The sequence below is a fragment of the Pangasianodon hypophthalmus genome, chromosome 12 (assembly GCF_027358585.1).
Source record: "Pangasianodon hypophthalmus isolate fPanHyp1 chromosome 12, fPanHyp1.pri, whole genome shotgun sequence".
NCBI classification, from domain to species: Eukaryota; Metazoa; Chordata; class Actinopteri; order Siluriformes; family Pangasiidae; genus Pangasianodon; species Pangasianodon hypophthalmus.
The window spans coordinates 17,369,062-17,430,009 of NC_069721.1; the positions used below are offsets into that span (position 1 = coordinate 17,369,062).

The 60,948-nt window shown below is 38.1% G+C and overlaps 4 protein-coding genes across 4 annotated transcripts; 2 read left to right on the plus strand and 2 right to left on the minus strand.

Moving 5' to 3' along the window:
• Positions 1-15,968: 15,968 nt before the first annotated feature.
• gch2 (GTP cyclohydrolase 2) lies at positions 15,969-22,516 on the plus strand. The gene is made up of 6 exons (XM_026915604.3): positions 15,969-16,384; positions 17,655-17,764; positions 17,983-18,038; positions 18,806-18,837; positions 18,941-19,025; positions 20,924-22,516. The coding sequence occupies exons 1-6, from the start codon at positions 16,111-16,113 to the stop codon at positions 21,054-21,056; spliced, it is 690 nt and encodes a 229-aa protein (XP_026771405.1). The 5' UTR covers positions 15,969-16,110; the 3' UTR covers positions 21,057-22,516.
• A 57-nt stretch (positions 22,517-22,573) lies between these two features.
• On the minus strand, positions 22,574-27,025 carry cript (cysteine-rich PDZ-binding protein). Its single transcript, XM_026914720.3, has 5 exons — positions 26,886-27,025; positions 23,924-23,989; positions 23,680-23,734; positions 23,478-23,581; positions 22,574-23,338 (listed from the first exon to the last, which is right to left on the minus strand). The coding sequence occupies exons 1-5, from the start codon at positions 26,899-26,901 to the stop codon at positions 23,274-23,276; spliced, it is 306 nt and encodes a 101-aa protein (XP_026770521.1). The 5' UTR covers positions 26,902-27,025; the 3' UTR covers positions 22,574-23,273.
• A 1,076-nt stretch (positions 27,026-28,101) lies between these two features.
• Positions 28,102-35,570, plus strand: pigf (phosphatidylinositol glycan anchor biosynthesis, class F). Its single transcript, XM_026915218.3, has 6 exons — positions 28,102-28,326; positions 28,658-28,898; positions 28,995-29,086; positions 30,640-30,756; positions 32,753-32,861; positions 35,093-35,570. The coding sequence occupies exons 2-6, from the start codon at positions 28,671-28,673 to the stop codon at positions 35,204-35,206; spliced, it is 660 nt and encodes a 219-aa protein (XP_026771019.1). The 5' UTR covers positions 28,102-28,326; positions 28,658-28,670; the 3' UTR covers positions 35,207-35,570.
• rhoq (ras homolog family member Q) lies at positions 34,546-53,965 on the minus strand. The gene is made up of 5 exons (XM_026915219.3): positions 53,439-53,965; positions 53,031-53,089; positions 41,283-41,447; positions 37,976-38,071; positions 34,546-36,213 (listed from the first exon to the last, which is right to left on the minus strand). The coding sequence occupies exons 1-5, from the start codon at positions 53,578-53,580 to the stop codon at positions 36,058-36,060; spliced, it is 618 nt and encodes a 205-aa protein (XP_026771020.3). The 5' UTR covers positions 53,581-53,965; the 3' UTR covers positions 34,546-36,057.
• Positions 53,966-60,948: the final 6,983 nt, after the last annotated feature.

The following is a 60,948-nucleotide window of genomic DNA, read 5'->3' on the forward strand; positions in this document are numbered from 1 at the left end:
CAAGGGACAATTATATATTTACAGTGATCCACTGTGTTCTCCCACTGTTCACAACTGTCACTGTTCTTCACATGGTTATATCTCATATGAGGAGGATGTAAATGTGGCAGTTCAGTTTTATTATAGCTTCAGCATAGAGATCTGTGACTAATTACAACACCCACATAAAAACATTAATTCAAGGCAGACTTGAATTTCATTTTTAGTTTGATTTTTTTAGTTTAAAAAGTGTTAGAGTGTAAAAAGATTCATCTACAGTTGTTTAATTAACTAATCGTACTATAATCCACTAGTGAGTTTATGCAGTGTTCTTGCGTGTGTGTGTGTGTGCACATTTGGGGTGGGTTGTTATGAATACATGTGTGCATACATGATCTATTGTGTACAGTGAGCAGTGGAGAACACTGAGTTCCCAGTCATGTGACCATGTTCTCTTGGTGCCGTGTCCTCTCCTGTCAACCCGGTCATGCATAACATATGTGTATTGTGTAACAAAGGCGGACTGTTCTCCTCTTAATTCCTGCTTTAATTCCAGCAGGACATCAGCTGCTTCTCCACTCAGAGCCGCCACCACTATGGGCAAGTTCAACTGAAACAGAACTGTGAAGATTGCGGACATTTGAGCCTTTATCTTTTATAATTATGGATATTTAGCATGTGTGTTGTTTAAGCAATAACATGAGACTCTCAAGTGTGGTGTATTTTATTCATGACAATCATAAAATTCAATTACATGGCAATTATAGTTATAGTTATAGTTATATGCTGTAACGCCTTATGAATGCCATGTAGAAGTAATATGCATTAATAAGGTAGTTTCACTAATAATTTCACTAATAAGGAAATTTCACTAATAATTTCACTAATTTTATCTGCAGGTGTATGAAGGGCTGAATTCCTACTTACCTACTTTTCACCCCTCAGCTTGGACTTGAGGGTAAAGACTGTAAGACTGTAAATCTGTATTTCCACAGTTCAATAAAACTATAATAATCCTGTAAAAATACAGTACTGTACTTACTTTAATTCATTAATTAAAAACATTAATTATAAATGCTTTGTGTCTTAATATATCTTTACATTAATAATCTTTACAGTCATCAGTTGTTTTCAGTCAGCTGTAAAACTATGACCAGCTTGGCATTAACGGAAACAAAGTTAAAACAATTTAAAATCAATCTAACAATACTCCAGGACAAACCGAGTGCCAATAATTGACTGTACATTACTAAAATATCCCAAAATGCATCATAATAGGACTGCAATTTTTTGCCAGTTATAAATATAGGACATTATGGTAAATTTGGCTGTAGAAATGACATATTATATTATATTATATTATATTATATTATATTATATTATATTATATTATATTATATTATATTATATTATTTCCAGTAAAAGGTTTCAAGTGGGTAAAGTTACAAGGCATGGAATTTGTGACTTAAGTCAGACTTAAGTCCAGGACCTCACTGAGGTACACTCAGTGCATTTGGTCACAGTGATGCTCAAAACTGACCTGTGGGCTGCTTCTCTTCATAATTGAAGGTAGTTGTGTGCACATGAGAAGGCATTTTAATACATTTTGATTAATTGTGTGCATATTAATGCAGCACTTTGTATTCAGTTTCAAATATAATTTCATTGAATTTATATCCTTCCTTCCATGGCCAACTGTTTGCTAAAGCTGGCCATGAGTAACTGTAGCTTAGACATATAAAGATAGCAGCATGCAGTATATATTAGCTTACTTCAGATTTATGTGCTGCCATCTAGTGAATTTATGTAGTGGTACATCGACATGATTTATTGATTTATGACTAAAAAGGGGGGGGGGGGGGGGGGGGGGTGATAATTATCAGATCAGAAGTAAGGCATGAAAAGAAGACTTTAAAAAACCAAAGACTTTACCAAACTAGGCACGTTACACTTCCATACACCTGCCTCCTGTGCACTAAACTCATTTCTTCATGCAGTAGTAGCTCAGCATTTTAGGCTCTGCAATAGTGCCCACAAGATTATGGTTCTTCCAGGACTGTCAGAGAATCACTGTTCATTCATCATCCATCTGCAGTTACCACTTAAATCCTTGTCAGGGTTGTGGTGGATCCAGAGTCTATCCATGGAACTATGGGTGTGGGGCAGGAACACCACCTGGATGGGATGCCAGCGCATCATGAATACACATATTCACACATTTGTTCACACCAAGGGCAATTTAGCATAGCCAATCCATCTGCTGGCATGTTTTTGGGAGGTGGGAGGAAACCAGAGAACCTGGAAGAAACCCACATGGATACTTGGTAGAACATCCAACTCCACACGGAAAGTAACCCAAGCTTAGGACTGAACCAGGGCCCTTGGGGCTGTGAGGCTGTGCATCACTGTTACAGTATATGCCGTGAATGGAGTTCTGAAATAACTAAAGTTTGAGAGAAAGACCACACCTGAAACTTAAATCCCGATCTCTCACTTTCACTCCTTCTGACAAAGTTTCTTCACCCACCACCATCTCCTCCAAAATATTCAACTCCAAACCCTGACTTTTTAGAAGGAGTGTCTTGCTGTCTAGTGCAAAGTGCAAAACTCCCCCAAAGTTCTCAGAGTTCTTCACCTTGTTACAGTACCACCATCACTATTCATACCACTCAGTTGAAGTGTCTGCAAACTATAAGCAAGCAAGACCCCTAAGTACTCAGCTCTATGCTTGAACTGTATCCTGTCTTAACTGCAAGGTGCTTAAACTCTTTTACCCAATAAATGAATGCCATATTGCTATAAAGCTGCTTCGATTTTCATGTTTTCACTGTTACATAATGGCATTAAAAGAAATCCTTTAATCAACTTCAGCTCAAAGTATTAATTAAAAGTACAGTCAGATGATCACCCACACACATTCGCTTGCAGTCTTTATGTAATATAATTTGAATATTTAATTAAAAAAAATATCTGCAGAGAAAAAAGCATGTGATTTGTTACTGATACACGAAATCACCAAGTCCTTGAATGGCCTGGTGCAGAAGTGCAGAGAAAATGAATGACGTGCATGATAACAGAACATATATGAGTGTACAGAATTGTGTGGAAGCATATCGGAATGAATTTACAGTGTAGTACAGTATATGAATTAGCTGTGTAATGATCAGACAATTTGGACTGATGCATCAATTTAAAAGGCAACAATTGAAATAAATCACTAATTGATTATTGATTATAATTGATTATAAATTGATTATTATAAAAAAAAAGAACAGACTATTGGTGTGTAAAAATAATTCATACTTTTAGCCGATGTGTGAATAACTGAATAATGAAATCAGTCGTCAACATTCGCAAATGAACAGTAGGCCCTATCCCTGATTCTGAATAAAGTTGGTCACATATCAGTCAACAGCTACTAAATTGAAGATTTAGTGGTATTGTCAAATATCAAACTGTTGCCTTAAGAAACGAAATTGTATCGTATCATGTGGAAACCTGAGGTTTACATCCCTAATATGAATGTGCTGATTTCTTTATTTTTCTGTAAAAAGGAACAACAATGATTGTCTTCCGTTGCCCTTGAATTTTAGGAAGAGCATTTCCTATATTAAGCTGTTTATACATAGTCTTTCATTGAGAATATTTACTGATCCTTTTTTGCAGCTATTTTTACTATTTATTTATTTTTTTAAAATTTATTTTACAACTTTTTAGTTTAAAGACTCGCTCTATAGTGAGCCAAGAGCCTACAGTAATTTCAAGCTAATCAGGGCAGCAGGTTCCCTGGGCTGGAGTTGCAAAACCTGGAATTATAGCTTACTTAAACAATAATTCCAGTTTATTCATTGTTTGTTTGCCATTTAATAAAATGTGACAATCACAGGATATGGCTTGTGTGGCTAGATAATCAAACAGATATTTATTAAAACCACCATTTACACTTACCATGACCTTAATTTAGTAGTTTTCCAGTCATTTCTTAATTATGAAATTACTGAACTGCTAAAATACTATTAGTCATGTTCATTGAGTGACTGGTGGCTTTTGTAACAGAACTGCAATATTTGCATTACTGATTTTTGTCAGTCTTGCTTTGCTCCACTGTTTAGGATAGAGAAATGTACTGATATTACTCTATGTTCTGCCCCAGGACACGTGGTTTCCCATGAGACCTTCAGTGTATGAAAAAGCCCCGTGCAGGAAGCATATGTGCCACACTGAGCTGCAGAGGGAAATGGAGCTGATCCTTTGATCCTGCAGAACTAATTGTCTCCAAATATTTATCTGATTTCACAATGCATAAGCCTGCTGATAATCTGATTTCCCCCGATAAACCTCTTTCAAAGTTGGGATGATCTTGGGCATGTGTATACTGGAAAAATTATGTTAATTAAGTACCAAATTTTAACAGCATTATCCTATTATCCTTAATTTCAGCTCTTTGATGTTAATGTGCATTAGAAGGTTGCATATCTTACAGCATTTTTAATATGGGTTTCATCTTTTCATCCACCCTTATCCTGTTAATAAGTGTCAATTTATTTAAGGTCATTCACAGTGTATCAGTAACATTTGCAATCAATTACAGGGCACCACACACACACACACACACACACACACAGTGAGTAGCCAATCAACCTAACAGCATGTTTTTGGGAGGTGGGAAGAAACTAGTGAACCTGGAGGTAAACCAACAGATGGGGAGAACATTTGAAACTTCACACAGACAGTAACTCAAGCTCAGGATCAAAGCAGGGACCCTGGAGCTGTGAGGCAGCAGCACTACATGCTGCAACACCGTGCTGCATCAAGAGTGTTGATGCTGTTATGCTCCCTAAAGGGAGTTATTAAATAACTAAAGATTGACTGAAAGAAAATTACTGACAAATAAAACTAAAGAGAAAGTATAGATAATGTGTCAAAATTAAAAAAAAAAAAATAGAGAACCCAGAGAAAAGCCACAAGCGCAGGATTAAACCGGTTCCTGGAGCAGCGAGGTGGCAACACTATCCCATACACTATCATGCCAACCAAGTAAATTATTTGGTTAATGGCTTCAACTGTTTGGGAAAACAAATCTTACAGTTTTGTCAGACATTAGGGCAGGCTTGTGATTTCTGAAATGTTAATATGTATAATATAATGTGTGTATAAGTGGTCCATGAGTAGAGCAAAGCCAAAGCTGAGTAGAAACCTACGATTTTTGTTTTGCAATATGGTTTAGGTTACTGTCCGACTACCATACCCAAAGGCACTAGTGCAAATAAAAAAGCTCATGTGCACCCTTACCCTGGGTTTGTTCTATGACTGGTGTACTGCAAAAATAGTTAGACACACCTTCAGATATAGTTGGTTAGAACCATATATTTTTTTTAAAGTTATTTTGTCTGTTGTGGCAAACTGATTGCTTTCTAGCTGGCTAGTGTTTGGTAATGTTAGCAGTGTGCTAGTTAATGGAAGACAGTTAAATATAACTATTAGGTAGAAGAATCAAATGGGTGTCAATCAGGGTGGTCACATAATTAAAAGGAAGATTTATTTCTTCACTCTGGATTAATTCAACAGGCAAATAAGCAATAATTCTTGTCCAAACAATCTGTATAATGCTATTCATGTTATAATAATATTTTCTTTACTGTTCTTACAGAAAGCTTTTTAACAGATTTGATTCCAGCCGATCATGTCCTGCAAGCACATACAGTATATGTATTTGGGTATTTGCAGTAAGCTACTTTGAGCTGTAAGCCTATAAATGGCAGGTGCTTTGAGCTTAAAGGATATTGTACATTTAATGAGATCAAGTGAGGGGAAATGTATTACATAATTATTACTTTTTCAAACAAGCATTAGTTGAAATCATGAGGCTTTACTGAACCTCTCCAATTTAACATTTAAACACATGGTTAACCAAACCCTCTCTGAGCCTTAAGCGATCCAGTCTGGGCACCTGCTCTCCATGGCAAAATGGCTGATGTGATCTGACTCCAGGGCAGCTGTTTCATGTCACGGTCTGATTGCTTGAACTTATCATCCACTGATGATGTCAGGCCTGGAGCAAATCAGAGCACCATAACCCTCTCCTGCCACGTCAGAGAAGCTCTACAGTAGTCCTTGCCAGTGTGTGCAGATCCATCATCCCCACTCACCTCACACACCTACTTCATATCTGATCACATCTTTCACTCTGTTTCCATTCATGGCCCTGAGTCATCATGAAAAGGAAAGTCAAAAGCTGTATGTATTTCCTCACTCCTCCAGGGTCTAATATAACCTTTGGAGGAGCACAGAAAAGGACGAGTGATGCAACACACTGATGCAATATGCCATGCTATTTTAGTACAATGGGCTCTCTTAACAGATTGTATAAATGAATAATTACCAAACAAGGGTGTACTGTGGGGTGTGTGTGTGTTTAGGTCAATAATACACAGAAATAGAAGAGTTGCTGAAATGGATTACTAAATCATTTTGTATCCCAATTCAATTCACACACATCTACTGTAGCCTCATATGTTGCACATGTTAAGACATTAGATTTGAAAACAACTTCAAGATAAAGATCCTGAGAGTTATGATAAATCTGTTAATTGCATCAAGCAAGAGATTGGCTTTGCAGTAAATGTATTTCATATATATATATATATATATATATATATATATATATATATATATATATATATATATAGTGGGAATACTGAAAGATTACATGCTCACTGCAAACCTGATGCATTCACAAAGAGCTTAATCCTCAGGGACTGGTCTACTACTTACCTATTTGGAGGAAAGAGCTTTGCTCTACTGCAGGCAACTGAGTCATTTTGAATAGCGCTGCACAATAAACACAAGGTGCTATATTATGATTATATTGAGATTACGTATGATTGATATATAATATTGTGATATGCCCTGGAATATAGTATTGTACTGAAAGATGACATGTTGGTAAACACTTTATCAGTTTGGTCAGGATGCTCATATACCAGACAATTCAACAATTCAACATTTAATGGTCACCTGTGAGGCCATTAAATGGCCATCTTGTAAGGCACCAGTATTATAAAGACCACTAATAAACAATATACAGTTGAGGTCAAAAGTTTACATCCCCCTTTCAGAATCTGCAAAATGTTTATTTTACCAAAATAAGAGGGATCATACAAAATGCATGTTATTGTTTATTTAGTGCATGGTTTTTCCTTCTGGAGCATCTGTGAGCGTTTGAACCTTCTGTAATAGTTGCATATGAGTCCCTCAGTTGTCCTCAGTGTGAAAAGATGGATCTCAAAATCATACAGTCATTGTTGGAAAGGGTTCAAATACACAACAAATGCTGCAAAACCAAAGAATTTGTGGGACCTGAAGGATTTTTCTGAAGAACAGCAGGCAGTTTAACTGTTCAGGACAAACAAGGGACTCATGAACAACTATCACTAAACAAAAAAACACAGCTGTGGATCATTCAGGTAACAACACAGTATTAAGAATCAAGGGTATGTAAACTGTTGAACGGGGTCATTTTTATAAATTCAACTATTATTTTCTCTTGTGGACTATATTTAAACATCTTTTATGTGAAATATCTTATTCAGGTCAGCACTAAATAAACAATAACATGCATTTTGTATGATCCCTCTTATTTTGGTAAAATAATAAACATTTTGCAGATTCTGAAAGGGGGATGTAAACTTTTGACCTCAACTGTATATTGCAGTCCAAATTTTAAACAGTTTTGAACTGTGTGATGTCCTCAAAAGACAACAGGCAATGCAGTGATTAGCCACAGAAAGTCCATCATATTTCAGATTTGCCTTGAATGGAGAAAGTAAGAATTGAAAGATCAGAGGCAGACATGCAGGGAAGAATGATGTGACATGTTAGTGGATGTATTTAATTAAATGAACAGACTTCAAGTATACTGTATGAATCACATAAGACAACCATACTCCTTGTGCTAAGAGACAAATCTATTACATTTTATATGTTTTATGAATCGAATAGTTATAAGCATTGATACAAACTGGTGGATGCACTTCATTAAACTATATATTCTGCAGCCTTATGTTTAGTCATCTTGAAATGTGTGACTAAATTAAAAGATATATAACCTATACATCATTCTCTCTTACTTTAATTCATGCTTTGTATACTTATGCTACTTATACCAGGTTTGCCTAAACCTTGAGATCTATCAAAATAAGAAAAAAATTAATGTCTTTGTATGCTGTAGCATTACAATTTCCCTTCAGTGGAACTAAGAAGCCCAAACCTGTTCCAGCATGACAATGTCCCTGTGCACAAAGAGAGGTCCATGAAAATATGGTTTGCCAAGGTTGTAGTGGAAGAACTTGAGTGTCCTGCACAGAGCCCTGACCTCAACCCCACTGAACACCTCTGGGATGAACTGGAACGCAGTCTGCACCCTAAGCCTCCTCACCCAACATCAGTGCCTGATCTCACTACACAAGGGAATGCTTTGCATGTTTTTTTTTTGTTGTTGTTCAAGTAAGTTGAACAAAAACTTGTTTGTTGTACGTACTGCACTGTATTAAGTTCATTCAACTTGTCTTTGCTTAAAATATTATTTCAGGCCAATGTAAAAAAAAAAATGTTAGACCAACTCAAATCAACTGACTTGTACAAAGGTCAAACTGTAGGCTGCATTTATTCCATATGTAAATATATACATGCATGTGTCCAGAAAATCCTGAAAATCAACACTTTAAGCAATGCCTATTCAATAGTAAACCCTTTTATTATGGTTTACAGCCCAAGAGCTTGTCATTCTACGTGGATTTTGCATATAAACGTATAAAGGTATTGTTGAAAATGGCTCCTTGAAAACAAAAGCAAACGAGCAGATGTTTAAAATCTGATGATGAACATCTCCCCAAGCCAAGCAGCTGTCCCACAGTGCTTTAAGGTTACCAAAATCAAACTCGTGCTAAATACGTCTGTAGAGTTGTAGCATAATGACTACAGTTCTGTAGAACTCACTTGAATCATCATGAAGTGACTCCTGACCAGTCGCTTGAAGCACGTCAGAACCAGACTCCCAAGCACACTCGACCCACTGCAGTTTGCATACTGCTCCAAGCATTCCCCAATCTCACATGCTCTTCCCCTGGCCCTAACCCACCTTGACAAGAATACTTACACCAGAACCCTGTTCATAGACTTCAGTTCAGCATTCAGCACAATCATCCTCCAGCAGCTGATTGAACATCTGGACCTGCTAGGTTTCACCACCTCCCTCTGTAACTGGATCCTGGCCTTTCTCAGGCCAGAGAGTCCACAGTCAGTTTGAGTTAGTAGCAGGACATCCAATGCCATTACTCTGAGCACAGTCCACGACTGTGCTGTCAGATCAAGTTTGCTGATGACTCCACAGTGGTAGGCCTCATCAGTGAGACATAATACAGAGAGGAGGTCAAACTGCTCATGGACTTATGCAAGATCAACCACCTATCTCTGAATGTTGACAAAAAAAGAGAGATAACTGTCAACTTCAGAATGTTCTGTGCTGATCACTCTAATCTGTGAATAAACAGCTCCACAGTACACAGAGTAATGAGCACCAAGTGTCTTGACACCACAAAGGACCTCACCTGGACAAACAGCACCAGCTCCCTAGCAGAGATTCCAGCAATGCTTGCAAAAGGCATACAGATACCCCCACCCATTGTCACCATGTTCTACAGGGGCACCACAGAGAGCGTCCTGACCAGCAGCATCACTGTCTGGTTTGGGAATTGCAACACCTTCCACTGCAAGACCCTACAGATAATAGTACAGACAGCTGAATGCAACTCATCCGTGCACCTCTACCTCCTGTTTAGGAAATTTTCTACACACTCTGCATTTGCAGGGCCTCCAGCATTATAAGGCTCACAACCAATTCTGCACTGCCACTTTAAATTTCATTTCAAGCTGCAGCTATGGATCTCGTCAGTGTTTCGTGTAACTTCAAAGTCTTTACTATAATGTTGTTTTGTGTATGTTCTTGTGACATCTACTTGACTTGACTACTTGAATTGATTTTTGCCAATTAAAATTGAATTTGGATCATTGAAATGGATTCAATATTATAATTTTTTAATGATCTATGCAGTTGCAATTATAAACTATGCGTTGAAAAAACTCCAATGGTGGATGAGACATTGCTCGCTATACATCAGGTACATTACAAAAGCACTGAAGAAACCACTTACACTCTACGACATAGAATTTACTCAAGAAAGAAAACATTTCTGTTGCAAACTGTCTCTGTTTTAAAGGACTTTAAAATTAATAATAATAATAAGAAGAAGAATAAGAAGAAGAAGAAGAAGAAGAAGAAATGTAATTAATTTAATCTAAATTAATTAAACCTTTTAATATTATGATACCATATCATCATCTAAATAATAATGCCGTGATATAAACCCACCCCTAGTTGCAAGCAGAGTGATGACGTCACTCAAGTATTTACTAATGGGAAGCACACTGAACTAATATCTACCCATGTTATATTAATGTTATATTATCAGCTGCAACATTGTCAGCTCTATTTACTGAATGCAATGTGAAAGTATGAAACAATTCTCAAATTACAGTGCACTCAATCGGTAATGATCTCCATTTTCAGAAAAATACATCACTAAGCAGCAGATCACCAGGTCTCTCCACTTTTCATCTGTCTCACCCTGTGAATACAAAAAAAAACAAAAAACAAGACAAAACGTTATTACTTGTGTACATACAGTATTAATTAATATAAATTAAAATTACTATGCTATACTGTCAACAAATAAATCATGTACCTACCTGATTCAAAACATCCAGAAAGTTACACAACAGTACATCCCTTGGCACGGAACAAAGACAGGAAATTTGCCATGAACGTTGTTTCCAGTTCGACAGTCTTTTTTTTTTTTTCTTGAATTCTTCTTTTATTTTAACATTTAACAATTTAGAACTTAACTTGATACATAACTTGCAATTTAAATCTATGGCTACCATATAAAATCAATTTGCATGTCCTATAATTTATTATATTATACAATTTAAAACAGTTCAGTAGATACCTGAGAGACTTCAAACAAAGCAGGCATCTGTGAACCAGATCCTCTGTGGGTGGGCTGTCCTCCACTAACTTCTGCCTTCAGTAGGAAAATATCTTCCCCATCATCTCATTTATTTTCTTCCAGTTTCCAGTCTTTTTTCTTGAACCTCTCTTTTTTTAAAAGACTGTTTAGATTCTCCTGTTGGGCGTGGAGGGAGGTAATTTACTTCAGCATTACGTGACTTTTTGACAGCTTTTGCTGCAGACCTCTTACAGATGACCAAGTTGACATCAAGCTCTGATCATCCTAGCCTTCTTAATTTTGATCTGTAGTTTCCCATCTTGTATTTTATTCTTGCTTGACACCCATAGAATCTGGAGAACAAACCTGGTTCCTTCAAGCATGGATGCTTTTGGATTAATGTCTCAGCAACACTGCAGATCTGTTCAATGGTAGGAAATGCACAAAAGTGGTAGATTTTTTCAGCCGATTTATCAAGAATATCAGACTTCCTATTTGGATTGTTCAAAATGTTCCATCTTTCTGAATGCTGCATGAGCAGACTCAAGAATCAGCTCAGTGTCAGAAGCAAACGTCAAGAATTTCAAACTGTGATGGCCACTGCTGTGATCGTCCACAGTGCATTGGAGAAGACAGTAGTACTGTGTCAGCTAATGAAGCAAAGGATGAGGAACTGGAAAAGGCATCTGATGGTGTGGAGACACTTCCTGAGTGGTCACTTCCTGTTAAAGTTACATATAAAGGCTCAGCAAGTACTACTTTTATAGTGTCTTTGTCTTTAATGTCTGCTGTTGAGGTTAAGGGACAAAATAAAATCTAAATCAGGATCCTTGTTGTGCAGGGAAAAGTTTCCCTGAATCTGATATGTCTCAATGATAATTAACTCCACATTTATCTGGGATCCCAGAAGGCAAGTTGAGCTTACGTATAGTCAGGTCCGGAAGTATCTGGACAATGACAGAGTTTTTGTGATTTTGCCTTTATACACCACCACAATGGATTTGAATGGATTTACCATTTAGGAATTACAGCCATTTTAAGCAAAGTACTTCCATCTTCAGGGGCTCAAAGGTATTTGGACAAAGTGACATAATTGTAAATATAACCATAATATTAATACTTGGATGAAAATCCTCTGCAGTCAATGACTGCCTGAAGTCTGGAGCCCATGTTCTCAAAACTCAAATTCTGAGTTTCCTCCCTGGAGATGCGGACCTGATTGTATATCGTGGTCATCCAGAATCGCACGTGGCCTTGCAGGTTACAAAATTAGAAATCCAAAGTTTGATTGAAACACTTATAGTGATCAATTACCTAGCATGGAAGGCAAATGGCAAATTTTAGGGTAAGCCTAAGCTGCCCTGCAACAGTGTAGCTTCAGAATCTGAACATGCCCAGCTGGTTCTGACGCAAAAGACCTTAAATGTTCTATGTGCTGATGAGTCTTCATAATGAATCCTAGTCTGTCTCCAAAAATCATCTGGTGGATCTGCACAAAATTAGGCAGCCCTGCAGTTAAACCGTAAGGCAAAATCAAACATCTGGAGTTACTTGTTCCACAGCAAGATGCTGTGTCTGTCAACTGTATTGGTGCATTGTTTGCAAATTTGTTCTGTATTGCTTCTTGTATGTCAATGCTCAACAAATCCAGAGGGACTTTAGACACATGAGATAGAAAGCACTGGTTTCAAATAATTAAAATCATGTAATAAGATGTTTTAAAAGAACAAGTATGCTGGACCACACATTTAAAAAAATGTGCTTACTTCAAAGCGCATTGTCCACATTGCCGCTAAGGGACTGTGCTCAGATATTATGATGACAAGATAGCAAAGGGGTTTCTGTGTGTATTGGAGGAACAATCAATTCCACAATTTTTTTCATGTACATTAGTATTAACCATGCTGGTTCACTAGTTGTTATTTTGAGGCCAATGGAAGGAATTTTAAGAGGGCTTTTCCATCAATGCTCTTCAGAGTGGCAAAACCAGGAGGCAACGAATTTGGGCTGTTAGTTTTGTCTCACCACTTGAAGTAATGTCAGATATTTCTTCTGTATGAATATATTCAAGCATTTGGCTAGTTCAAGAGGAATGATTCCTTCAAAAAAAATCATGCAACCAATCTGGTGGGTATCCAAATGTAACATGAAAATAGTTCAATTTTTCAGTCAAGACACACTGTCTTTTGACACCACAACAATAGATGAGACTTGGACTTTGCAGCACTGTTTGAATATGGACAATTTCTCCTTTGTCCTTCTTTGAAAAGCAACAGTATGTACATTTAACTGTAACTCTGAATGCTGACCAAGACAAAACCTGCAAGTGCCCAGAAAAACTTTCCCAAACCCACCAATTGAATGTGCCCCTAACTTGTCCACAAACACACACTCTGCTGTGCCTTTGATGCATTCACCAAGGGTAGAAATAAAAAAAAAATCCTTCCTGTTCCAATGGTCTAAGGTCTTTCAACAATGGTTCAAGAATGGATGCATATCCAAACCTTTTAACATCACCTGCTTTGCAGAGGATTCCCAGATAAATGGAAGTCAACTCAGATCACAGTTGTGAGGGTACACTGCCAGTGCCCATTAAACCACTGTAGTTTTATGCTTTTTATGTGCTGTGCCATGTGGATTACAGATCTCAAAGTCATCAATGTAAAATGTCAAGAAAATCTTAAATTCTCCTCCAGACTGAAACTCATTTTGCCTGAAAGTAGCATCACTGTAGGATTTGTAGTGTGGGTTACTGCTGCTTTCAGAAGTTGTAAAACCTTCAGCTGTTTTTTGCAATATATCCTTGTCATTCAACACCTGGGATAAAGAATTAAGAATGGGAATGCACTGGAAACTTTGTTTTTCCTTAGCATGAATAATACAGTCCACACAGGTTCTACAACACTGAAGTTTTCATCTCATTAGAGGAGAATATTTACCATCAGCTCTGCTTAATGGGCTACAGTCACAGAACTCCTTTGTCAAGTCTATTATTAAGCATCAACAATACAATTATGAATTTGCAAGGTCTTTTCAGCAATATCTGTAAATGTGTCCACTGATGCCACAACAGAAATTAACTGAATGTCTTTGATCAACTGATTGTTACATGAAATGTACTTTCCTATTTGAGCAGCACAGAGCCCATTTTTTTCACAGCAGGTCTGGAAAGCAAACCTGTTCCTGAACTAAAGTTACTGAAGTAATTGTAGTCTTATAAAGCGCAAAAGCGCAATAAACATTCGTTTGAAAAGCAAATAACTTAAATACACAGTCAACAGTTTCTAGATTCTTTAGATGGCATCTAAGATGGGCAAAAAGATCATTTGCTCTTGAGAACTTAGTTGAACTTAGAGCTACAATTTTGATGTGAAAATAAAAGAAAAGAGTCTCTCTTATTTGTGCATCATCTGAGGCATGTTATCTTGACAAATGTGAACAAAGAGAGCTCAGTGTCTTAAAAGAGCAAGGAGAATCTGAATAAAGGCATGGTTGACAATGATGGTGGCCCAGATAGTCATGGTGCAATTTATAATGTTTCAAGAGATCTCCTTTTTTTTTAGGAATAACAGTGTTGCAAAATTTGCAAGGCCATTTATAAGCACTAGAAAGGAACAAAGAAAAAAATGGTTGCCTCTGGAAATGCAGTGTAAAGCTCATGAACAAACTTGGCTTGACAAAGCCAGCTATATCTTCTTGAAGAATAAAAGATGTTGACATCATAAGCTGAAGAATAACAGTAATTAACACAGTTTGCTGAAGTGACATTTGTTAATACTGGAAAGCTGGTTTTGAAAATGCAAGGAGATGCAAAATGAATGTATGGTGTTTAAACAGTACCAGTTAGACAACACAAGAGCCAGTCTGAGCATGCAGTACAGTGTTAGCATGCATGCCTATTAACTAGAGTCCATGGTGTTATGATGTGAGAGCATGCAAAGCTCACAGTTCAAGTTAAATTTTGAGACTTTAGATGGCAGTAATAAGACATATGTTCCCATGGCTATGATGCTTAACCAATCCCCATTCTTCCAGAAACAGACTTTGATCTCATTCAGAGTAAAATTACCCAAATGATAGAGACAAATCAGATTAATGTATTTGTCACTCAAAGACAAAATTAGTTTACATTTATTGCATTCTTATGAAGAGATAAACAAACAAAACTTTAACCATTAAAGAAAACGTGTGCATGAATGTTTTGACATTTCTAGTGGTTTACCATGTTTACTGGCTGAAATGCAACCATTTAAAATGGATTTCAAAAGTAAACAACCATAAAACATTTGAATCCTATTAGCAAATGACCCCAAACCCACTACAATGCCTGTAGTCTGAAAAATTGTGCTGACCAGCTGGCCCCTACCTTCCCAGATCACACAGATCTTCAACGCATCACTGGAGCAGGGTGAGGTACTCTCCTGCTTTAAACGCCCCACCATCATCCCTGTCTCAAAAACATCCAGGATCACAGGGCTACATGACTACAGATCTTTCTCTTTAAGGTCTGTATTCATGAAGAACTACAGATCTGTTACTCTATATCAAGGCATTTATTATTATGTTTTATATTATAGCTAGTTGCATGTTCTAGTAATCATAAATTTACATAAGCTTCACAGTTGAATTTGTGAAACAAAGAAGGATCAAGGGTACTTATATAATGTATGATTTTGGAGCATGTGAGGTTTTTATATGCTGTATGAGTCTGGAGCACGTGAGGTCTTACAAGAAAAAGAAAAATCCTTAATGTGCTATTGTCTCAGTTAAGCGTCCATTCACCATTCGACTGGGTAGAAACGCATGTTTCCTTGTTATGACAGCGTTGGGCAATGGGTAATTTTTGATACTCGAAGTTGTGCTATGTGCGTGATCGTCGACGTGAGCAGTAAGGTGGATGAGAGGGTATAAATAGGGCGACCCAAAAAGAGCGCAGCAGAAGCGGCGAGCAACAGGTGCCTCCTAACGCATGACGCACAGAACCCCTGCAAGCAAAGCAGGAAGCTTCAGCATCTACTTCACTTAACCAGAGTTCAGTGCAGCTCAGAATACGAAACTGTGCGCGATGGAGTACCACAACGGCGTGGAGGTGAACGGCGTGACAGAGCTGCTGTACCATAACGGCTGTAACAGCGACAGCTCCGTGCAGCAGATGAAAAAGGGAGAAGCGGCGCGCGTAAAAGCGGAGGAGCGGCGCGCAGCGGCCATGCAGTCAGCCTACTCCAACATCCTGCGCGCTCTCGGAGAGGACACCGAGCGTGAAGGACTGCTCAAAACTCCTCTCCGAGCAACCAAGTCCATGCAGTTCCTCACCAAGGGCTACCACCAAACCATCTACGGTGAGGAAGCAATTCTGCACCTTATCACTCACACGTGCGATTTGTTATCCGAATTTCATACAGTTTGACACCCGCTCACCTTTACTCTAAAAAGCTTTACTCTAAAAACTGTGCGGTAAAGACCGTATATCTGTGCATGTTAAAGGTCCAAATGATGTACCACCCCAGCAACAGGGAAGGGTACAGTATAGAACTAATTTTCTGAGAATATATAGGATTCCCAGTTCCAATCTTGAGGTGCCAAATCCAGTACAGTTTGATGATCTCCTTTCCTAATGAGTTCAGTTCATCATTTAATTCCTAGGTGTGTTAGACTAATCACCAAACTGTGCTCACCCTCCAGGACTGGATCTGGGACTGACTTAAAGTCACACTATGCAACAGCAACCTACAACCAATAGGTTTTTACTGCATGCTTTTGATTTAAAAAATAAAATAATGCAGGCAAATATTTAACCATGTCTTAATTATGGCATATTAAGGGATATTAAGGCATATTAAGTGTTTTAATGTATTGCATGACATTGTAATACAGCTTGCAGTAATATACGCAAAGTCCAACTACTTAAAAAAAAAAAAAAAAAAAAAGTAGCTAATGTGGTGGGTGTTAATGTGGGTTTGGCTTGTTTCCTAAAAGGGCTTTATGGAACCCTCACTGATATACAGTAGAGATGAACCAAAGAACCATTTAAAGTTCTAGATTTACCGTATAAATAGCTGCTACAAATGGTGCATCATTCAGTTAAATTCTGGAAGCCTGTTTTGATTTATATTAGGCACCTGGTATGGAAAATCTGATGAATGGACTATCCCTTTTGTGGTTGTTTTCTGCCGTGTGTGCTCTTTAGATCTATGGAACTATGACTCACTTTTATGACCTTGCTTCCATACAACTAATGCAGAGTATTTAATTGGGCTATTATAAAGTCCTGTAAGTCAGTGAACCTGATTTTATTTAAAACATTTGTACAATTTTGGATGAGCAAGAATAAAGTAATTCCATCAATTTCATATAACCAGAGTCAGAAAAGAAAGCCCAAACTCCACCCCTCAAGTCTTGTGTAGTGTTACAACTTTGAATGTGTGAGATCACGTCAGTGGCAGTGCTTGCTAAACCTGGAGATTGGCAGGGACACTGAGTGCCTGGATTACCAACTGTATAATCTGCACACAATGACATGCAAGCATGAATAAAAAATGTCCTTCTGGCAAAATGCAGCATAGTACATAACTGCCAGTAACTAAACCAATGATCCATTTCTGTTCACAGATGTCCTTAATAATGCCATTTTCGAAGAAGATCATGACGAGATGGTTATAGTGAAAGACATTGACATGTTCTCGCTTTGTGAACATCACCTAGTACCATTCTTTGGCAAGGTAAATTTTAGCAAACCAATGCAATCTTGCTGGATATTTAGCATTTCATTTAGCTGTCCAGAGTGAGTGAGTGAGTGAGTGAGTGAGAGAGAGAGAGAGAGAGAGCAGTGCTGAGAAATCAAGGTTAACAGGTTCGTGTTATGTAGGACAGATCGCAGACAAGAACAAATTGACCAGACTGGACTGAACATTATACTAACATGTTTTCTTATACTTAGGTCCACATAGGATATTTGCCAAGTAAGAAAGTGGTTGGCCTTAGTAAACTTGCCAGGTGAGTATGCAGTGCACGCACACACATGCAGGCAAAATTTAGCATGGCAGTTTGTAAAAGCACATGGTGTCTCATTGGAGTGGCAGTCTAGAGACTGAGGGGACGCATTAGTCACAGGCCAGTGAGTTCTTCTGTTATCATAGCCCATTGACTTGAGGCTTAGACGCAAAGCCTGACAATGCATCCTATTCGATCTGAAAACAAACAGCCAAACTCACTTCTGGCACTGAGGAAATCCCATCAGCCTCAACTCGTCCCTCCACCAGCCTGTGGGAACCCATGCTATTCTCACTACATTTAGCAAGAAGCCCTTCAGTGCTGACTCTGCATTAGTAATGTGGAGCCAGACTACATCACAAATCAACTGCAGACCTGGAGCTATCGTTCTTCAGTCCTGAGTCTGCACCAAAGGGTTAAAACAAATCCCAGTGATAATCGCTGATACAGCTGTATACAGAAAGAGAGAAGTTAATGATTGACAGAGCATTTCCAGATGTATATAAGATCACTGCAGGACTTGAGTCCAGAGGCTAAATGAGGCTAGACCTGTTTTAAAATAGGATATTGATTAAAAGATTAATGATTACTGCAGGCTAGTAATCAGGCTGCAGGCTGGCACACACAATCCAACTGCAGACTAGAAAAAAAACCTTTATGTCATCCAAAGCCAAGACCATAATTGTTTAAATAAGTGATTTTAGGCAAAAACAGACTAAATTAGGATGTCAGTTATGATATATTTAACTTCCTGTCTTGTCACCCTGCAGGATTGTAGAAATCTACAGCCGCAGACTGCAAGGTAATCACAGCCAGTGAAGTATGTTTCATGAATAAATCTCAATACAGATAACATGCTTTCTACACTTAATATGTTACTTCCTCCAAATTGTCTTCCATTGTAGTACAAGAGCGTCTGACCAAGCAAATTGCCATGGCCATCTCTGAAGCTCTGCAGCCAGCAGGAGTAGCAGTAGTCATTGAAGCAGCGTGAGTTCCCTTAGTTTAATCAGTCACACAAATATATACAATGCCTTGCACAAGTAACTCCCTTGGATTTATCCACATTTTGTAATGTTACAATCTGGAATTGAAATACACTACTTTGGGATTTTTATCATTTGATTTACACTATATGTCTAACATTTGAAGGTCCAAAACCTTTGTGGCACAAAGGTTAATTAAACAAAAAAGCAGATGTATATTAGTTGTTGGTTGTCCTTTTACCCAGGGCAATACGTCATAGGACCAGGTTTGACTGCAATTAGAAATGCAAATCCTCTAGGATATGTCTGTCTCAGCTTTGCAGATCTACATGCTGATATTTTTGCCCATTCTTCTTGGCAAAATTGTTCAAGTTCTGTCATGCCCTGAAAGGAGACCATTGGTGAAAAGCAATTCTCAAGTCTTACTACAGATTCTCAATCGGATCGAGGTCTGGGATTTGAATGGGACCATTCAAACACCTTCAGTTTCTTAGTTTTGAACCATTCCAGTGTAGCTTTGGCAGTATGCTTAAGATCAACCTCTGCCCCAGTTTCAAGTGTCTTGCAGACTGGAACAGGTTCTAGTATTGCTCTGTATTTGACTCCATCTTACCTCAATTCAGACCAGTTTTGCAGTGTCTGCTGAAGAAAAGCATCCCCACAGCATGATGGTATCACCACCATGCTCCAATGTGGGGATGGTGTTCTCAGGGTGAGGAGGAGTGTCAGGTTTCTACCAAAGAAAGCACTTTGTTTCAAGGCCAATAATTTGGATTTTGGTCTCATCAGAGCAGAGAATCTTTTTTCCACATGTGGATCTCTCTAGTTACCCTTGACCTTTTGGTTGCATCTCTGACTAATGCCTTCCTTACGTGGTCACTGACATTTGGTGGACGGCTTCTTCTAGACAGTCACGGTTGTGCCATATTCTTTACATTTTGAATAATAGCTTTCATGGGGAGGGGGCTTAGTGGTTAGCACGCTTGCCTCAGGTTTGATTCCTGCCTCCAGCCTGTGTGCATGGAGCTCGCACATTCCCCTTGTGCTTCAGGGGCTTCCTCTGGGTACTCTGGTTTCCTCCCCCTGTCCAAAGACATGTGTTATAGGCTGATTGGCATCCCTAAAGTGTGAGTGTAGTGTGCGATTGTGCCCTGCGATGAGACCCCGTCCAGGGTGTCTCCCGCTTTGTGCCCCCAGTCCCCGGGATAGGCTCCAGGCTCTGCCGCAACCCTGTGTAGGATAAGCGGTACAGAGAATGGATAGATGGATTTAATGGCATTAAAATTTCGGGGTTGGCCTTTAATTTGAGTCAAGGACCATGACCTCAGTGCATTCTGGGGGTGGGGCTTATTTCATTCTCACACTGCCAGAATGCATCTTTGTGCTAACCTATGTATTTAATTGCTAGCCTACGTGTTTATCAATTCTACACTAGTGACAGAACGGCGAAAATCAATCCTTGTAAATGTATATAGTAGTATAGTTTAGTATAGTCTCCATATTGATCTATTTTAACTACAATGCGGTGGCACATTAATTGATTTAATTCTAACTATTTTGTTTGAAAAAAAAAAAAAAACTTGATTAATGTGACTGGTGACAGTTGCTGTCTGATTTAAACATTTAAAGCAATGCAGGCTTATACTGTAAAAAGAAAGCCTACTTTGTGTTTATTTAAAATAATAAAGTAAAAAAATAATTTGTCCTAAACTGTCCTAACCTGGCTGAATAATTGAGACAGGTTTTCCATTTTCATGTAGCCTTATCACAATATTGAGCTGCATATTGTATGTATGTGACTATTTCTCAGCATTACACCCCTATTAACTCTACTTACACATCATTAGTATACAGTCATACCTTCTCCCTTCTAAACTGAACTTATTTCATGTTTCATTGCAGTCACATGTGCATGGTCATGCGTGGAGTGCAGAAGATGAACAGCCGTACCGTGACCAGTACCATGCTGGGAGTATTCAGAGAGGATCCGAAGACTCGTGACGAGTTTCTGGCCCTGACCAAGAGCCTTCATTAAAGTCTCCTCTCAACATCAAACACCAGCAAAGCGGTTTCACATCTAACTGAGCTATAACATTCACTTCTTTTGGCACCCACACAAATGTGCTTGCGGTAAAGGCAACACATTACAGTTTGCTGAATAATCAATACATTTTTCGCTAGTGTCATTTGGAGTATACAGTATTTTTACAGCTGAACTTCAGGATGAACTTCTCTGGTTAACGTTCATGCACATGCCACTCCGGCCATCTAATAGACAACATGCTTTTACCCCCTCATACATCAACTCAATCATAAATACTCCATCACAGAGGCGATTATTTTATTATTAATTACTAATATTAATTTTATTTACATAACCTTATGTATTTTGCAACATATTGCTATATACAACTAATTCTAATTTTAGGTGCTTGAAAAACTGATGAGTGATCTATTTTTATTTAGTAGTATTTTAACAAATTGATTGTACTGATATTTTTTAATATCTAAATGTCAAGCATGTCTAATTATTCAACGTTTGCTATCGTTACTATTATGGTACCATCTGGTCAGGATTTTCATGCAATCAGAGATATTTGAGTGTGTGACTGATATTTACTGGATCTGTAAATGTACACAGGTCCACATTCACTGTTTTTTTTTTATTTTTTTTTTTAACTAGAACAAGTGGGTCTGGTCAGTTGACATGATTTCTTGTAAATTATAATTGTTAAAAAAAAAAAAAAAAAAAAAAAAAAAAAAAAAACACCTTGTGAACACAGTTAATTGCATTGTTAACTTCTGAACATCTGAGGTTTTTTTTTTTTTTTTTTGGTAAGCCCATGATTAATTGCTTTATCTTCAGAAACTGCTTTATCCTGGTCAGGATTGTGGTGGATCAGGTGTCTATCCCGGGAACACTGGGCATGACACGCATAAGCACACACACACGCACACACACGCACGCACGCATGCATGCATATGCGCACAAAGACACATCTCTTTGCAACTAGGGGCAATTTAGTGTAGCAAGTCCACCTAGCAGCATATTTTGGAGGTGGGAGGAAACTAGAGAACCCAGAGGAACAGGGGAGAACATGTGAAACTCCACAGACAGTAACCCGGCACTGTGAAACAGCAATGCTTTGAACAGAGATATTTAAAATATATGACCTGTCAAACACACCTGGACTGAATGAAACACTCCAATCTTCCAATTTTAAAGAGGCCATTAGCACAGAGATTTACGTATTTCCCTTTGGTTGAGCTTGCTTTCTTAATAGTAGGATAATTAAAGGGGAAAATACTTAATAATTTGCTCAGTAGTGTCATGACACTGTAAGCTGTCAGTAGTATGACTAAAACTAAGATCAGCTCACATTTTAAGAGCCATTAATTTACAAATGCATCAGTGAATATCTAACTTTCTATTACAATTTATTCAGAAAAACCTATGTAATATACTCTCAAAACAATAAAATGAGTTATTATAAATAGCTTGCTTTTCATCTTTTACCTTCACATGTCAAAAACAATTTATATCTACATGGATTACTTCACCATTTTATTATGGCAAAATCCAAACATATTTACAGCCATAAAATTCTGAGAAGCAGAAAAGAACATGTTCTTACAGAAGAGATGGCAATAATAATAACGATATTCATGACCACGATTATTGGGTGAACAGTACATTAAACAGTCTATTAAACAGTCTATAATAAAACACAAACTTACAAAATTCATATAATCACACAAATGGGAAAAAGAAAACTGCCTCTAGGAAAAGATGACATTTAAATGTCAACACTGGAACCTCAGGTTGAATGTCAGTGAAAACCTGGTAATAAAACAGCCTGCACTGGCTGCTGTGCGATATGTGTTTCAAAAAATGTACATATTGAATGATTTGCAATTAAATCTACATATAAATGGTGAAAATGTAATATAGTCTGTTCAGAAAAAAAAGTAAAACAAGTACTTAGAGCTTTTCATTTGGGAAAGGCATCTAATTTTATCCAAACAGTGCAAGTTGCTATATTGCTTTAAAGTAATCTATTGAGGAAAAAAACATCAACAATGTATATTCAGCTTCGGTACAGTTATATAAAACTGACTATCGTACTGAATAATAACACAAAACCACCACAAACTGATAGGCCACTAAATCAACTATCTGAATATATAGAGGCATTTTTCTACACAACCCTCTCTCACCTCTAAAAAGATTAGAAATGTCTGACTGTGCCAATCACACTGAGGTCTGTTTGTAGTTTTTGGTGTCCAGGACCTTCTTGCCACACATAGCACAGATTCCTGGCCAAACAGAAAACAGGAGAAAACTATTCAGGGTGTAAAAATATTACAAACCTACTATTAAAGCAGCTTATGTTATCAGTTATGTCAAGTACCACTGAAAGAATTCCTTTATTGTATTTTTTTTTAAAAAACGTACCTTTCTTGTAAGCACATCCCTGACAGTAGTGTGACCCAGACTGGTGGACGGAGCTTTTGCATATTCTGCATGTGGCAAAACCTGACTTCCCATAGGGATCGAACCTAATATAGACACAGGAGTGTGAATGTTGTGTGCATTACAATAATATATGCAATGGGACAGCATTTGCAAAATGACATTCATTTCAGAATACCCATACCTGGCCTTTTTTGATGTCAGCATTTTATTTTCATTGAGTTTCCGTCCGCCACTCTCTGTAAAACATGTTACACACATTATGGCATTTTGAAGACATGAGCCTTGATTTTGTCTTTTGCTAGTAATCTGATGGGATGTGGTCAAAACATGCACCTTTAGACTCAAAATGAGTCTTGGTGCCTAGATATTCGTAGTGTTGACACAATGAACACAGATAATATCCAACAACAGACAAAGCTCACAACCTGTTGTATTTCTTGCACCATCTTTCCAGGTATCAGGAGTGATAACTCGCCCAAGTTTCTTCTCACCTAGAGGAACATTCAAACACACAATTACTAGACAGAACATGAGAAGATAACTTTTTAAGACACAAAAGTACAACAAGGTGGATAAACAACACCTTAAGGCTCTAAATAGTGTGTTTACAACAGCCATATTCTCATTTCTCACAATAGCGTATGATAAAGAAATTCAAAAATTTTACCCTAAACAATATAAACTATACATAGCGCATACATACAATACTGGCATCAGAAAGCACAGGCCACAATTTAAAAATAGTACTATTAGTATCCATCTGAATGACTAAGTCAGTTTCATCACATTTATAAGAGTTCATAACCACTTAACAGCTGGACAAGCAATACTGTGTCATTACAACTAGACACTAACTTGCCCGAGTTGCCACTTTATTAAGTACCTATAACCCATCTCTGGATACAATTACTGACTGCAGTCCACTGATTGATACTGACAGTTTTTCACCCCACCATAATTCTGCTGTTGAAGAGATAGCATCTGAGTCATTGGCCATTCTCAGAGTGAGGACAGGATCATCAATATCACTGCTGGATTGAGAAGAAAAAAAAAAATTGCCAGCCAGCAGAAGTCCTGTTTTCATCAGAAACTGACACATATAAAGTGCCAGAGGATGACTGACACAAAGTAAGCACAGTGACCATGGCTAGTAAGTAAATAATAAGCCATCATCCTGAAGTTGATTATTTTCCAATCAGCATGTCCCAAAGTGTTTTATTCCTCTTATAGCACAGCAATTTGCCAAGGCAATGACACTTCATACTTTCTGTCAGTTTATAGTTACATCTAATATGGTGGAATATCTGTGAAATTCCTGTTAACATTTATATTGAGCTATAAATGGTCATTCTTTCACTCCTTCTTTCTTTAAGTTAATAAGAAAAATGCAGCTTGTCATGTTACTGAAAACTGCATAGAATTCCATCCTGAAAACTTTCCTCTGTTTTCCTGTTACAAAGTGCTGACACTGGAGACTCCTTCCAAAAATGCTACATAAATACCTCCATATAGAAAAAGCCATGATATCCACAATTACACATGTTTTTTAATCCTTTGAGTGTCTGCCATACAGGTATCTGTGTAAGATGTTACTATAGAAATGATAACAAATTAGAACAAGAGTATTAATATGAGCCTAACAGTTTACTGTCAGAGCTACTGTTACAGAGAATTAATCAACATCTTCTGACCAATCAGAATTGAGCATTCAGCAGTTCCGAGGTATCACAGGCTATAATCTGTTCACCTACAAGGTAAATGTCTCTCAATGGCCGATAGTTGTAAACAGCGTCTATCCCACACTCATGCAGAACCACACACACTCGAATGACACCAACACATCAGTGTCAGAAAGAATGCTCCCTCATCCAAATGATACATGACCAAAAGTATGTGGACACCTGACCATCAGAACCACATGTCCTTGCTGAACATCCCATTCCAAAACCATGGCCATTAAATAAAAAAAATGTATTGACCACCTGCATTTTTGCTGCTCATTAGTATGTTATGTTTACATTCACAATATTTTTTATTATTATACTGTAATATCTCTTTGTACCTTATTCCACACTGTGTACTGGTTGGCACTGCACTGTCCTTCACTGTGCCTATTGTCCTTTTAAGTAATTGTTGTACCATCTTGCGATGTTGCGCATGTTTGCACACGTGCACTTTATACAGTCCTGTGTATGTCTTTGAGGTCTTATTTCATTCTGTGTAGTCTCATGTAGCTCTGGGTTGTTTATGCAGCACCACGGGCCTGGAGGAACGTTGTTACATTTCACTGTGTACTGAACCAGCTGTACAGTATGGTACACTATGACTTTACTGAAATGACAATAAAGCCACTTGAACTTGAACTAATATGGAGTTTGTCCTCCCTTTCCTGTTATAATAAGCTCCACTCTTCTGGGAAAGTTTTCCACTAGATTTTGGAGTGTGGCTGTGGGAATTTGGTGCTCATTCGGCCACTACAGCATTAGTGAGGTCGGGTACTGATGTCGGGTGAGGAGGTCTGGGATGCAGTCTGCATTTAACTTCATCCCAAAGATGTTCAGTGAGGTTGAGGTCAGGGCTCTGTGGAGGACACTCGAGCTCTTCTACACTTTGGCAAACCATGTCTTCATGAACCTCTGCTTTGTGCACAGGAGCACTGTCACGCTGGAACAGGTTTGGACTCCTTACTTCCAGTGAAGGGAAACTATAATCTTACAACATACAAAGACATTCTTTACAATTATGTGCTTCCATCTTTGTGGCAACAGTTTTGAGAGCATGTAGGCGTGATGGTCAGGTGTCCACATACTTTTGGTCGTGTATATGGTGTATGTGAACAGTATAACTGCAGGGCGGCACAACATGGGCTGTACGTGCAGTTACAGGTTAGGTGTTACATTTGATAAAGTGGACAGCTTACTTAGCTAAACAGCTGTAATGCTAGCTAGCTAGCTAGCTACATTAACTGAAGTGTAATGTTATCTTAAAGAGAGTCATATCAGTTTTGGGAAAGTGTAACAGTCCTCATGACACTAGGCATAAGAAAAACTTTGAGTTAAAAAAAAAAAAACAAAGCTTGTTTAGCTGATGACAGGAGCAAGACGACAGCAAAGCTAACCTAAAAATAAACTAAGCCAAGCTTAGCCACATTTCCTTTATTCCACATTGTAATTATGTGACCTAAGAGTGAATAAACCGTCTAACTAAACCACCTGCTGTGTAGCTGTGTAGGAACAGTGTTTATCTAATCAGATATCACACCAACCCTAACTAGCCTGCTAGCTACAGCTAAACTAACACTCCCAGAAACAACGCTTATTAACACATGCTACTAAAAAACACACAGTTTACACTGTTGTATTCAATACGAAAAATATATATACTTACATTTCTCACAAACCATTGTGTACAGCTGTAAAATAAAGTCGAGGCCAAAAAAATCGTGAAAACACAAACTGTGGACTGAAGCTGAAAACTACACAACGCACTCCCAACATTTAAAATAAAAGTCCTAGCTAAGCACAAACACCAACATGTCACATTTAACAGAATTCATTATTTATTTCTTAAAAACAAAACAAAAATAAATAAATAAATAAATAAATAAATAAATAAATAAACGCAGATTTAACCAGATTACAAATTAAAATATATATGATTTCAAATGTTGGTTTGCATCAATCAGATACAGGGTTATATTTAATAAACACTGCTTTGTACAGGATAGATTAATGATTTCCTTTTTAAATATACTTTACTGAGAATATTTCAAAATATATTACTGTCAGTAACACATACAAGCATCAAAATACAGATTCAGTATTTACAAATACATATACAACAGTATGATGTAACATGAACTGAACTTCAGATATATTTACAGACTGATTAATAGTAAAAAAAAAAAAAAAGCTGCCAAAAAGAAGCTGAAGTTTAATGTTAAAATATCAAATTGTAACAAAAAGCCAGACTTAACAAACATTAACAAGCACTGGCTGAACAAAGTTAACATCGCTTTTTTTAGATCTGAGTAATTATATTGGGGTAAGATGATATACACTTATGTATGAAAATTTTCGCAATTATAAATATTGTTAATCAGAAAGTGATGTTTAGAATCTTTCTTAAGTACACAATAATTATATAATAACTTATATAATTTATAGGCTATAGGACATCCACTAGCATAACTTGCATAATCCAAAACAATCCTGAGTACTTACAAACACACACACACACACACATATAAATATATATATATATATATATATATATATATATATATATATATATATATATATATATATATATATATATATATAGTAATCACTCAGAATTGTTTTGGGTTCTGTTATGCAAGTGGATGTATATATATATATACCCTGAACGTATATAAACTGACAAGTGTAAGGAATTCTTTTGAGGGATAAAACTTTCATTATTATTATTTTAGAATTTTAGAGTTGTTTCATTTTTGGAAACATGAGAAATCTAAGATAATTCGTCCTTATCTCGTCTCACTCATCCATCTCGACGTGTTTAAAAATTTAGTGCGAATCCTTTATTTTGTTTCTGAAGAATTTTGACCTTGTTGGCGTCGCCATTTTAGGTCACGTGACCTCGTGATGCCGGAAGAGCTCAACCTAAATGAACTCGCTCATGTCGTCTTTCTGGGATTATCTCATAATGAAATGTGCAGTTTAAGATCTTTTGTGATTTGTGTTGATGATCATTTAACTCGGCTACAAAGAGCAAGAGCTCTGTTTACAGGTTTACAGTTAACAAAGTAGCTGAGGAGGAAACGAGGTGTTTCTTTTCCCTGCGATATGTGAGTACTAATCACTGAGACTTCATTTATAAGGCTTCCTTGTGTGGTTAATACACTGCAAATATTCTTTTATACACATAATATTATGCGGATATTATGTATCTGCATGGTATGATTTTAAGTGCATTACATGTTCATCATATGCAATAACTTAGTATGTGCTAGGAGATGTGTTTTGTGAGAAACTGATAGAGTAATAACATAAATGTTACCATGCAGGAGTTTTCCCCTAATGTTGCTATTGCTTACATATCAGGACACTCATTCACTTATTCAATCTGTCAGTCAGTCAGTCAGTCAGTAATGAATTTATGTAATGCCTTTTCTTTAGACCAGTGTGAGTCATGTGGGAAGTGGAGATCAGAGGCATGGCATCAGCTCATGCCCTCCTCGCCGCCTCTGTGCTGGTGGGAAGCCTGATGCCCGCTGTCACTGTGGAGAACTTCTCGGTGTACGGGACACACATGGTGTGGCTCTATTCTGTTTCTGGTTGTGTTGCTGTAGTCAACATTGCTGTGTTTTGGCTTCTTGGCATCAGTCCACCAACAAAGAAGAACACACTGAGCTACAAGGTATAGATATTTATGTCCAAGACCTTCAAAGGGAAAAATATTTACACGTTATATTCATTTGATCTGTATTGTGTATATACCTCTCTTTTGTTTCAGTTGTCTCGACTGATTAGATCCTGTGTGTATTTTCTGCTGTCTTGCCTCTTCTTCCACACCGTGGTTGTTCTGTATGGGGCACCTCTGCTGGAGTGAGTATCATACTATTTTGCCTGAAGTATGTGGACACCTAACCCATAAACATCCCATTCCAGATTTAGTCCCCCTTTTGCAGCTATAACAGCCTCCACTCTTCTGGGAAGGATTTCCATTAGACTCTAGAGTGTGGCTATGGGGATTTGTGCCAATTCAAAACAAGAGCATTAGTGAGGTCAGGCACTAATGTTGAGCGAGGAGGCCTGGCACACAGTCAGAGTTCTGATTCATCCCAAAAGTGATCAGTGGGGTTGAGGTCAGGGCTCTGTGTAGGCCGGTCAAGTTCTTTCACACCAACTTTGGCAAAACCATGTCTTTATAAACCTTGCTTTGTGCATAGGGGCCTTGTCATGCTGGAACAGGTTTTGGCTAGGCTCCTTAATACCACTGAAGGGATATGTTTAAGTTACAGCATACAAAGACATCCTAGACAGTTCTGTGCTTCCAACTTTGTGGCAACAGTTTGGGGAAGAACCACATATGTTTGTGAAGGTCAGGTGTCCACATACTTTTGGTATATATATTCAGTACTGTGCAAAAGTCTTAGGCACCCTAATTTTTTTTAGTATAAACTTTGTTGTTATAGATTTTTATTTTATGACTTCTACATTATTGATTCAGTACAAAAACACTTTAGATTTCCAAACATTACTTTTCCAGCACAAAATTAAATGTTACAGAAAAATGTTTGTATGTCAGTAAAGAAAGCAGCAGATTACAAAAGAGACCACGTTTCAGACAAAAAAACATAATGAAGGCTGCTGGGCTTTGCTGCAAAAATAAGAAGCAAGTGTGACAGTCAAAGTCTCCAGAAGAACTGTGGCTGCTTCTGCAAGATGCTCAGTAACACTTACAGCTCATTTCCTTATAAAACTGCACACACTGTACCTGAGACTACTTTTTTTAAAAGCAAAGGTTCATCACACCAAATATTGACTTTGTTTCATTTATTACTGTTTATTGCTCTTTATAGTATTTTTTTTTATGTAGAAACATTTAGTTTCATTATTTTTGAAGGCATCTTTGCGCTACAGCCTTTCTTTGCACATGCCTAAGACTTATATATATATATATATATATATATATATATATATATATATATATATGTGTGTATGTATGTATGTATGTATGTATATTCAGTTTGTTTGCTTAAACAATCTAACAGTGTCTCTGAAAATTTTAAGGTTTATTCTAAATAAGGTTTATTCTAAAAAAAAAAATAAAAAAAAAACCGTGTTGTAAAGCAGTAGTGTTTTAAAATCCTGAAAAGTTAATCATGTTTTATCAAAATGGGTCACACCACAGTGGTATAGTGAAGCTGCACAGGGCCAAATAACAAATTCAGAAGTAGTAAATTATTAATTAAAAATGAATAAACATAATTGTGTCCGTTTCAAGGCCACAGTCAGTGGCTGGCCATATCGACCATAACCAACACAGTAGAAAAATATTTATTTTAAATTAGCATCAGACAGTGGCAGCAGAAACAATGTAAATGAAATGTGGAAAATTGAGTGTTTAACTGAATGCTGTTTTTGTTGTTGTGCAGGTCAGCTCTGGAGACGTTTTCTCTGGCTGTACTCCTCTCCACTCTCACCACACTGAGGTGTCTGTGTATGCTCGGTCCAAACGTACAGGCATGGATCCGGGTTTTCAGTAGAGATGGGTGGGTGCTGTTTTTTTTCACATATACACTATATGGCCGAAAGTTTGGGGACACCTGACCATCACACCCAAATGTGCTAATGTCCCATTCCAGATTTATTCCCATTGATTTGCTCATTCAGCCACAAGAGCATTAGTGAGGTCATGCACTAATGTCAGGCGAGGAGGCCTGGGGTGCAGTCAACGTTCTCTTTCATCCCAAATACTAATGCTACAGCGTACAAAGACATCCTAGACAGTTGTGTGCTTCCAACTTTGTGGCAACAGTTTGGGGAAGAACCACTGTTCAAGCTCTTCTCTGACATGACATTGTCAGCCATGATCCAGTATTTTTCATGAGCAGTTCTCATAGAAATCAAAGCCTTTTTTTTTTTTTTTTTAAATCTGTGCCACTAGATGGAGATCTTGAACCATACACACATTTGCGAACAGTAACACATGCTGTATCAAGTTTCAGGTACTGATGACTTTTTTAAAAGTCACAGTGCTTGTAAATATTACAGGTCACTCAAATGTAAACTTTAACACAGGTTAACACTTAAAATCCTTTAAGTAATGTGGATAGGACTAGCTAGGTGTACTTTCTGAGTCAAGGTTGTGTATAATTTTGAGAAAACACAACTTATATGGGCCTGGCTTAAGAACGCCCAGTGTTTACACAGCTGTGTTATCTCTACCTAAGCACTGCAGGAAGTTTGTCTCGTTTAGACACAAACAGTCTAACTTTTACCCACCTGCAATGAAATGAGGTAATTACACATCATTACGGAAACTTCCATTTCACTTAATTTATGGGTAGATTAGAGTTTCCTTAACTAGCATTAATTACAGCTTTAGTTAACATTAAAAACCATAAGCTTTGAAAGACCTTTGAAGTTTGAGTCATGTTAAAGAAATTAAAGTTTGTATTAATCTTTATCAAATAATGAACCAGTTAAGCCAAATGATAATCACCTGTATTAATCACTGTTTATCGTATTTTATTACGTTTGCAACATTTAGTTTATGTGCTGTAAATATGTGAATACTTTAGCCATAAATGGAAAAAAGTCCACAGGTGTATATGCAAATTGATTTAATTAACATTTATGCCAACTTGTGATTTGTTATTGATAAAGTTTCTGGTTTGATAATGTAATTGCATTTTTTCAGAGCTAATATTGACCTGAAACTGTGAATTGCGTAGGATTAGATTTGCTGTATTCTCTGATTTGACCCATCAACGCTATGAAAGTGTTATCTTGAAATGAATAAATGAGAAACGGGATTAATGCGTCAGTCTGAATAACAAGCAAATTTGCCCTAATTAGATAAGGCATCTGTCAATGACCAAAGGGCCTTAAACAAATGTTATTCTTAATATGTTCATTTTAAAGGTAACCAGTTGTTTATTCACTAATTCATAGAGGTGTACACACAGAGAACATTAAAAAAAAAAAAATTTTTTTTAATTCAATTTCTGCAGTTATTTTTTTGAACCTGTCCTGGATATTTTCTAAAGAAGTTAGTATTTCCCAGAACGTAAAGAAATAAGTCAATTAAAATACAGCAACCCTGATCAAGTTAAAACAGTTACTGAAGATGAACGAATGAATAAGTAACATCCAATTTAGACCAGATGTAGAAAACATGTGACGCAGCACTACATACTATACACTACTATAGTAAAGATGACCTTTCTTTGTCCCAAAAACTCCATATCTGACTTCCTACTCCTGTCCGCATAAGAGTGAAAACCACCTATTCCTGCTATTTTTTTTTTTTTTTTTTTTGGCCCAGTGGGATCCCACTCCCAATGCACACCTTTAATTCATTCATTCATCAGCAGCCTCTTTATCCTGATCAGGGATGCACTGGATCCAGAGCCTATCCCAGCAACGCACCCTGGATGAGAGGGATTCTAAAATGACTGAATGAAACTATAAATGAATATACTGTATATTGTGTCGGATGGATTTTGATTGCAGTGTTGAGTAAAAAGTGCGTGCCTGTTGCAGGGCGATGTCCGTGTGGGACACCTCACTTCAGATTACTACTGGCTGCAGCGTAGTCGGAGCCTGGCTTGGAGCTTTCCCTATACCTCTTGACTGGGACAGACCCTGGCAGGTCAGTACAGACTCAGACAGCATACACACATTAATACCATACTTTAGCGTCCATTTAGTAGCAATGGACAACACAGCCGTATATACTGTACACTGAATAAAATGTGTATAGTGGAGCAGATATGCTGATGAGTGGTTTCACTTTTGATGTTAAGAAATATTTAGGTACGTGTCACTGAGATGACAATTGTGCAGAGAAAAGAGGAAACTTAGAAATCAGGAACGTAAAAGGGAAGTGTCCCTGTGGGAGGTGGTTTCCACTATTAGAAAGTTGAAAGTAACTTTGGTATGACAGCCTTGCAAAGACGGTTCTTTCCACTTCATTGTACACACACACACACATACTGTATATAGTCTAGTGTGATTTGAGGGATTTATTTTTACCTCGTTCAGCAATTTCAGCAACTTTCTTTAAAGAAGCAACATTCCCGTAAGGCCTGCAAATGACCTGATTGCAGGATTCACTCCAGAAACATTACAGAGGACTCAAATCTTTCAAATTTAGCTCAGTTCCTATTCAGGCCAAGTGACTGAAGATGTAATATCAATGTCAGAGGTTCAAGTTTCAGAGTAATCCAATCATAGTATGTAATGTACCCCACTAGGAACTGTAGGGAGGAACCATAGTCAGGTAGCAAACAACTTTGGGGGCAAATACTACTGGACACAAAGTGACCAACAAATCTGTCATAGCCTCAAGGGAGAGAAATTTTGTCAGGAATGAACTGATGTTCATGAAAAATTAAAAGTTCTCAGAGCGTTAAAGGGCTGCACTGCAGCTTAAATTATTGATGCATGGCACAGAGACATCGATCAGAAAAGGGGCTGGTGTTTGCCCTCAAAATGTCACACTGAAGTCTCCCGTTTTTCTTTCTTTCTCACACACTCACTTACACACACCCATCCAGAATGAGCACTAAAGATGGAAATGTGTGCAGTTAAGCTGGAACATCGCGTTCCTCATCAGGGTAAGGTATGATGTAGTGGGCTTTAACTAATGAGAAAACAGCTCGGTAGAGGATCTTCTCCCGTAGAGCGGTGGAGAGCTCTGACTCACACAAACACTATTCTCAGCACTATGATACACCACTGTAATGGACCCTATATCACCAGCACAGCTCAGGAGATAATTGAGAAATCAATCTTGCTGACGCTTTTTAATTTCGAACCTCTTCAAATCTTGTTTTTAAGAGAACGGAGCATACTTTCTTCCTCTAACAAGAAAGGAGAAAAAGCAAGAGAGCATGCACGGGATCAACTAGTGTTTCCTGTAATGAGACAGCTGGAGCCAATTACCGTAAATCTGCTAAAAATGACAAAAGGACATCAAAGTGGAAAATTCTGACTGTAGTGAAAATATCGGTCCTAAACATTGCGGAGTTCAGTAACGACCAGATCCAAGCGCAGAACAGAAACATCGCTCCTTTATCTTTAAAGGTCACTGTTTAAGATGTTTTCATGACAACAATTTAATACTCAGACCATAACAGATTTAGGCATTTAGCAAATCTCACTGAAATGTCAAGTCCATCACCAACATGAGCAATGATTAGATCGAATTTCACTTCAGAACCACAACTTTACCTGTAAGAGATCATGCTTGCATCTGTAAATACTGATAATAAATAACATTTTTATATAATCTGATCAGACAAAAGCAGGCAATAAGATTAAACAGAGACAGCTTTTATGAAAAAAAACAACTTTATGTTCAGCAAACATCAGTTTGAGGCAAGTCAGATAAAATGTACATAAAGTATTAATCACTATTCACTGAGTTGTAACTTTTTACGTTAAGAAAATAATTTGCACCATTTAATAGACTTCATGGAGTTTTCCACTTGCAACTCACTAGGTATTTAATCCACAATATTCATAAAGCTTTGTTTATTTTTTTAAAAACTCATTTAATATTGGAAGCTGCAAAAACACTCAAATCACTGCTTGCATTTACTGTGCAATAAAATCCATTTAAAATAGCTATTGATGCGTAAATTCAGTACTTGATATAATTTGAAAATGCAAAATAAATCAGAGCTGAGGCCTCAAAAATACACATAAAATTCAAAGCTATGTGCATTTACAAAAGAAAACAAAAACAGTTTAAAGCTTTGAGTATGAAAGTTGACCATTAAAACACCACAGTGATCTTGTTGGTTGCAGCCAGTGAGTGCAGTTACAGAGCTGATTGGTTGTTGCTGATTCCAGCTTTTCTGTCGCTCCTCCCTCTAGGTGTGGCCCATTTCCTGTTCCCTCGGGGCGACAGGAGGATTTCTGACAGGACTGCTAGTTGCTCCGATCTGGATCCGCTGGCATCGCAAACAGCTCACCTACAAACTCAAATGAAGGACAGGAACTTACAGGCACAGGCCATGTTCTGGATGAGCGTCTAAGGGCTGTGTTATAAATCATCACCCTACGAGTTCCTCATGCTTGCACCAGCTCTTTTAAAAGTCATATCCTCTGAGGTCAAATGCAGCAATAGAAAGTATATTTTCCTCAGGTTTTAAATGATTTGTTCCTTCAATAGTTGCAGTGGCTTTATACATATATACTTGATCATTCCAGTCTCATCTTTCTTGTAAATAAAGGATGTAAAAACCCAGACTGGAAAGAGAAATGTTTTGTAAAAGGCATTCATTTTGCAACCCCATGTTACCAGATGCAGGTTCCCTTTTTCGAGAAATAAAGTCTTGCTTCTGTAAATGTCTGGGGTGTTTGGTTGTGCTCTTTAGTCTGTCTGCATTTTTCTCTCCAGACCACACATGCCTACAGAAGCAAAACTGGAAATACAGTCAGACTGGTTTCAATCATCAGCATTGTTGTAGTGTGCCATTCATTGTCTTGCCCTCGCAAGTTTTTAATTTTCTGTGCTTCTGTGTGACTTGTTCTGGTGTTGTCCAATTCATGGTTAGTGTCCTTCTTGGTCACCAGTTTGCCGGCGAACGCTTTTTGTAGTTGTTCTCAATCATTCACTCCCTCCATCCCAGAGTAATATTTGTTCCTGTTTTCTAAGCAGTAAAATATTTCATACCTGTGGTTTTTCTCACCTACTCCAGAATATGTTTCCATTTTTCTGTCATCTGTTTATGGAGAGGTTGCGCTCTGGTTGATTTTTAAAATCGCCCTCCTTAAGTAGGGGGACGTGTTGTAGCTCTGACACCGAATTGTCCCTGAGCTGGTGTGTGACAGGATGCTCACGTGATAAGGCAGCAGTTGATGCACCTTGGGCCGAGACGTCGCTTTAACACACCTTTCTTGGGAGCCAGTATGGCGATAATGGCCTCATCAAACACTGTCTTCAAGCCTTTCTGTGTCAGAGCTGAGCACTCCACGTAACAGCAGGCACCAATCTACACACACATGCGCAAAATGGTTATAGTTCAGAACAACTCTGCAAATGTGTTTTACAGACTGGATTTCTTCCTTAAAAACTTTTTTCATATTTGCATTAACTGTTACCAGTAAGGAGTTACATTAGTAAGGAATAAAACACACTGGGATATGCTGTCATAGGAAATGAATCAACGATGAAGTGGCTTGATGTAGTGGAGTGGAGTTACTGTTACCACCCCAAAGTGTTTAACTCCTCTTATACCACAGCAATTTACCAACACTAACCATTATTATTTATTTAAGAATGGCAAATCATGCTTTTTTTTATCTCTTTATATACAGTGGAGTCCAAAAGTCTGAGAGCACTAGTGAAACTGCTTCTATTTTGCAACAATTTTCATTACAAATTATATTACTGACAACAACCTGAGTTAAAAGAAGAATCTTTGAAATATTTACATGAATTTTGAGTTTCGTAGTATTTGGTATGTCCTGTTTTTACTTTAACGACCGTGTGCACTTGAGCTGGCATGGACTCCACAAACCTTGTGATCCATTTTAGATCAAATCCATTAGAATGTCATCTGAACACATGCTTCGATAGAACAGATTAGGCATGAGGAAAAATGTGACCTTTTGTACAAAGCAGTTAACATGGTCAATATCACAAATTTGCTTGCATTTAAATAGGGACCTAGAAGTAGTGCAGAATCTTATTAAATATTCAAGATATTGAACATTTACATTATTATTTTATATATATATATTTCAAAATTCTAAATCCTTCTGCTAATTTGAAATGGAAATGTATACTGTATTTAATTTAATGTTGTGGAACTTCTACAAAACAAGTTACTTCTTGTTATACCACAGTTCTGATAAATTCTTGATTCTGATCATTTTTGTCGAATTTTCTAGAACAGCATGGCTCTGACAGTAGTTTGCAAGACAAATCACATGTTCATATTAATGTGTTTGTTCTAATGTGTTATCATTTCTATAGTAACAGCTAACTCGCAGAGACTTGTATGGTGGACGCACCACATAACCTAAAATAAACAGAAAAAATGTTTTAGTTTCTGTGAGGAGATATTCATTTAACATGTTTCGAAAAAGTCTTGCTTTGTAACAGCAAGGAACAAAGCTGTTCCTTTAACAGGAAGTCTTCAGGACAGTGGATTTCACACTCTGTGGTTTCTCAGTAACATGACAATCTGCCTTTTTTTGTCTTATTTAGGTTCAAGAGAGGAAAAAAAGAGCCTGGTTAGGGAACTACTATATAGCTGCTATAACATAAGTGATATCAGGAACTAACTTGTTTTTGCAGACACTGCACAGCGTAAAATGAAGCTAACAACTATGATGACATTCTTTCTAATAAATAAGAAATTGTAATTATTGGCAAATTGCTGTGCTCTAAGGGGAATAATACACTTTGGGATGTGATGTTATTGGAAAATAATCAATTTTGTGGTTGTAACTGCCCTCCGCTTTTTGTCACACTGCCCTAACTGTCCTATAACTGCATAAAAGATGACCTATCATGTTTTGTTCCTTATGTAGGTAACCCCTGAAACTTTATTCATCAATTATTCATACTAAACCAATTTATTATGAGAGGAGAGAAAGAAAAAGAAAGAAAACATGAGGAATACAAGCTCTGTAATTATTCAGTAACTACTGTAAAGCTAAAAGTAAGGAGTTTAGATCCACCGACAGATATTGGGAGTTTAGATCTACAGTTAAACCTAGTTTTGGCTTGTCCTTTTTGTGCCTTACCTCTTTTGCCAACTTCTGCCCCTGTTCTGTCACTATGGGCTTCTCCTTCACATCATTCAGCTTTGTGATGGTCTTGGGGTCATCTCTCAGATCAATCTGTAGCACAGGAGAAAAAAAGAAACATGAAAGGGAAGGGAATATGTCAACTACAATTTTCAATCTCAAACTTTAGAGCACTTTTAAACAAGTCCAAACTTTTCCTGGAGGCAGCAAGAGGAGTGAGCGGTTAACCATGCGAGCACACGTGGTCTACGTATCTTTATTCTCAGGGCGGTGGACAGGATTCCATATGTCGAGGTTTGTTTTTAGAGCAGAAGGCTCCAGGATATCTGACCCAAAGCCAGATGCTGGTGTTCATCTGCACACACTGCCCTTTGCCCTAAAAAGCTCCCTTACAGTTGACTGGAAGGATCTCAATCTCTTCATATCTTGGCTTTAATTAAAATTCACCCACTGATTGGTTTGGTTTCATAGCACTGCTTATTTGGTGCATCATGAAGTCATTTACTAAAGTATTTTTTTTTAAATCTCTAAAACATCAGACATTTTCAAGTACAAGTTCTGAAAATGGCACAATAATAGTTACAGCCTTTTTTGATCTCCATGTCCCCTCATAGAGACATTTTGGCGGTGCAGCAGTTATGTGTATATGTATTCATTTCACACAGTTTCACTAATAACCATGCCCAGAAAAGAAGTGTCAATGGAAAGCATATACACTAATGCATACATGCACTGACTATAAAAACAAGTGGCAATTCAAGTGCTGGAAAGAACATATTTTCTGTGTATGAATCATCAAACTGCTTATCTGCTTACTGCTTACATATCATATGTACAGTATAATTACACACCCTGTGGTATAGTCATGTCCTTCACTGTATTAAGTTACATCTGCATAATAAACATAGCATAATTTACTCAGGTGTAGTGTGGCTTAGACAATGACTTAAGTATGACGGCAATTTAGGAGTTGTAGTTGTAGTTGTAGTTACATGTGCAAGTGACAGACATCAGCTTGTCATGTGTCTAATTGCTTGTTGAAAGTGGATTTGGTGAATTTATAGGTTACTGTGGGTTTCACAATTAAAACACAATATGGTAAGTCTGAAATAGACAGCTCTTCTCTTCTCTTCTCATCCCTAAGAAGCTGACTACGCTGAATTTGTCTTTAGACTTTCTTGTACTTTTTTAAATTTAAACTGTTCCCATTAAATATGAAAGCACATGAAAGAAGGAAGGAAGTTAGAAGAAAGGAAACTTTCTAAAAGAGCTGGTATCCATAGCCATAAACAAATATGCTGTAATAATTATTGTTTCTGATTATATGGATGATCAGGATTTCAACTAAAATAATGTTATTGTATTTAAAATGTTGAAAAGAAACTGATGAATCTGATACAGTAGTCTTGCAAATCGGACTTCTCTAGAGTCTGGTATGTTTCATTACTTGACCAAGTACTTTTAGAGAAAGAGGCAATCTGACTGACATGGCAGATGACCAGTTACACAGCTTTCCCATAGCCTGTCAGAGCCTATCAGCAAACACGAGACATTATCTTGCTTCCCCACAAATGAAAGCTTTACACAAAACACTAATAACTTTTTAAGATGGGATTCCGGTAACTTTTTTGAGTCCAGTGACTGTATCTTGCTCCAAAACACTGATTTGTTTTCTTGTTGAAAACCAGCGAATGGAAGTGTATATACACAGAAATGTGTATACACAGAAGTCTAGAGAGGTAATCAGATTGCAACAGAAAAGTGTTCCATGGATGGAACATCTGAGGCTGAGACTAGAATAAAAGTGACTCATTTTTTTCAAAACAAAATGCAACCTCACAGTATTTTTGCCCAAGGCTGAAAGGTATTAAGCATTAAACTGCCTCTAATATACACTATGTAGCCAAAAGTTTGTGGACTCCTGACCATCACAACCATATGTGCTTGATGAAAATCCAATTCCAGATTTAGTCCCTCTTTGCTGTTATAATAACGTCCACTCTTCTGGGAAGGCTTTCCTCTAGAACCTCTAGACATCCTATAAAACTGTGTGCTTCTAACTTTGTGGCCATAGTTTGAGGAAGGCCCATATATGGGTGTGATGGTCAGTATCCACATACTTTTGGCCATAGGGTGTAGATGTTCTTTGGTTACAGCATCAATACCAGTGAGAAAAGACTGAAACAGAGCTTCTGGCAGTCATGATGTTGCTTATCTTCTGGGCAACCTCTCCCTGGGCAACAGGTGACATCACTTAAACTGTAATGATTAGTCCATTCTAATTTAATGGGCTGCGGCTTCTGAAGGACAATCAATGCTCATTGAACAGGTCTCTCCCTCAACAGATTATGAGTGAGCAAGTCATTTACAGCCTCACCATGTTTGTCTATTAGTCAGGCAGATGGAAAGTAAGACAGTACGGCAGAACATAAACATAAACTTACATAAAGCTAGGTGTGATGTATATGATCCATACTTGATTTGTGTAGAACATCCTTTACAGAAATGATATGAGAGGCCATGCAATGAAACTGATCTACAGCTATAGGAGACAGCTACTGTGTACAAGGACCTACATGAAAAGATAGTCCTGACCCACATCCCTTACCACTCTGTTTTTCCATAGTGTCCACATGAGATCATGGTGAAATGAAATCTGGCAAAAGATCAGTAGAGCTCAATTTTATGCAAATGCATTTAGCCAATCAGGTGATGCAGGAGACGACTTTAAAGCAGAAAGACTTTGACAAGACACTGAAAAGCCCTCCAACCCATGTCTAAAAACTTAGAAGAACAGCCTAACCACTGATGCTGACACTGGAGACTCCTTCCATCAATGCTAAATAAATGTTTCCTCACAGAAACCTTCACAATATCAACGATGACACCTTGTTATCTTAAGTGTCTGCTATATAAGTGAATGAGCTGTTATGAAAGAAACAGTAACACCTCTGAAAGAGCTCATTAATATAAACCTGTGATTAGCCTTGCAGCCGGATCGACTGTTACGCCATGCTGTTATAAAAAATTAATTAATCAGCACCTTCTGACCAAGCAGAATGAAGCATTCAGTAACACAGATTCATTCAAACTGTACAGTTTATTTTATGCTTTGACACATTAAGTGAAACTACACTATAGCAGTGGTATCAAATTGGTGTCAAATTCCATTTTCGATATGGTTGGATACTGTTTACGTGATTTATTTAAAAACAGCCATAACCAGACGCATACAGCATGTCATGGCAATGCAGTCTGATGGCAAAATTCCCAAGTGGACACTTTTAAAGGTGAAAGAGAATACCTGAGTGCCAATGAGCAGGTAGGGGACGTTGGGTGCATACTCCTGCAGCTCAGGGACCCACTCCTCCCTCACGTTCTGGAAACTTGCCGGATTCACTACCGAGAAGCAAATCAGGAACACGTCCGTCATGGGGTAAGACAGGGGACGGAGGCGATCATAGTCCTCCTATGGGGGAAGGATACAGCATGATCATGTGAGCAGGTTTGGGGGCATTTTGACTTAGTTTGGAGACAAAAGTGGCCATTTCTTTTTTTATTGTATAGACTTGCAAACCCATTCTGATAATTCATCAAAAGAATACTCCAGGATTTTTCAACATAATCTCTGTAATACAGTATCTACCACATCTGTTGTGTAGGTGTGATTACCACAGACAAGAATTTCTTATTTCTTCCCTTTACTGAGAAAACAATAAGAAATGTGTTTACTCGATACTCATGTACAATGGAAATATTTTCAATATTTATAATACAATATTTTTGCAGATGCTTTCCACTAATACTTTATCCAGATTTGTAAATTAAAATCTAAATGTGTCATTTAGACTCGACCACATTTACAGAGGGAAGCATGTGGTTATTTGTTAGTCATGTGGATCTAATGGTACATGGATAACATAAAACCTTTGAGAAAGTGCGAGTAATCTGAATTAGTTTTTACTCCAGTGTTAGAAAGGTTGGATAAAACTTAATAAGAATGTCTGCCTCATCCAAAGACCTTAATGTAAGAGTATAATGGTTGTATCTCTTGAGATCTTTACTGATGGAATTCATTGCCCTTAGACATCCATTATAAGTGAGACTGAGAAAAGAATGGATTTTCGTTTTTAAATCCTCAGTACATGGATGCATGTTGAAATTCTTGTTCATGATAATCACTCAGATAGATAAAGATTAAGTTGTAAAACACTGGACAATTCCTTTAAGCCTAAGAACCTCAGAGCCTGGTTTTACATCAGCCTGATCATAGAGCAGACATTAATCTGATTTAGATTAGAAATTATGACCCAGATATTTGTGTTTTAATTAATTTGCATTCATTTGTGGGCTCTAACAGGCTGCAGAAAGAGTGTAAGAGCAAAGTGTGCTTTGGAAACCAGAGACTGCAGACACTACAACTGATAAGTCTGGATTTACAGGGAACATGTGACTGATATTTCTGGGACCATGTGTATCTCTGTGTGTGTATGTGTGTGTGTGAGTGTGGGTGTGTGTGTGTTTATGGGAGTTATAAATGGTCCTTATTTCAAGTCTGAGCATCTCCACTGTATCAGTGTGTGCCTCTGGCCATGCAGACATCACTGTAGAAACGTTTCATTAAGTGACAGACGCTTGTCAGCACCGGCCCAGCGCTGCTCTGAGGCATAAAGCTGAGACTGCTTCATTTAAAGAACTGAAGCTCTGCGCTGCTTCTGTGGAAACAACACTACCTCATCTTCACATAATTGGTGACTCGAACCTCTGAACAGCTGACAGTCACACTTATTACTGTTGTCCCGTTTTTGAGCAATGCTGCCCTTCTGCTTCTTCAGAACGAAGCGGATGACCTCATCGAGCCTTGCGACACCAGCTCCCTGCACCAAGTCATGTCGTCAAAAGGTCAAAGACAGATGAGTCTCATTATTTTTACACAGAGCAGACCTGTGCAAACCTCTACTACAGTCATTCTAAAAACAAAAGAATACTACAGACTGATGTATTTTTTTTGTCTGCTGACTCTAAGAACAAAGAAGAATGGTCCTGTTCATGATTTTTCATGTTTATTGAAACACAACTGAGATACACAGCATGAAGCAGGTGTTTCTGTGGTGTGACCACACATGTATGCGTGTCTCTCTGGGTCAGTGGTGGTATAAATATACCCCTCAACTGTTCCTTTGGCCTGCTGAAACATTCTGGAGGGAGGGAGAGTGGAGTATTAGTTACAGCTGGCCTCTACCCAGACAAACTCATCATCCACCCACCAGATCTCTCCGGATCGTTCACTAGAACTCGTGTTTGTGATGCAGTGCATGATTTTGATGTTTATGAAATTCATTAGCTCACAAATAGTAAAGTTCAGCTGTATTCCGACACACAGATTTAAATACCACTGATTTAATAGGCTATTAGATGAGCACCTCGCCGCCCTGGTTACACCCTGTAGCAGGTTACCAGTGGCAACAATCTGGATCTCGTTAATAATGAAGTATAAGACATTTCAGAGGCTGCACACATGGGTCTGTGTGCATGTGAGTGTGTAGTGTGCGTGCTCAGCCAGCTCTTTTAAAAGCTGAGGGAAATGTACTGGAACAAAGAAAGACAGCAGTCTAATGCAGCGAACCTGGAAACACCCTTCCCTCTGTGCCTTAAGCATTACAATAAAGCTCCCTCTCTCTCACTCTCCAACAACTGCAGCTCACCTCACACAGCTCACAGCATGCAAAGCTCACACAGATCAGCATACACACCAGCACTCTCAAAGCTCGCTTTCTCCACAATAGTGTCGTTTGTAAACCACACTCCTACACACGCAGACGTTTCTGTGCCGGGTACAGTAGTGGTAATTTGATTACAATCCAGGGTGCCAAGATTTTATGTATGATTTTTTTATTCGTATAGCCTGCATTATGGTTTTCCCAGGACTTTTAAAACACATGTTTAATGTATTTCCAGTCATGCTTATTTCCCACCAGAAATGGTTATCAAGCCTGTACTATAATCCAATTATGACATTTTATGCAGCAGTACATCTAAGAAGGGATCTCTAATGTATAGGAATCCAGTGCTCTCTATTGCTCCTAAACAACTGCTATCACACAGAGACACACACCCACAGTGATGTCTTATATGGACCTGGAATTGAATATCTGTGTGGGATAAGCAGGAGTGTGTTACCGTTCCTGCCTCTACAGCTCCTCCGAGATCAGTTTCTGTTTCCACATACGCATTATCCTCAAACATACACAAATCAACGCCTCCCCTACCGTCCTCTCTCAGCTCTATGCCTGTCTTTTACATCGGCTTGCCATCTGCAAAGCTCTTGCTGAGCTTGAGCACGATTCTGACCAAAACACAGGCTGGTAGAGAGAGAAAGAGGTAGATAGTGTGTTTCATGTAACTGGTCCGATAAAACATTCAACTCACGGGCCACTGCTCAGGGCATATGTGTGTGTCTGTCACTGCGGCTGAACTCACAGGATTTACACTGAGCCGTGGTCAAAGTGGAGAAAAATTTCAAATAGGATGCTGGGATGCACCACAGTGGATGGCTAGCGAGCCAGCTAGCTAGCAAGCCAGCCTATAAATGTAATAGCCTAATTAAAGCAAAACAGTGATGATTAAAAATGATCCCCAAGATTATAATCTCACATTTACTGCTTTATTAATTCCAGATATCATTCTTTACCCCACTTGTAAATTGCAGGTTTGACATCCAATACCATCAAAGCATCTTGCTGTGCGAATCTCATGAATGAAATTTTAAGTGGTATAATGACATCAGTCGATGCCAAGGCAGAGTTAGACTTTTGCACTGGGGCTTGTAACAGCAGACCAGGTATGTACATGTATACAGCCTCTGGGTGCGACACCGACAAATGCAGACTTTCATTCTGACTGAGCCTACTGATATGAACAAACGAGACTATTATCACTGCTGTTAAAGACTTACTGCACTGTGAATTTGCTTTAGATCAGTTATTAAACAGCAACGAAGTACTGATATAATGCCAAAAACTCATAGCTTACCCAATGCAGTACAAGCATACGTTTGTGGCAGTGGTTTTAAAAATAGAGGAAGTGCAGCAGTCTGTCAGCAGGCAAGACCAGTAGTACATGCACTTGGTTATATCACTGCCGTCAGCCAATCAACTTTACTGTACCAAGAAAGCTGAAAAGACCTGTTTTTGCTCCATGAATTCTGAATTAAATCAATTTTGGGGATCCGTCTGCCCTCCTGTTTAATTCTCAGTCTCTCCTCGTAAGTAAGAGCATGAAAAGTCTTTTCCAAAATCAGGCCGAAAACATTAGCAGTGCCTGCAAGAAAGCAGCTAAACTGCTAGCTAAACTGCTAGCTAAGCTGCATAATTTTCACTGAAAAAGGCAGTGACAACTAGCTAGCTAGACCTATAAATGAAAAATTTCTGAAACAAATGCAAATAATCAAACAGAACTTTACATTTACAATTTATTTACAATATCTACAATTACAAAGATAAAATAAGCTATAGTATTTGTGTAAACCTGTTATGGATTAGGCTACTGACCTACTACTACTACTACTGCAACTCCGAGCATGCAGAGTCTGTGTTTGACTGACTGATGATGATATGTTTAAGTTTGAAATGCTGTCAGCCATGTTCATTATTTCAGTGACTGGCAGTTGGTTATGAGGTTCGGCCCCTATGGAAGATCTCCCAACCATCATATGGTGAAGCCGTGCATCCAGGCAGGATAAAAATGCATTTATGAAGAGAGTACTGTCCAATAAACATTGAGAAATTTTTTCCTATGCAAAACCCACTCGCTCATACACTCACTGACTCCCAGTGTATCTGAGCAGCACCCAAAATGACGTTACAAGCGAGTTGTCCAATGAACTTTAATCTTTGCGCTATTAAAATACAGTGAAGCTGAAGCTGGTGTAGGATCCCACTGAAGCAAAGCGTCAATGGAGTTCTATCAGTGATGCGTCTACTGGCTTCGAAGGACATTTTTAAGCAGGCTGAGCTGTCCATCAAAAACAGTTTGCATTAAATGAACAAGCAGAATGAAACTGCGGTGAAATGTGATATTTTGATACTGAAATTCACCAAAAGTAAAGAATACAGATATATGGGTAAACATTTCCTTATTGCATTTTTATGGAATTTTAGGGGAGGCCGTGCTTCCTATATAGTCTTAAAGCAATCATGCGTGGTTTCTGGATGACTATTCTCTCAGTCTGTTTCTCACTTCTGCAGGATGGTTAAAGCAGTCTGTGATTAATGTTTAGTATATTTTGATGGTTTTCCTCAGTTCTGAGCTCTCTTTTTTGTAGGGCTTTATGTTAAAAAGGGTGAATACTAAACAAAAACAAGCTAAACAGGGACAACAATGTCAACCGGTTTGGTTAAAAAAAAAAAAAAAGGGAAAAAAACACACGAAATATCCATGCTTCTGCAAATGTCAGCCAGCTATTAGAGCAGACACAGTGTGGGACTGCAGCGGTGCAAGCCAACAGGAACAGGTGCTCTTGTAAAAGTAAAATACAACCCAATTAGCCAGTTTTTCCTCCACACAGTCTTGCTAACAACTACACTATATAACAGTTTAATAGAAAAAACTGGCATTTTATTCTTTTCATGGTTTATTTAAAAAAAATAAAGCCACTTCTACTCTGGCCAGTTGGGTTTACATTGTACTCCAGGTTCTTCTTAAACCTTGCCCATGCATTAAAACAAAGAAGCTTGAAAGGGATGGTGTCTGTTTTTACAAAGGATATGATTTTGATCATGTTTTTTTAACAATGGGGTATCATTCCCATGCATCCAGCCTCACATCCAGCCCCGCTTGTAGGTGCGTATCTGTGTATGCAAGCATCTAGTTGTGGATTCTGCCTGTCCGGTCAGTCAATCCATTAGAGAAAATCGTGCATTGTTCGTTTTGTTTATCAGTACTCACTGCCGTAAATCTGTCATTTGATGTGAAGTGGTAAATGGGTCAACTTTCCACTCAGTGTTTCATTACTGACAGCACTTAGTTCCTTATATAAGACAGCTATATTTACTCCCCTGCTCCGGCAAACAAGCAAAGAAAAAAAAAGTCAAGGCAGAAGATGAAATGCTATGGAGATGGTAAGCAGTAGAAGAAAGATGGGTGGGCGTGGGAGAATTCTGAGCTGTTATCCAAAGAGAATAATTCATGCCTGTATTTACTCAGCCAGTGCAGATTAATTGAGGCTTGCCGGCACTTCAGCATGCACACACACATGCACACACAGCATACACACTCGTCCTATCTAATGCTTTCACTTCTATTCTTTGGAAGCGGGTGGGTGCCACGGCGTGATGCTCCAGGCCTCCTGCACCTGGGATCACACACACTCTGCATGTGCTAACATCTCCATGCACCGCTCAAACCTCAACCAGGCTACACACACACACACACACACACACACACGGAATGATCAGCTGTGATTGGTCTGACTCATCTGCCCTGTCTTCAGTGACTGAGGGTTTAAGGAAAGTTTGTGTGTGTGTGTGTGTGTGTGTGTGTGTGTGAGAGAGAACAAAATCAATAATCGTCCTTCTTTCCTTCCAGAGAGCCAAAGTAGATTTTCATCCCTTCAGGAATTCGAGTACAGAGCAGCTCAGAGAGAGGGAGTGAACAGGAGGAGATTGTATGAGGAAGAAAAAGATAAGCAGTCTGGAAATCTGGAAATCTCTAAAGACATTTCCAAAATCTAAAGGCTGCGAGAGTGCTCTGCTTTCTCGGAAAGTGATCATTATTATTATTATTATTATTATTATTATTATTATTATTATTTTGTTAGTTGCTTAATGCAAGCCTATTGAAACAATGGTTTCCTAAAGGTTTTGTCATAAGAATTATTTAAGTATTTAAGCATTACTCATGGCATTCAATAGTTTCAGAACTAAGTATCTAAGTATTACTAAGTATTTTTTTTATCAAGGCCATATAACACACCCTTAATGGCATATTTTTTATTTTACTAATACCAAAATGAAACTTAACCTGTTAACAGAGAACTTTTTTGTATTAGATTTTTTAAAAAAATATATATTTATTAAAGTGTAAATAAGGCAATTACCATCATCGGAAAAAAAAAAAAAAAATCAACAGATGGATTTCCCCAAATGTTCTGACTTTCACAACACGTATTGCATGAGTAATTGGAAGCAAAATCAGAATTTTTGCCTGTAAGTCCTGGCTTCAAAAAAAAATTTAAAATTAAAGACAAATTTAATTTGACTCACTCTTTTTTATGTAACTAAATCTCAGATCCTATGTAGTGAGCATATATAGTCAGTAGGAAACCATTTGCAATTTGAAGGGGCTTTAATTAAGAGTTAAAGATGGGAAATTTTCATGTTGTTCTGGAGTAGTCTAAGAAATGCATCTAGCTAAATATGAATGATAAAACAATCAAGTGTATGATAAAATTATAATATTGTGATAACCCTTGTGATATACTTTGGTTAAGAAAGTGACAACTTTCACCTTTATGCAATAAAAGCACATAGTGTAACACTATTGCAACTGTTTTTGCTCTGTTTGTAGCAGTATAAAATTATACACTAATATTCAAATGCGCTCAAATACTAAATCTTTTAAGCAACTACATTTTACATGCAATTTCTAAAGAAGAGAGAAAAGCTTGAATGCGCAGTAACAGTAGGTCTGCTCAGATCTCTGTATGTTACAGAGACAGAGAGTGAGAAAGAGAACTATAAGGCAGAAACAGAAATCAAGACACTATGAACTCAATCACTAGTAATAATTTGGAGTTCATTCTTCTGTTCCTCTGATGGAAAGAGGGGATTCACCTCCCTCGTTTCTTGGCACGCTCCCAGATTACTGCTTGAGCGCTCCACATGTCACAACCAATCAGGCAGTGTACATGAAGTCGTACATCCACACGTCTAACGAGCTGAGTGAAGCTCTGTTTCCATCCACAGAAGAAATTATGAGCAAGAGATGATGTTCCTAACATGATCCCAGCCAGCTGGAATATCACTGCTACTTCACCGCTTAGCTAATCATCAGTTTCTGTTTTCCTTTAGCTCCATAGCCCTGTTCAGCATGGAACAGACAGTTTAATGTGGTTCGGCGCAGCAGTGCAGAGTTCTGTGAGATAAAATGAGGTCTGTCTGAGGTTTTTTAATCAGCTGGCTGTGGGAATATGATGGAGTGCAGAGAACAGCACAGTTCATCCATCACCAGCTAACAGAAACAACAAGCCCAGAAGCAGACATGCATACTGAAAATGAGCACCAGAGAAACACACAGCACACCCAGCGAAATAAAAATGCTCAGTTCTACTACACACATCGCTCAGTATTGTGAAAACCATGAGGTTTCTTGTATGAAAGTTTCAGCAAGGAATCACTATAAGTGTCTGCTACCATATCAGAGGCGTTTAGTTAACACATGCTTGATTGAGAGTCCTGATTTGATTCCACATGCTGGTGTATTTTCATTTGAAACAGTAGATTAGGTTAGAGGCATGTTGAGCTTGAACTATTGCCATATCAGCTAATAACCATCATAACTTATATTTATGAGGGTAGCGTATAAGCACTCAAAAAAGCATTTAATTGGACACTAATGCAGGGCACGCCCACAAGTACAGAGTACGCCACACTCCCAAAAAATCAATTGATAACTGGCATTATTTGTATTTATGGTAACAGAACATAAGCGTTGATTATTCTGGACAAAATTGAAAGAGATGCAAATGTTACACCCATCCCCAAGTATAGGCATTTTTTTTTAGAATTGAAAAGATGTAAAACATTGAAATGAGAATATCATTCATTCATTCATCATCAGTATTGAAAGCCTATCCCGGGAACACTGGACATGAAGAGGTAATGCATGGGCACCACGCACATACACACATCCACACCTAGCGGTGTGAATCCATCCATAGAATGATTTTAAGAGGTGGGAGGAAAACAAAGAACCTGGAGGAAACCTATGCAGACACAGAGAGAACCTGCAAAACACTGCACAGACAGTATCCCTAGCTGAACATTGAACTATGGACCCACCTAATACGAAAGCATCCCTAAGGCTATTTTTTATTTTTTCCATTTTCTCACTGTATACAGTAGCACAGGTGTCTATAACACCAAAATACCTCTGAAGCACCAATTTTGATTTCTACTTTCATGTAGAAAAACATTCTACAGTGATATAAATACCAATTAAAAATGCATTAGGAACCATATAATAAATTTTTCAGACACTGATCCTGGCACCATATTCTCACTCCATGCTGCTTTGGATGGTCCGAATGAATAAAGAAACGTTTGGCAACTAAAATATAAACTTGGAAAGATTGAGCCAAACAAAACAAAGCACCATTGTGCAAGATATCTGTCCTGTGTCCTGATGTGTGCAAGGAGTCTGTATTTGCGTGTGTGTGTGCATGTGTATAAGAGCGAGAGAGTGAACTCCGTCTGAGCTGAGAGAGCATGCGTTACACTGCCAAAGCCAAAACCTCCAGCTGCTTTGATCACTCCACAAGCAAACTCTGTAGCTGAGTCAAACCATGTACTCTGACCTGACTTACAAGTATATACAGCACATTCATCTTCTAGATAAGTATACAGAACATTCTTAGGTTAGTTTATACAGGAGATGTTTGTTAAGTAACGAGTAAAACACTTCGCTGTTATAGGAAAATAATCAAAAATAGGGTGGTGTGAAGTATTTTATTCATTTTCTACCACAGCAAATTTTAATTTATTAAGGAATGACTTTTTTTTGAGAAAATTCTAAAACAAGTCTCCTTCCATAAAACCCCATTACGGAAAGCGTCACTGTTGCAAACGTTATACGTTCTACTTTACTGAATAACACTTTTTTCTCTTTTAAATTCGTTTTGTTGTTAGGCTTAAATATTGTGAGAATCTACCATACAAATCGCTGTGAAATATGTTACTATATGTATGAGAACGTATTAGAATGAGTTTGATTTGCTGTCAGAGCTATAGAAAGTTAAACACTTTCTGATCAATCAGAATTGAGAGCTCAACAGCGCTGTGGTATATATTTGAATGCTATAAATTTTATATTTTCAAGGAAATTATATTAAAATTGCCCATGATGTAAACAACGAGGTCATTGTAATGAAACACTCTTAAAAGATCAAGAAGTTTCCACCCATAAAAAGTATACACAACTAATCTCAAACAAATCTCACACAAAACGTTGATGTGATGTACTCTGTGAGGTGATGAGTCTGAAATGTTGTACCAGTACTGCACTGTATGATAAGAATTTAGCTAATGTTAGCTGACACAGAACTTTAAAAAATGGACCCTAAGTCTAATTTTTTTCAGACATTTTAAATGGCAAGCAAAGTCGGTTGTAAAAAAAAAAAAATCTATATGAATGAAGGAATATTCTTCAGTTTGTGGAAATTTTAGTTTTTCATTTTAATGTAAGTGTAACACTTCTTGGAAAATTTCTCCCACTGTCATTGTCATAAACTGCTCTATTGCACCACCATTCATTTGTTTGTCAAATACAGTCCATAAGCCATCTTTTAGCTTACTACAAAAATATAAAACCAATCAAAAATATACAGTGTATGCATCATCTTCTCACGTTTAACATGAAAACTTTCCTTTGCTCTCTTTCAATACCCAGGTTTTCAGACACACCCTCTCATTTCTCATCTAAACAAGGCCTCTGAGCATCTGATCAATCAAAAGCCTGTAGTGTTTTTTTTTTTTTTTAACCGAATCCAGCTGTGCGAGAACGGGGCAGCATTTGACTTTCGCCTGCTTTGAAATCAAACCCCAGTATTTGGCCCTTCCTGACCCTTCAGCAACATCTGGCCCACTCCTCACATTTTCATTTCTTCATTTCCAGCACCCTTAAAAGTGCTCTGAATGAAGAATAGCAGCCATGTCAGACCCAGCTTTCAGCTTTGCTCTGGAGAAAAGCCTGGGTCTCAGAGCTCCTCTTATAGTGCACTCTCAGCACAGTGCAGCAGATCTGCTTCCATTCATACAGCTCATGCCTCCTCAGCCACCTCATTAGAGCATCAGACCCACAGAGATCTGTTTCTCTGAAGCAGACCACCTCCTAAGAACGGAAAGAAAGCTTCCTCTCTAACCCTGAGAGCAGGCACTCCTGATTAGTGCTCTCAACTGTTTCACTCCTTTAGATCCTTATTTTAGAGCACATGGCTGCATTTTTACTTTCAATTCAGTAAGACACCCCGAGCATGTTAACTTTCTTGATCTACACTCAAAGACTAACTATATTTGTTCAGAGATCTACAGACCTAAGACTAATTATATTTGTTTTCGTCAATGTGTCAGTCATTTCAGTCACTGTGACTGAATTAGTTCACCAACACACACATGAAAGCAAATCCTTCCAGACCTCCTTATGATCACACCACAGATTTACTGCATGAACATTATCCACATGGAAATAAACATCATCACATTTAGGAATCAGAGCCATTGGAATTGTTTTTATTCTTGAACCCACCCTACCTTGCGTTACATTGTTCATAGCTAGTTTAACTCAAATTGCAGTTAGATTCACATTATTTATTTACCTTTTTTCAAGTGTCTGAGTTTTAAATTAATTTTATTCAATTAACTAGAATAAGTAACAGCTTTAAAAACTAGCAGCTATGATAGCGATCTCCTCTATTGTAATGTGATTTAAAAATAATTTAATAGAAAACAAAATCTGCCTTTACGTCACTGACAGGATTGTGACCGAATGCTGAAAAGCCTGTGCAGGAGGATGATGAGGAGAGAAATAAACAAAATACCAGATTTCATGTGATTATGTTTTAAGGAAAATATTACATGTGAGTGATTTGTTGAAAATAATTTGACTATATAAATAAAGTTTCATCACCTGTTGAGTGACTCATGACTGCACCATTTTAACAAAGTATAAGGTGCCAGGTTTAAACACACAGATGATGTGCATTACAGTGTAGTGTTCTTACTGCAATATATCCACATAAGATGAAACAGTGAGACAGGGAGATGGATTTTGTTCATACCTGACCAGCAGTGTCATACAGCCCAAGAAGATACTGCTTTCCCCCAACTGTCACACTCACTGCAAAATCAAACATGCAACAGTTACTTTGCGAAAACATGTGATGATCCAGATAGTGTAGTGTGTCATGAGGTTTAATGATGTGACTGGCATGTGAGGGAGGGAGGAAGTGTGGCTAAACACATCAGCTGCCTTCCCTGAAGCCCACAGGTGGTTTCGATCAGAGGAAGCACGAGACAATGAAAGCCACACCACACCACAACACAACACACCACGCCACGCCACACACACGCGCGCGCGCGCGCGCATACATTGAACCTTTTCAGCATTTTTACGCACAGACAGAAAGAAGGTCGTGCATGGGAGGAACACTATGTAACTGCTTTGCTATAAATCATGCACAACTTACCTGCGTAATGGTCAAACACAGTGGGCACATATTCCTCTGGAAACGCGTCGTTGGCGTAGCTCATCAAGAGGCAAGTTTTGCCGACGGCGCCGTCGCCGACCACCACACACTTCAACATGATCGCACCGGTCCCGTTGGCCATGACACACAGCACATCATCATCATCCTGTTCAGCTCCTGATCCGCTTCCTCTCGCTGTTAAAGAGCTGCTTCAGCCTGACTCACCGCCTCACGCGCCGTCTCTCCTCCGCCCCTCTGCGTTTTCCCGTCTTCAGATGCGCGCGCGCACCCTGTGCTCTCTAAACCCCTTCTGTCCCCATATCCACCCTTTCCATGCTGCTCAACACCTTCCCTATTGTTCCACTTTGCCTACTTTCTAAAGACAAAATCGGTCTCTTCTGACTCCACGAGCTCAGCTCACCCTCCACACATGGGCGGGGGAAGAACTCCGGATCAAGGGATCGAGTCAAAAGTGCAAGTCTTGCTTTTTAGCGCAAAAAACTCATGGCAGAGACAGGTATGAGCAGACAGCCCACTTCTTAAAAATATCAGTGAGGCAGCGCTTAAAGTACGGAGCCCCTAAGGGGACATGATGGTGGAAAAAAAATGAGGTGGGAGGAAATTTTCTATTTCAGTGCTTTTGCGTTCCCCCAAGAAACTTTGCGTTCTCTCACGATTTCTTAGCGTTCTATTGCAAAGATATTTGCGTTCTCTCGCAAACACAAATATCTTTGCAAGAGAACACAAATATCTTTGTGAGAGAATGCAAATATCTTGGTGAGAGAATGCAAAAGTTTTGTGAGAGACTGTATATTGGGGATCGCAAAAGCACTGAAGTAGAAATTTTCCTCCCATCTCATATTTTTTTTCACCATGTCCCCTTAGGGGCTCTGTACTTAAAGTGTCCCTGAAAACAGATTTTGTGTTTCAGAGCCTTTTGTACTCGTCCCTTAGTGTTATGGACACCCCTACAACAGTATGTCTAAAAGAAATACTAAATAATGTTTTGGAGATAGTCTCTCTTTTTTTAATCATATACATCATCACTTTTTTAGAAAATGACTACATGATACAATGACACTAGTCTTGTGTTTGTCCAGTAAAATGTTCTCTAGGATGTATGTCTTTCTCTACTGTAACAGCTGGATAGCAGCAAACTTTGTTCTTTTTGCTGGGCTTCTTCCTGCATACTATTCCCTTTTCTAATCATCCCTTGGTTGAAAAAAATAATTGCTGGAATGTATTCATTTTCAAAGAAATGGAATTTGTGCATGTTCATGGTTATGTGTAATTGTAATTTATGTAATTCACTGAATATAATTTTAAAAACCAGTTCATGGTATTTTATCTGCAGTTATAAAAAGATCACTTTCTGGCTGTAAAAAAAAAGGTGTAATTGCATGGGCTTCAGATCATGCAGCTTGGAAATTATTTTTATGTGACTCTTGTGCTAGGAGTGTTCACGAGACATGCATAGTGGTAATGTAGAACACACTTTTCAGCAGTGATGCAGTGGAGTGTTTGACATATTAAAATGCAAAAAGATCTGTGGACTGTGGCCAGTATTTTCCAGTAAAAGAGGTTAATAAACCATAATATCTGACTTTATAATCTTGGTGAATTGAGTGAATATACAGTACTGTGAAAAAGTCTTAGGCACCCTATATTTTTAGTACAAACTTTGTTAGAGATTTTTATTTTATGACTTCTACGTTACTGATTCAGTACAAAAACACTTTAGATTTCCAAACATTAGTTTTCCAGCACAAAATTAAATGTTACAGAAAAATGTTTGTATGTCAGTAAAGAAAGCGGCATATTACATAAGAGACCACGTTTCAGACAAGAAAACATAATGAAGGCTGCTGGGTTTTGCTGCAAAAATAAGAAGCAAGTGTGACAGTCAAAGTCTCCAGAAGAACTGCGGCTGCTTCTGCAAGATGCTCAGTAACACTTACAGCTCATTTCCTTATAAAACTGCACACACTGTACCTGAGACTACTATTTTTTTTTTAAAGTGAAGGATCATCACATCAAATATTGACTTTGTTTTATTTATTACTGTTTACTGCTCTTTATAGTATTTTTTTATATGTAGAAACATTTAATTTCATTATTTTTGAAGGCATCTTTGCGCTACAGCATTTCTTTGCATGTGCCTAAGACTTTTGCACAGTACTGTATTATGAACTATTTTTATCCTGAGTTAGCTTTTTAAAATGTTTCCAATATTTTGCCACTTAATCGTGCAAAATCACATTTTAATTTTCCTTAATTTTTCCAAAATATTCTGTCAGGCCATCACATGTCTTGTACTTCTACTACTGATAAACAGGACATACATGTATGCATTTTTTTTTTTCAGTTAAAAGCTACAGGTTTTTATCAAAAAACTGTGAGAGAGAAAAAAAAAACAAATGAAGCAGGAAGGATTTAAACTGCTGTCTCTAATATGCTTAACAACAAAATCTTCCAATCTAAAGCAATATATTCCTATGGCTGTGGTTATTCTCATGCCAGTGGCTGGTCTTCAGCCTTGTCAATGTGACCAGTGTAATTTGTAGAGGATCCCTAACTCCTGCTTGCAGTCCAATCAGCTGGGAGTGGGTGGGTAGGGATGCGCTGCTGTATCACTTTTGACAGCCACTGCAGAAGTCACGTGACCAAACAATTACCTCATACATTGTGTGTGTGTGTGTGTGTGTGTGTGTGTGTGTGTGTGTGTGTGTGTGTGTGTGTGTGTGTGTGTGTTGGAGATGCGGGCGCAGGCGTACAAGTCTCGAGACGCACCCATTCGTTTGGACATCGACACTGAAGCTCCTCAGTCATCACACAGTAGCCTACCTGACAACGGAACATGAGGTTCCTGCAATCAGCAGAGCATGAGGGGAGATTTATAAGTGACTTTTATTCATTACTGTTAGAATCTCACAGTGGGCTACTGGTGAGCTACGTGTTGCACATCATTCTGTAGGATAATACAGTTAACTCCAGAATTATCCACACCTTTCAAAAGAAGGGTGTTAGAATAATTTTATAAAGAAACACATAGTGATTTTAATTTTCCACTCAAACAGTTTTCTGTAACATATATAATTTTCATCATATTTAATTGCCATCCCTAAAGAATATTTAAAAGAAATGCAAAGAAATGGTCAGCCTTGTACATCTACTCATTCATGCAATTATCTAAACAGCCAATCGTGTGGCAGCAGTGCAATGCAAATCTGCAAATCATGCAGATACGGGGGCAGCAGCCTATGGGTAATGTTCACATCAGCCATCTGAATGGGGAACAAATGTGGTCTCAGTCATTTTGAGCGTGGCATGATTGCTGGTTTGAGTATTTCTATAACTGCTGATTTCCTGGGATTTTCATGCACAACAGTCCTAGAGTTTACTCAGAAGGGTGCAATGAAGAAAAAACATCCAGTGAGTGGCAATTCTGTAGATGGAAATGCCTTGTCGATGAGAGAGGTCAACAGAGAATGGCTAGACTGGTTCCAGCTGACAGAAAGGCTACAGTAATTCAGATAACCACTCTGTACAATTATGATGATCAGAAAAGAACCTCAGAATGCACAACACATCGACTTGAGGCTACAACAGCAGAAGACCAAGTCGGGTTCCACTTCTGTCAGCCAAGAACAAAACGCTGAGGCTGCACTGAGCACAGGATCACCAAAACTGGACAGTTGAAGACTAGAAAAATGTAGCCTGGTCTGATGAATCTCGATTTCTCCTGAGGCACACAGAGGGTAGGGTCAGAATTTGGCACCAACAGCATAAATCCATGGACCCATGGTTTTCTTAGTACACTTTGGGCCCGTTAATACCAATCAATCATCGCTTGAATGCCACAGCCTATTTGAGTATTGTTGCTGACCATGTGCATCCCTTTATGGCCACAATTTACCATCTGCTAACGGTTTCCAGCGTGATAATGCACCATGTCACAAAGCAAATGTTGTCTCAAACTGGTTTCTTGAACATGACAAAGAGTTCAGTGTTCTTCAGTGGCCTTCCCAGGCACTGGATCTGAATCCAATAGAACACCTTTGAGATGTGGTAGAACGGGAAATTCACAGCAGGAAATGCGTGAAGCAATCATGTCAACATGGAGAAAAACCTCAAAGGAATGTTTCCAACATCTTGTGGAATCCATGCCAAGAAGAATTGAGGGGGTTTTGAGAGCAAAGGGAGGCCATACCCAGTACTAGTGTACATTTACATTTATGGCATTTGGCAGATGACCTTATCCAGAGCGACTTACAGAAGTGCTTTGAATTCTCTATCAATAAATACATCCTGATACTCACTAGGTCATGGACTAAGAATACCATCAGTCTAAAAAACTCTGTTGGGAAGGGAATATAGTAAGAAAAGCACACAGACAACACATATTTATATATGTATATATATAATATACATAGACATAAGATTATAGTATAGTGTGTATAATGCCAACTCAATACCTGATATCAACTCCAGACCTTTTATCTGCTTCATTTGTCTTGAAGTAATGAGGGAATGGACTGCAACTGGTCAATTAACTTCTTGTCAGTTATTTGTCCAAATACCTTTGAGCCCCTGAAAATGAAGGTACTTTGCTGAAAATGGCTGTAACTCCTAAATGGTAAATGCCATATTTTTGGAACCTCTTAAAATAAAGCTGAAAGTCTACACTTCAATCACATCTTATTGTTTCATTTCAAATCCATTGTGGTGGTGTATAAAGGTAAAAATCACAAAAACTCTGTCATTGTCCAAACAGTTCCGGACCTAACTGTGTGTGTGTATATATATATATATATATATATATATATATATATATATATATATATATAATGTGGATGTATATATATATATATATATATATATATATATATATATATATATATATATATGTATATATGTATGTATATATATATATATATATACACTACAACAGAGGTGTCTTGTCAGGAAAGGTTCCAAGTAGAACCTGTTTAGAGAGCTAGAACCATTAACCACCCAAAAAGGAGCCCTTTTTCTGATGAGTGTAATTAATCAACTCACCAACACTACTAACAGTTGCATAAATTGGCCATTCCTAGGTATTTTCCATTTTGCCTCCATCAACAGCAAACTCACAACCAAATCCAGCTGGAATGATGGATTTAATTTGTGTTTTAATAAACATGCAGCTTAGCTAATTTTTTTCGCCTACTCTCTTAACACAGATGTTTAACACATCAGTTGTACTGACTGGGGTAATACGTTCTATGTAATCACTGTGTGATTCACATTAGGTGTGTGATAAGTGTCTGGAACAATCATCTCTGAATAGAAAAGGAGGTCTTCAACATTACCTATTCACTTATTTACAGTGCTGTCCTGGCATGTTACGCCTGGCAGTTTGAGGCTGATTTACACCTCTGGTATCACTATATCTCAGGTTGTTGCGGGTGTAAGACACACAATTGTATAGGATGTCTTTGTATGCTGTAGCATTAAGATTTCACTGCACTGGAACTAAGACGCCCAAACATGTTCCAGCATGACAATGCCTATGTTTGTAAAGTGAGGTCCATAAAGACATGTTGTGCCAAGGTTTATGTGGAAGAACTCGACTGGCCTGCACAGAGCCGTGACCTCAATCCCACTGAACACCTTATGGATGAATTGGAATGCTGACTACATGCCAGGTCTCCTTACTCAACATCAGTGCCTGACCTCACTAATGCTCTTGTGGTTGAATGGGTAAATTCCCATAGCCACACTCTAAAATCTAGTGGAAAGCCTTCCTAGAAGAGTGGAGGTTACTATAACTAAATCTGTAATGGGATTTTCAAGAAGCATATAGGGGTGTGATTGGTCACATGTCCACAACCCTTTGGATATATAGTGTAGCTGGATCCTCCACCATTCATAAAGCCAGTGAAGTGGAATTCAGTGGTGGCTCAACAGTTAAGTCTCTAGGTTACTGGCCAGGCAATTGGGGGTTCAAGCCCCTGCATTACCAAGCTACTATTGTTGGGCCCTTAAGCAAGGCCCCTATCCTAGTCTGCTCCATGGGTGCTGTATCATGGCTGGCCCTGCACTCTGACCCCAACTTCCTAACAAGCTGGGATATGCAAAAAAAGAATTTCACTGTAATGTATATGTTATCAGTAAAGGCTTCTAAATAGTGAATATTCCATTAACCAATACATATTATTACAAAACATTGTATTGTATTGGGGCAGTATGGTGAAACAGCAGGTACCATTGCCACCTCGCAGCTCCACGGTCCTCAGTTTGATCATTAGTTGAGTTTATAGTCTGTGTGGAGGTTTGTATGATCTCCCTGTGTCTGTGTGCTTTTCTCCAGGTTCTCCAGTTTCCTAGCACCTCCCAAAAACACTGGCTACTCTAAAGTGCCCCTAGGTCTGAATGCGTGTGCGCATGGTGCCCTGTGATGGACTGGTGTCCTATCCAGCGTGTGTTCCCAACTAGCACCAGGTTCCCGGGATAGACATCTGATTCTCAGGATCAGGTGTATTAGATTAGAGTTGGAACTAAACTCTGCAGTGCAGTAGACAGGGCTGACTCCAGCATTTTAGGGGGGCTAAGAGGAATCTGTTATGACACTTTGCACCTCACTGGCACAGAATAGCTATGTTTTTAAAATTATATTTTATGTACAAAATCTGCACAGATCCATTAGAAATAGCTAAAAAAAAAAAAAAAAAGAAAAAACTTCCTCAGTGAGGACACTTTCATTTTTAGTTACCCAACATACAATATATTACTCAGCAACAATAATTTGAACTCATCAACAACTACATCCATTGCAATAGAAATATTTCTTAAAAGGGCAGCTACACTTGATAGGGGTTGTGCTGGAAGAGATTAGTGTAAAATGATCTAAATAACCAGGGTTGGATTGTTTAGTAAAGGGAAACTTACCACACTTTACCTCACTATACTGACACACTGTATACCAAAAAGAACAAAGCCTCACCAGATTTATCCGATTTGAGTAAGTCTCAGGTTGAGGACTAAAAAAAAAAACCATTTGAAGCCATATTAGGCAAAATCAGTTACCTGATTCTAATTTTATTACCTCATTATAATTCTGGATCGGTGGATATAAACAGGTTTTCCACCTGCTGCAATGCCTGGACTTGAAGTATGAAGTATGGATCAGTGTTTCCAAGTGTTTTGCTTCCCTCTTGTGGCAGTGACTTGTGTGTACTTCATCATAATGATAAGAGGTGATCTTTCTGATAATCCCTTTAATTTTCTCCTTAACCCCTTTAGTCATTTTCATACCCTGCCATTCGTCCACTGATATAGCATTACAAAGTGAGATAGAGCAAAATTACAGACACTGGGTGATAACTTTGTGGATATCATTAAATATGAGCAGTTAAAATGGAAACATGTCTTGGGGTGAACCAGAGATTTCTCCCTGTTATTAAAATCATTTATTTTAATTAAAACAGAACAATCAGTATGAGCTCTGAGTTTACAAACAGAGTAGAGT

What these genes read in the sequence shown, in the direction of transcription:
- cript (XM_026914720.3), bottom strand. An exon ending in CTGACATCAAAAAAGGCCAG is followed by an intron (nt 23,582 to 23,679) that starts GTATGGGTATTC and finishes TGTCTATATTAG; the next exon opens with GTTCGATCCCTATGGGAAGT. An exon ending in GGGATGTGCTTACAAGAAAG is followed by an intron (nt 23,339 to 23,477) that starts GTACGTTTTTTA and finishes CTGTTTGGCCAG; the next exon opens with GAATCTGTGCTATGTGTGGC.
- pigf (XM_026915218.3), top strand. Translation starts at nt 28,671, where the DNA reads ATGTGGGAAGTGGAGATCAGAGGCATGGCATCAGCTCATGCCCTCCTC. An exon ending in CGGGTTTTCAGTAGAGATGG is followed by an intron (nt 30,757 to 32,752) that starts GTGGGTGCTGTT and finishes TGCCTGTTGCAG; the next exon opens with GGCGATGTCCGTGTGGGACA. An exon ending in ACTGGGACAGACCCTGGCAG is followed by an intron (nt 32,862 to 35,092) that starts GTCAGTACAGAC and finishes TCCTCCCTCTAG; the next exon opens with GTGTGGCCCATTTCCTGTTC.
- rhoq (XM_026915219.3), bottom strand. Translation starts at nt 53,580, where the DNA reads ATGGCCAACGGGACCGGTGCGATCATGTTGAAGTGTGTGGTGGTCGGC. An exon ending in TGTGTTTGACCATTACGCAG is followed by an intron (nt 53,090 to 53,438) that starts GTAAGTTGTGCA and finishes TTGATTTTGCAG; the next exon opens with TGAGTGTGACAGTTGGGGGA. An exon ending in ACCTGCTCATTGGCACTCAG is followed by an intron (nt 38,072 to 41,282) that starts GTATTCTCTTTC and finishes CCTGTGCTACAG; the next exon opens with ATTGATCTGAGAGATGACCC.
- gch2 (XM_026915604.3), top strand. Translation starts at nt 16,111, where the DNA reads ATGGAGTACCACAACGGCGTGGAGGTGAACGGCGTGACAGAGCTGCTG. An exon ending in GGCCTTAGTAAACTTGCCAG is followed by an intron (nt 18,039 to 18,805) that starts GTGAGTATGCAG and finishes GTCACCCTGCAG; the next exon opens with GATTGTAGAAATCTACAGCC. An exon ending in GCAGTAGTCATTGAAGCAGC is followed by an intron (nt 19,026 to 20,923) that starts GTGAGTTCCCTT and finishes GTTTCATTGCAG; the next exon opens with TCACATGTGCATGGTCATGC.